Genomic DNA, 72,089 nt, shown 5'->3' on the forward strand with positions numbered 1-72,089 from the left:
CCCCCAAAGTGGTGGAAAAAGGTCACTGCGTCTTATGGGGTGAATACTAATAAGCGCTTCCATTAGTACCGGAGGACCAGAAAGCGGTGAATGCAGCGCTCCCGGGCTTTGTGCTTACCGCTTCCTGGTCCACGGCCGTTGACTGTGCTATGGCTGCGCACAGCATGAGGATGTTCTGCGACATCACGCTGTGGGCGTCGGGTCACAGCACAGCAGCAGCAGGAAGAAGAGAGGTGATGAGCGGCGGTATCTGGAGCAGGAGAGGTAAGTGGATTTTTTTTTTTTTTTTATTTGCTCTGAGGCTGGGGGCTGATCTGAGGTCTGAAAGGTCTGAATGGGGGTCATTCACATTGGGGTCTGACCTAAGATCTGATTGTGGGTCTTATTAACATTCGGGGTCTGATGAAAAATATTTTTTTCTTATTGTCCTCCTCTAAAACCTAAAATAAGTTAGTTCATTAATATCAGATCAGTTGGGGGAGGCCAACTCCTGATCCCTCTGCAAGGAGCACTGTAGTCCCTTGTTCTGGCCACATCATCGGTCATATGGCACAGGGCATAAACTGAACCCCAGCAGGAAAATACAGCCAGCCTGAGGAAGCAATAAACACTGAGTCAGTAAGTTTTTATGCACTTTATTAGTGATACAATAAATAGATATAAAATGTAGAAGACCGTTCCCAGTGTCACGCTGTATTATTCATAGCAGACAAGTGAAACCTAACCACAATATCAGGTATAAATGTTCATTGTATATAAAAAAAAAAAAAAAAAAAAAAAAAAAAAAGAAGAGGCATTTTTTGATAGGAAACAGATTGGAAAGGTGGTATTCCATTTACCACTTCTGCTACATAATGGAAGGTACTGTACATTTAGCCATGCAGGATAAAAGGGCATCTATCAGCAGATTTGTACCTAGGACACTGACTGACCTGTTACATGTGCACTTGGCAGCTGAAGACATCTGTGTTGGTCCCGTGTTCATATGTGCCCGCATTGTTGAGAAAAATTATGTTTAAATATATGCAAATTAGCCTTTAGGAGCAACAGGGGCATTGCTGTTACACCGAGAGGCTCAGCTCTCTGTGTAACTGTTGCTCCCTCTGCACTCTGATTGACAGGGCTATATGTGATGATGTTTTCACTGCCTGGCCCTCTCAAAGTGCAGAGGACGTGTCCATTGCAGAGAGAGGAGAGCCTCTAGGGTGTAACAGCAACGCCCCCGTTGCTCCTAGAGGCTCATATGCATATGTTAAAACATCATTTTTCTCAGCAATGCGGTCACATATGAACAGAGGACCAACACAGATGCCTTCAGCTGCCAAGTGCACATGTAACAGGTCAGCCAGTGTCATAGGGACAGATCTGCTGACAGATGCCCTTTAAAGTGTCTGTAGGTGGAGAACACATCTAATGTGGTGCACTAGTAGAGACGTCAGATGTTGCTGAACTACGTTTGTTGTTGGCTGTGGTTGCTGATGATCTTATGCAAGTGGGAAACACTGCCCATTCATTTATGGGAGGGCAAGCATATCCACCATGTTTTGTTTTTTCTAAGATCCTTTCATATCTACCCTGGGATTCACGTAGTTCCAAAGGTGTCCATACACAAGTCAAGTCATCTGAGAGACACACTGTCAGACGACCATTGTTTAAGAATTAGCACGAATGTGCGATGGGCGATTCATCATGTCTGCTGAAAATGTGCCCGACCTGGTTGGAACATTTCAGCAGTGCTTGTCCAGAACTAGATGTGTATGACACAATTAGCTGAGCACCTGTCATTTTACTTCAGGACCAGGGAGTCCGTGTTTTTTGTTTAAAAAAAAAATTAAAATTCCCTGGTCACACCAGGTTCTTTCATATGTATAATCCCACAGACAACAGATCCACTACAATGAGCTGATCATAATCTCACGAGTATGGCTGGCCTAAACTTCCACTCTTTATATACTGATGATCAGTGGGGATCTGACACCCGTCACCACCACCGATCATCTGTTTTCATCAGCCACCAGCAAAACAGTTAGCAAAGCTGGAAGCATATGGCGCACTGCAGCTCACCTCCAATGGAATGGGGGATGAGGTGCGGTATACTATTATGGCCATTACACAGTGAACCGATCCCAATGCTTCCATCTCCATCCACTGTTATGTTCCTGGCACCTTCCAAAAACAGCGGAGGGATGGAGTAAAGGAGGGTGTCAGATCTCCACAATATCTTACATTGATGACCATGGGTCATCAATAACTAAAGAGTGGAAAACCCCTTTAAGTGTCCAGTAGCCCATTATATGCACATATGACAAATCTGTACTGTCTGTGATGACTATTGCTTGCTTGAACTTTTTGAAGTAACAGTAAAAGCTGCCGAAAATGGCAAACAGTCATGGGAAATATATGGTTCTGTCAATTTTATTCTAATGTAATAGTCAAGCTCTGTTTTAGGCTAGGAGTACATTAAACAATGCTGGTGCAGTGGTGTCCCACCTACCCACAATATTACAGAGGTGTACCCAATGGCAAGCACCAGACTATAGCCACCATGCAAGGTTTCGGTATTGGTACTCCACTGCATTATTCATAGTGAAGCTCCAGCCGCAGCTATACGCGCTGTATTATTTTAGGTTTATTTTGGGAGAAAACAGGATTGACACACAGATAAAGTCTTGTGACAACTCCCTAAAGCAGGGAGGCCCAACCTGCGTCCCTCCAGCCTTTGCAAAACTACAACTCCCAACATGCCCTGATAGCTGTAGGCTGTCCAGCTATGTTAGGAGTTGTAGTTCTGCAAGAGCAGGAGAGCCAAAGGTCGGGCATCTCTGCCCTAAAGCAATGCCTGTAAAGTGCTGAAAACAAAACTGTCCTGTTTTTTTTTTTGTTTGTTTTTTTACTTCTTTTGGATTGCACTTACATACATTATTGTGGATATGATTTCTAAATTAACCTGACCATAGAACACAGTATTAAACATATAGAAAGCCTTAACAACACAAGATACAATGGAACGCGCAGTTATGGAGCGGTTTTCAAAAGCTTTATTAGGCAACTTTCACACTAGCGTTTTTTGCGTATCTGTCATGGATCTGCAAACACGCTTCCGTTACAATAATACAACTGCATTCATCCGTCATGAAGGGATCCAGTTGTATTATGTCTTCTATACACTGCGTGCAGAATTATTAGGCAAATGAGTATTTTGACCACATCATCCTCTTTATGCATGTTGTCTTACTCCAAGCTGTATAGGCTCGAAAGCCTACTACCAATTAAGCATATTAGGTGATGTGCATCTCTGTAATGAGAAGGGGTGTGGTCTAATGACATCAACACCCTATATTAGGTGTGCATAATTATTAGGCAACTTCCTTTCCTTTGGCAAAATGGGTCAAAAGAAGGACTTGACAGGCTCAGAAAAGTCAAAAATAGTGAGATATCTTGCAGAGGGATGCAGCACTCTTAAAATTGCAAAGCTTCTGAAGCGTGATCATCGAACAATCAAGCGTTTCATTCAAAATAGTCAACAGGGTCGCAAGAAGCGTGTGGAAAAACCAAGGCGCAAAATAACTGCCCATGAACTGAGAAAAGTCAAGCGTGCAGCTGCCAAGATGCCACTTGCCACCAGTTTGGCCATATTTCAGAGCTGCAACATCACTGGAGTGCCCAAAAGCACAAGGTGTGCAATACTCAGAGACATGGCCAAGGTAAGAAAGGCTGAAAGACGACCACCACTGAACAAGACACACAAGCTGAAACGTCAAGACTGGGCCAAGAAATATCTCAAGACTGATTTTTCTAAGGTTTTATGGACTGATGAAATGAGAGTGAGTCTTGATGGGCCAGATGGGCCCGTGGCTGGATTGGTAAAGGGAAGAGAGCTCCAGTCCGACTCAGACGCCAGCAAGGTGGAGCTGGTTTGGGCTGGTATCATCAAAGATGAGCTTGTGGGGCCTTTTCGGGTTGAGGATGGAGTCAAGCTCAACTCCCAGTCCTACTGCCAGTTTCTGGAAGACACCTTCTTCAAGCAGTGGTACAGGAAGAAGTCTGCATCCTTCAAGAAAAACATGATTTTCATGCAGGACAATGCTCCATCACACGCGTCCAAGTACTCCACAGCGTGGCTGGCAAGAAAGGGTATAAAAGAAGAAAATCTAATGACATGGCCTCCTTGTTCACCTGATCTGAACCCCATTGAGAACCTGTGGTCCATCATCAAATGTGAGATTTACAAGGAGGGAAAACAGTACACCTCTCTGAACAGTGTCTGGGAGGCTGTGGTTGCTGCTGCACGCAATGTTGATGGTGAACAGATCAAAACACTGACAGAATCCATGGATGGCAGGCTTTTGAGTGTCCTTGCAAAGAAAGGTGGCTATATTGGTCACTGATTTGTTTTGTTTTGTTTTTGAATGTCAGAAATGTATATTTGTGAATGTTGAGATGTTATATTGGTTTCACTGGTAAAAATAAATAATTGAAATGGGTATATATTTGTTTTTTGTTAAGTTGCCTAATAATTATGCACAGTAATAGTCACCTGCACACACAGATATCCCCCTAAAATAGCTAAAACTAAAAACAAACTAAAAACTACTTCCAAAAATATTCAGCTTTGATATTAATGAGTTTTTGGGGTTCATTGAGAACATGGTTGTTGTTCAATAATAAAATTAATCCTCAAAAATACAACTTGCCTAATAATTCTGCACTCCCTGTATGTATTCTATAGCCATGAACACCATTGAAAGTCAATGGGGGACGGATCCGTTTTCTATTGTGTCCGAGAAAACAGATCCGTCCCCATTGACTTATATTGTGTGTCATGACGGATCCGTCTTGCATTGCACCATATCGCGGACAGAAAAACACTGCTTGCAGCGTTATTCTGTCCGCGATGGGAGCGCAACCAAACGGAATGGAATGCATTTGGGTGCATTCCATTTCGTTCAGTTCAGTTTTGTCCCCATTGAAAATGAATGGGGACACAACTGAAACGTTTCCATCCGCTATTGAGATCCTATGACGGATCTCAATAGCGGAATTCAAAACGCTAATGTGGCAGTAACTACTTGCATTCTCCATGAAATGACAATTCTGGAGCATCAATTCTTATGATTCTATGTTGTGGTGTTCTTTATTATTCAGACTAGAAGTTTGTGAATGAATTGCCACCAGTCTGTAATAAAGGTCCAGATGGGCGTTACCAGTTGGAGGGGTGTCCCTGCACACTCTGATATTGGTAGCACTGACTGGATAGTAGCAAACTGTGTGGGGACACCCCAACTGGTAACGTCTAGATGGACCTTTTTAATAAACAATTCTGGCAATTCATTTATAAACGTCTAGTAGGTATAATAGAGGAATGCAACAACATTTCTGTAGTGTAAGAACAGAACGCAAGTAGTTATAAAACAGACATGTCAGGAGAGGGGACAGGTCCTTTTTAAAGTGAATTTCCACCATGTTGTTTTGAGGTCCAAAGTTCTTTGCCGATTAATTTCTTAAAGGGTTCTTTAGGATTTAACAATTGATGACCTCTCCCTAGGAAAGGTCATCAATATCAGATTGGCGAGTGTCCCACACCCTGCACATCCAGTGCACTGCAGTGCTTTTCCCATCAGAGTAACTGGAAGTAGCGCTGCAGTGGATGGAGCGAGCTTTGTAGCCCCAACCCCAGAGCTACTCCAGAACAGGTGCTGGATGTCGGACGCCCGCCAATCCAATATTGAAGGCCTACCCTAGGGATAGTTCATCAACTGGTAAATCCTGGAGAACCCCATTAATATATTTTATTTGATACACAGCTACAAATCCTCCATCGAGATACAGACCCCCCCACCAATCAGTTAGTTTTCCCCGACCTATGGATAACTTTAACGCTTGGCACAACCCTTGTAGGTTCAATGTATAAACACCATATAGTAAGCCCTCCCTTGTGGAGAATGCAGGCGGCCAGCGTGTTATCTTTTAAATCTGTGTCCATACAGGGGATTTCGGAAAAATTAATGAAATGAATCTGCACAGAATTTTCAACCTTTTTAAAAACAACAATTTCTGAGGACATCACATGAAGTCGTACAGGTGCATGCAGGTTTAGTTTGATATTAAATATATTAGGATGGTAATTAGGGATGAGCGATTCGCATAATACTTTGTTTGAATACTTTACGGAGCGAGCGCTCCGTACAGTATTAGAATGTATTGGCTCCGATGAGCTGAAGTCTCGCATAATAACTTCAGAAATTCATTTCTACTGTAAAAAAACAAACAAAAAAACGAATGGTACCTTGGAACCGAACCAGAGTTCGGGAAATGTTTTTTTTACAGTAGAAATTAATTTATGAATTTATTATGCAAAGTTTCACAAGACTTCACAAAGTAATAATTTCGGCTCATCTGAGCCAATACATTCTAATACTGAATGGAGCGCTCGCTTCGTACAGTAATTAAACAAAGTATTATGCGAATCGACTTCGGATGTTTCATCCGAAGTCGATTCGCTCATCCCTAATGTTAATGTCACATACGCTAGATTTTTACAATTGGAAAACTAGCCCTGACCACTTGTAGGTTTCCTTCAAACACAGAAAGCAAGTAGCAACAACCCTGTGAACACAGACTGCTCCCTGGGTGCTGAGCTTGATGAATTTAATGATATTACCGCACGTGGGACTCACGTCACATAGAAAGGCACAGTTGTCATTTTGGCAGGCGTTTCTTTTTCCCTAGTAAATCTAGCCTCTGCGTCCCTCTAAGTTGGCACAGCCGACAGTTCCTGCTTCTGTGCCAAGTTTACAGAGTCATCTCCTTCCATTACAAAACTGATATTCACAAAGGAGCTGGTGGCCTCGGGCTGCTGTGACTGAGCGCTCGTCTCATTCTGCGGCTGGCCGTGCTGCTCCTGATACTGTTTCTCCGCATTCTCAGACATTTCGTTCTCTTCTTCCTCCTCTTCAACCTACAAATGAGAGAGATGCACGTGAATAATCAGAGCAGACGACCTTCTCCCTTTGCTTAGTGATCCAGCAGTGGACGGGTCAGAATGGCCAGGCTGATGGCTCTGTGATATATAGCAGCTGCAATGAACAGTGTTCTGAGTTCTTTCTAACATAGCTAGCATTATCAGTGCTACAGTAGCTCTTCTGCGGGATCGGACCAGACTTCCCTCCCCACGGACATCAATTAGCCTTGAGCATCCATGACCCTGTTACCAGTTCACTGGTTAACCTTCCTTGGTCAACATCTGCCATCATAATGTCTCCCTCTTAAAGGGCATCTGTCAGCAGATCTGTACCTATGACACTGGCTGACCAGTTGTTTGTGCTCTTGGCAGCTGAAGACATCTGTGTTGGTCCCATGTTCGTATGTGCCCGCATTGCTGAGAAAAATTATGTTTTACTATATGCAAATTCACCTGTAGGAACAATGGGGGGCGTTGCCTTTACACGTAGAGGCTCTGCTCTCTCTGCAACTGCCGCGCCCTGTGCACTTTGACAGGGCAAGACAGGGAAAACATCATGCCTGGCCCTGTCAATCAAAGTGCCGAGGGTGCGGCAAATGCAGAGAGAGCAGAGCCTCTAGGTGTAATGGTAACGCCCCCGTTGCTCCTAGAGGCTCATTTGCATATATTAAAACATAATTTTTCTCAGCAATGCGGGCACATATGAACATGGGACCAACACAGATGCCTTCAGCTGTCAAGTGCACATGTAACAGGTCAGCCAGTGTCCTAGGGACAGATCTGCTGACAGATGCCCTTTAAATTCACTGAAAACCTGGACATTTTCTTATTTTTCCTGCTTCCAACACATCAACTTCAAGACTGTTCACCTGCTGCCTAATACTGTATTCAGTACGAGAGGATAAACGCACAAAGATGCAACGCTTCGCTGTTATTGGCATTACAACACAATGTACTACATGAGCGGTGCGGGCCGGGTGCAATTACCACATTGGCTCTTTCTCAAATTCAGTGAGGGGAAAATAAAAGGGCAGAATGGCTGGAATCCTTTCAAATGTCATTCCCTTTTACCACAAATCTAAGTGACCAAATGTTGCTGTGGAGCGCTACAGATGATCACACACAGCTTTACATGTGTCTCCAATGGCTTTGGTCTAATTAATATGTGGGGTATGTCTATACTGAACCTTGCACATATGACATACAGTGATGCAACTCATTCTACCAGATGGAGGATGCCTGTAAAGGAGGATGAAGACAATGCCTCCATTAATAATACAACCATATAGCCTGAAGTGAAATTGCTGCATACAAACATTAGCAAAACTGCAGTAGGTAAATAAAATCTAGTGGGGATTAAAAGGAGTTTGTCATCAAGACAATGTATCCCCCACCCACGGGATAGGGTATAAAGGTGGATTCCCATGTTGCAATAATTGGGCAGATTATCAGGAACAAACGAAACGCTCATTCCCAACAATCTGCCCTGCACACGTTCAGGATTTATGTGCAGACAATCCGCACTGAAATCCGTGCCATCAATTGGTCGGGATTTTCCGCAATCAGATTTTACTCTCCCCATTGAAGTGAATGGAGAAAATCCGGTTAGGAAAAATAAAATAAATTGAAATGCTGCGGATTTTAAAATTAGCACCGTAGGTCAACATCTGCACGGAAAAAAATCTGCACCATGTACTTGAGAATTTCGAAATTCTTGTGGAATACAATGTACATGACCTACAGTGCGGGTTTTCCACAGGCAAATCTAAGCAGAAAATCAGCATGCAATCCAAGATCGTGTGCATTTAGTCTAAGGGTAAAGGCACACGTTAGGATTGATGTGCAGAGAATCCGCACTGAAATCTGCAGGTGTTCACAGGAAAATCTGTGCGGACAATCCACATCAATTGGTGGGGATTTACATGCGGCTTTGGTGCGGATTTTACTCTTCCCATTAAAGGGTGAATGGAGAAAATCCTGTTAGGAAAAATAAAATAAATTGAAATGCTGCGGATTTTAAAATTAGCACCGTAGGTCAACATCTGCACGGAAAAAAAATCTGCACTGTGTACATGAGAATTTCAAATTCTTATAGAATACAAAAGTACATGACCTATGGTGCAGATTTTCTGCACGCAATCCTGATCGTGTGCATTTAGCCTAAAGGTGCAGCCAAACACCTGACGATCTGTCGTTAGTGCAGGCATGTAAATTATCGTTTCTGGGCAGCAGATTGCGCTGTCTAAACTGTATGAGGACGAGAGATTGCAGCTGTGGAGGTGTAGTATAAAACGAGATGTTAAATCTGTTTCTTTTCCGTTCATTGGGGGACACAGGCTTGACCGTGGGTATAGCTGTTGCCACTAGGAGGCGACACTAAGCACAAAAGTGTGAGTTCCTCCCTTCAGCTATACCCTTCCTACAGGCACCAAGCTAAATCAGTTAGTGCAAAAGCAGTAGGAGAAGCAAGACAAAAACAGGAAAACCAAACTATGTACAAACCCAGAACCACGCAGCAAAAGAGAGAATGGGTGGGATCTGTGTCCCCCAATGAACAGAAGAGAAACTGATTTTACAGTAAGTACAAAAATCTAGTTTTCTCATCCGTATCATTGGGGACACAGGCTTGACCATGGGACGTTACAGTGCGGTCCCAGGGGTGGGCCTAAACAAGAACCCTCCAGACAATCAGAGAACCGCCGTCTGCAAAACTCTACACCCCAGAGAAGCATCAGAAGACGCAAAGGTTTGTACTCTGTAAAATTTGGAAAATGTGTGCAAAGACGACCAGGTAGCCGCCTTGCATACCCGAAGGGCCGAAGCCCCATGATGCACTGCCCAAAAGGCCCCCACTGCCTGAGCAGAATGAGCAGTAACCTGGAAGGGTGGGGCCCGGTCACTGATGTGGTATGCTTCCACAATGGCCAAACGAATCCATCGGGAAATGGAAGTTTTAAACACAGCCAGCCCTCGTCTCGGCCCCTCTGGAATGACGAACAGGGAATCCGTCGGCCGGAAAGATGACATCTGGGACAGATAGATGCGAACGGCTCGTACCATATCCAGAGTGTGGAGCAACTGCTCACTAGGATAAGACGGGTCAGGACAAAATGAAAGGAGAATGATCTCTTCATTGAGATGGAATGCCGACACAACCTTCGGAAGGAAGGACTGAACAGTGCGAAGGACTACTTTGTCTTGATGGAGGATCAGGAATGGCGACCGACAGGAAAGAGACGCGAGTTCCAACACCCTATGGATGGAAGTGGTTGCCACCAAAAAGGCCACCTTGTAGAACAGGAAGCGAAGCGACACCTGCTGCATAGGCTCAAACGGTGAAGACTGGAGAGTGCTGAGCACTAGATTAAGATCCCAAGGATTCAACGGAGGACGGAAAGGGGGCGCAGAGTGCGCAACCCCCTGCAGAAAGGTCCGAACCGCAGAAAGCGAAGCCAAGTTCCACGGAAAAAGAATGTAAACAGCCGAAACTTGCCCTTTGCGGGAGCTGAGAGCCAGCCCCAAGTCCATGCCCGACTGCAGGAAACAAGAGTCGTGACAACGAGAAACGAATGGGAGACAGCTGGTGACGCTCGCACCAACTAAAGTAGGACTTCCAGGTCTCAAACAGAGAGGAAGTAAATAGCGGCCCGACGTCAGCTTCGGGGAAATCACCCCCACCGCCGCAACAAGTGGAGAATCTGAAGACTGAGAGTGGATAGCTTCTCCAGGGGCAAGAGTACCTTGGCCTAAAAGGTGTCGAGTAACATGCCCAGAAAGGTTAGCCACTGAGATGGATAAAGACATGACTTCTGCTGGTTCAGGATCCATCCGAAGCCTTCCAGGGTGTCCAGGACTATGCGCAGGCTGTCCGCCATTGCCCGGAATGACGGACCCTATATCAGGATATCGTCTAAGTAAGGGATCACCACTATACCCCTGGCATGGAGCAGGGCCATGACCGCCACCAGAACCTTCGTAAAGACCCTGGGAGCTTTGGCCAGGCCGAAAGGGAGGGCCACAAACTGGTAGTGAAGGGTGACTGACGCAGATGGGAACATGAAAATAAGCGTCCTTGATGTTGTGAGAGTAATGGTCAATGATTTTTCATATAACTCTGTAATCCATGCATGAAAACTATGTTCTAGTATAGTTAAGTTGTTATTGATCTGATTGAATGTGTAATGTGATCTCATCATATTCCTCTGCTGTATAACATCCATTATGACCTCAGGAACACACTTTAAGGGCCATCTGTAGATGTAACTAGACGTGTGTACATGCACGGAAAAGGGTGTATGTCCCTGTCTGAATAGTAACACAATTACATAATTAAACATGCATTTTTGTTCATATATAAAATCAGTGGACTCAGTACATTTTTTTTTTTTATCAACTTTGTTTTTATTGAATTATATAGACATATTGACATCCATTATTACAGCGTCCAAGTACAACAAAGTCCCTCCGTGGGACGCATGACTTCAATGGATGAAACAAAAATATCGACTTCCGGTTCCGGCGCCGCCATGTGAAGCAGCTTGGAGCAGGAGCTCCCCGAATACCAGCCACAAATCGAGACATACTGCCCGTGTGACTGCCTCCCTGAAGTAGGCAGCGGGACCGCAGGGTGCGATCACGCTGTATGGATCGCTACCTTGTGAACATGGGCAAAAAACTCAAGGGCAGAATGCTACCATCACCGACGCATGGGGACGAGAGGCCAGCCAGCATGGCGCCAAACTCAGGCGTGACGGATCTAGACGCGCTCCAGAGTCAGCCGGAGCAGATATCAGAGAGAAAGGAGACACAGATTAACAGGCCGGAATCTCTGATTAAATACATAGATTACAAGGCGCTTGCAGTGGAAGTTGCTGCTCACCTGGCGCCAGATCTGCGGGAAACCCTGGCCTCTTCAGTCACACATGTCATGCAACAGCTGCAGGATACTGTGCAACAACATGATGCCAGACTAGATGTGGCTGAATCCCGAATTCAGGTGATGGAGGACACCGCAGAATCGATCCTCCACAAACTACATAAGGTGCTCACGGAAAACAAGAGATTGTGTGAAAAAGTGGAGGACTTGGAAAATCGCTCCAGACGCAATAACTTGAGGTTGGTGGGTCTGAAAGAGGCGATCCCGGCGGGGGAGTTGCTGGCTATATGTGAGAACGAACTACCTGGAGTCCTGGGGATTTCGCGCCATTGCAAGGTGGAGCGTGCACACAGAGTGGGTCCGAACAACCGCAGTGACGACCGGCAAACAGTCAGACCCAGGCAGGTCATCATGCAGTATTTAGACTACTCAGATAAAGAAGCCATCCTCAGAGCATACAAAGCGCGTAAAGGCCCAGTCATGCTGAGAGGGGTGAAGATCTTAATCTTTGGGGACTATTCTGCGGAAGTCTCTAGGAGGAGGAAGGCTTTTTCACCGGTCTGTACGCAATTGTACAACAGAAAAGTCAAATTTGCACTGGTGTACCCAGCGTCTCTCCGAATCTACCGTCCGGATGGCTCCTCTACGTTATTTCACTCACCAGAAGAGGCCTCCAAAGCCTTGGAAAGAAGCACGTCATCGCAGAGAGAAATGCCGGGGACACCGAGCCATCGTGATCGGGACTGGGGCTTGAATGGCCAAACGGATGACCTGATGCTGATGGGACCACACGAGCAACCCACAGTGGATCGATTCGTCGCGAGCTCGAGCCAAAGTCGTGAGGCTAGATGATCGGCCTGCGGAGTATGGCGAAGCACTACATTGCCCAGGTCCAGGGGACAATCTGGACTCCAGAGCGTTTTGAGGGGTATGTGGTGGGGTCGGTCTGTCGGATGAGGGTAACCGGGGGCAGATTTGCTCCCGTAGGGATGTCTGAGATCTCAATTGATCCTTGGGGCCCCGGCTTTCCCGAATCCGAGAGGCAGACCCGCTGATTCAGTGTGCCTGGCCATTATGTAATGTTATTTTATTGTTATGTACCGGAATGGCTGCGGGTGGTGGGGTTTGGCCTTTTAGATGGTTGGGGCACACTGCACCACATTCTTAACGTTGATATACTCTGCTCTGACATAGTTAAAATTAGAAATGTGCTTTCAGTAGGTTGGTAGCTAGGGGGGCGTGGCGATCACAACATCAGGATCGTGCGCTCACACATGGGGAAAAAAGTGAAGTCACTAAATGATCAAAAATGGCCTTCAAAGCCATATTTAGGGCTTGGTATACTCAGGCTCTACACCTGTTATTGTTGTTGTTTTTGTTATATTGCAGGGATTTTGGGTAAAGTTAATTGGGTATTTAACTATTGGATGTCCGCCGCTCCCTATCTCCACATGCAAATTGACACACAGTGGGAGCCACCATGAGAATAGTATCCTGGAATGTTAAGGGGTTACGCTCCCCTCAGAAGCGTAACAAAGTAATTCGACATCTAAAAAGCCTTCATGCTGACATAGCCCTCCTGCAGGAGACGCACTTATCGGACGAGGAGTATGTCAGGATGAAAAGGGAGTGGGTGGGTACTGTGGTTGGCTCCGCTGCAGTTAATCGAAAAGCGGGAGTGATGATGTTGATACACAAGAATTTGTCTTCTACTGTTCTAGAACATTCGTGTGACGATGAGGGGAGATGGTGTGTAGCGAGGATCTCACTGGGATCAGATGAATTCACGATATACAATGTTTATGCCCCTAATGGAGACAATAGGCCATTTTTAGCTAAATTAGCCGGGATTGTTGCCAAAAATGGGTCATCCAACAAAGTGGTGGGGGGAGATTTCAATGCTGTGCACTCCTCTAGGGAGGACAGGAAATCCTCACGGAAGCACGAGGAACGCCTGTCTGTAGCTGAGGGGGGATTGGTAAAATTTATGGATGACACAGCACTAGTAGACTCCTGGCGGCTTTCAAACCCAGATAGCAGAGAGTATACTTTCTACTCCAACCCCCACGACTCATGGTCGAGAATCGACTATCTTCTTACCTCTAGTGGTCTAACAAATAGGATCTTAAGAACTGAGATACATGACTTGATTATATCAGATCATGCCCCCATCTCTTTAAATTTAGCAGAAAGACAGCCCAGGGGTACAGACATCATTTGGCGCTTCCCAACATTCTTATATCAAGATGAGAATTTTGCGGATCTATTACGGGGATGGTATTGGGAATACAAAGGGGATAATAGTTTGCACCAAGACTCACCATCCATCTACTGGGATGCAGCTAAAGCGGTGTTAAGAGGTCGCATAATGGCTTATACGCAGGGACTCAAGAGGAAAGTGGTTCAAGAATTAACAAAGCATAGCCAGGCTCTTCGTTCGGCTTATACAGAGCACGTGATTAGGCCATCAGAACAATCTATGAAACAATGGAAGGTAGCCAGGGAAAACTATGAATTGTGGTACGAGAGAAGGGCAAAGATAGATATGTCAACTTCCACGGCCAAATTTTTTAGGGAAGGTAATAAGTCAGGTAGACTCTTAGCGTCATTAGTGAAAAATGCTAGGCGACAACATCACATCACGTCCATAGCAGACCCTCGGGGCGAGGTTCACAAAAAGCCAGAGAAGATTGTTACCGTTTTACGTGACTTTTATGCTAAGTTGTATGAAGACCCGGGCCCAATAGACTCAATGTCCGAGTTCTTTCTGAAATGTACCACCCTCCCAGCACCGTCGCAGGCCCAGCTTGAGGCTTTAAATTCGCCAATCACGGATTCGGAGGTCTTGAAGGCAATCAAAAACTCGAAATTGCACAAGGCACCGGGACCTGATGGGTACTCCATAGAATTTTATAAGATGTTGGCGGGAGAAATAGTGGAGCCTCTTACTAGGGTTTTTAATGGTGTTCTCACGGGCTCTCCCCTGTCATCCTCAGATAATGTGGCTTATATTAAGTTAATTCCCAAGCCAGGGAGGGAGGAGTTGCTACCCTCGTCGTACCGTCCCATCTCACTTATCAATGTCGACCTAAAGATAGCAGCGAAAATAATGGCGGATAGACTTTCCTTGATAATGCCTGACCTAGTATCCCCATCCCAGTCGGGATTTATCAAAAATAGAGCAGCAGTCTCAAATATCCGCAAAGTCCTCACTGTACTCGACGCAGTGAAAGGGAATCTTGATAGATCTGTAATGCCTTCACTAGTTGCATTTGATGCGGAAAAGGCATTCGATAATGTGAGATGGGACTGGTTAAATAGGGTCTTGGATGAAATGCAGATTTCCGGTCCCTTCAGAATATTTGTATCAGCACTCTATAGTGATCCCAGAGCCAGAATCTCGATACCCGGATTCCTGTCACCACCTTTGAATCTAGCCAGAGGGACGCGCCAAGGTTGTCCCCTCTCGCCACTATTATTTAATATAGCCCTGGAGCCGTTAATTAGGCTACTAGAGGAGGGAAATATTTTTCAGGGTATAAAGGTAGGGAAAACTGAGGTGAGGACTTCGCTATTTGCTGATGACCTTCTCCTTTTCCTTTCTGACCCGTTGGCTGACTTAGAGAAGGTAGTGCGACTGTTGAACTCATTTGGTCCGGTTTCAGGTTTCAAAATAAACCTAGATAAATGTATGTTACTCACATTGAGAACTTCCTCACCAAAGCCCAATCTGCCAGAGTCATGTAATCAAATAGTAGTAGCGGAGACCTATATCAAATATCTAGGCATTAAAATAGGGAGAACTTCAGAATCACTCTATGCTCTAAACTACATTCCCCTATTTAAAGCAATAAAAAAAGATCTTGACAGGTGGAAAAATCTCCCTTTGTCCCTAACCGGCAGAGGACATCTTATCAAGATGATCTGCTTTCCGAAACTCCTATATCCTATGCAAACACTGCCATTGCTCTTGACACACTCTGATGTTAGAAGTATCCAATCCATGTTTACATCTTTCTTATGGTCAGGGAAAAAACCTAGGGTGGCCCTATCTAAGTTAATGTTGCCCAGGTATCAAGGGGGCTTGAACATCCCAAATATACGGCTCTACAATCTGGCCTGCTTGTTCAGGCATTGCCTGGACTGGACGGGTAACACTCACTTTTACTCCAACCCTAGTCTGGAACAGCAACTGGCGGGTGATTGGCCACTGATAAATTTACTACACACCAGGAGACAGGTACTTTCACCCCAGTTAAAACACTCTCTGATTCTACGAGACACTATGGTTACTTGGAAGGAGGTACGTAAACTAGCCAAGAGACCATTCCTGGCTTCCAGAGATCTGGAGTTGTGGAGGCACCCCGAATTCCCACTGGGAACACAAAACAAAATGTTTAAAACATGGAGATCTAGAGGAATACGCACATTTTTAGACGTGCTTCACATATCTGAGAAAAGATATATGACGTTCCCAGAATTATGTGACAAGTATGGTCTCGATGGCTCCCAGTTTCTTGCCTATCAACAACTAATACACTTTTGCAGGCAGAGATTGATTGACGTTTCCAGTGAATGCATAAACCAATCCCTGGCATTTTCTATGATGCGAAGCGGTGCTAGATATTCTATCTCTCATATATACCTTGTCATTAGAGAAGCAGTAGATAAGAAGATTGTGGCCGGCCTCTTCAAAAAATGGGGGAGAAAATTAAAGGTGTCGTTACCAGTAGAGGAAGTCTTGACGGGGTGGTTAAGAGTTTGTAAGGCGGTGCCTTGTGAAAAATGGAAGGAGTCACATTTCAGACTCATGCACTCAGCGATTTATGCATTCAATGTAGTAAGAAGGAGCCCAAAAGAAGGTTATTTAACAAAGTGTCCGAAATGTGATGCAGAGCAGGCAGATTTGATGCATTGTATGTGGGAATGTACTTCTGTTCAGTCCTTCTGGAGGTTGGTGGCTGGTTGGATTAAGGATACATGGGGGGAATCGTTAGCTCACAGTCCCAGCACACTACTTTTCCACATCTTTGAAGGTAACGCTAAACCCAGGTTGATTGTTGATGTAGCCCTGTTGGTATCTCTCCGTGGCCTTTTAAATTGCTGGCTCAAACCCAGCACTCCTCAAATTAGTGAACTGATTTCTCAAATGTCACACTTCATGTATATAGACAAACTCGACACGGAGCATCAAAAAGAGAAAAAAACAAAGGGATTCTTCCGTAAATGGCAAATTTTTATTGAAAAACATCTCCCACGGAGAGATATCACGACACTAATGGCATCTTTTAGATATACGGAGTGGTACTCAAAGGCAGTGTTGACTGGGAGCATTGGAAGGTTAACAGGTGGCACCCGGGAGTCGGGCCCGGTGTTATAAACCACATATATAAACCCCGAATGAGTCAGTTTGACATAATGTATAAAGGGGGATTGGGATCAAGTACGGACATCCTTTAGGGTGGGGTGGGAGGGAGAGGGGGGGAAGTTATTGTTGTGTTTCTTTTGCTTAAATAAAAGCTTGCATGTACTCTGTTTTATCTGCATGTGCTCAACAATATTCATACTACTGGGACATGTATGCAATATGCCTATTATCATTGTAATGTATGATATCTCATCTTTTTGCTTGCAAATGTGTGACATGCAGTAAAAATGTCATGTAGAAAGATTTACTATAATTAAAATAAAATAAAAATATGTTCAAGAAACAAAAATATCAGGAAATAGCCTGAGATCAGTGTTACATCAGCCTAGAGGTTACAATCTCCTGATGCTTGGCATCAACATTCTCAAAATTACAATAGCATATTACTATCTTAGTGACATTGATGCATACCAAAACAGTTACAAACCAGGGAAAACATTAAAATAAAAGGAGTGAAGCAAAGAGACAAGAAAAGGACAGAAAGGAAAGAAAGAGGGAAAAAAAAAAAAAGAGAAGAGAAAAGAAAGCATAGGGGAAAGTCACCCCGAGCGACAGCTGAATCGAATCAACTCTTCATGAAGAAAAACTAGCCTGCGAGTCTTTACCATAAGATGAGGATAACCAGGGACTCCAAATAGGAAGGTACTTATGGTGAGCGCGACATGATCTACTGGACATCTCTTCGAATCTACAGATTTGGTGTATTTTTTCAAGCCATTCCTTGGTAGAGGGAGGTACCGTACTCAGCCATTTCAGGGGAATCAGTGACTTCGCTGCAGCAAGAAAGTAAGTAACTAAAGATGAAGAAGATTGGCGTACTTCCGCCGATGGGCATCCCAGAAGGACCATTGCCGGATTCAGCGTAAGCCTTGTCCCCACAATTTCTTCTATTATCTTTTCTATTTCGGACCAAAAGGGGCGGATAACCAAACATTCCCACCAAATATGGGCGTGTGTGCCTATTTGCAAATTACATCTCCAGCACAGGTTAGTGGGAGCCAAACCATGTAAGTAAAGAAACTCCGGGGTCTTGTACCACCGAGCCAGTAATTTATAGTGAGATTCTTGCAGACGTATACATCTTGAGTAGCCATGGGAATACTGCAGAATCTGCCTAGTTTCCAGATCCGTGAAGGAAAGATCCAGTTCCTTTTCCCAGGATGTAATATATCCAGGACTACTCAAGTGCCTAACATTTCCCACAATGGCCATCATTTTAGACAACTTATTAAGCCTGGTGGTCGGCATCGACAGCTCCTTTTCAAAGTCGGTGATCTCTCTAAAGGGATAGTTATCTCGTAAAAAGTCTGTGCAGCAACTGTTAAAATGCGAAACATGCAAGAACGTAAGACTAAAGTTCGGAAGTCGCGTCTGAAGGTCAGATCGGCTGGGAACCCCTCCACTCGGGAACAAGTCTGATACAGAGATATGGGATAGTTGATCCCACATAGGCTTAAAGGTCATTGATTCTCTCCCAGTAACCACAGGTATTAAACTAGAGGGCATCAATGGCGAGATCCCAGGTGCCAACTCCGGTGACAGCAGCGCCCACACGCGTGAGGCTCCCTTAAAAAACAAATTGATATCCGACGGGTTATGCATAGTACGCTTTTTGGAGGGGATCCACATTTCCCTTAGCAGGTCTCCCTTGTATGCCTTATTCGACCACTCAGAGATACCATGTGGGTCGGAAAAAGCAGTTAGATTGGACCATCTCCTCAATTGAATCGCTTTATATAATGTATACGCGTCGGGTAGTCCTATACCCCCTTTGCACACAGGTCTAGTGAGGAGAGCATGCGCTAAACGAGGTCGCTTTTGTTTCCATAAGTACCGCGAGAAAAGTGATTTCAATCTGGTAAAGAAAACTTGTGGCAGGTCTATTGGCAGCATTTGCAGTTTGTAAAGGACCTTTGGGAGTACATATGTTTGGATAACATTCTTCCTACCAATCCATGAGATCAGAGGAATATCATAATCTGTAAGGATTTTTTGAATCTCTGCTAGAAGTGGACGGAAGTTCGCATCATATATTTTGTGTATGGAGGAGGGAATATTTACTCCCAGGTACTTGAGAGAAGCTTGAGCCCAAACAAAAGGTGAAGCTTCCTTAAGTCTCCAGAGTCTATGTTTTACTAGGGAAATATTCAATAGTTCTGATTTTGTGACGTTGACTCAGTACATTTTGACATGTTTTTCAAGGATAATGTGCCAGATGTCCGGTGTACATTTCCATTGCTTGGAGGGATGAACTTTTGTCTATATACTTGTCGAATTACTCATTATCTAATTATACAACTATATCCTAATAATAATTGTATCACGTGTATCTATGTTACCTTTAAGTGTCCAATCATATGTATTGTAGCCGCCTTGAATAAACCCTGTTACTTCTACTATCATAAGGATATAAAATAAAGCTATTTTGAGGGGGACCTCAGATCTCCGCAGATACAGCCCTTTTGTGATTGTGTCTGCGTGATTAGCCAATAGGCCTAATACCTGTTTGTTGATTGCTTTGTACCTGAAATGAATTACTCCAACAATGTCTATTGAGGACAAGTACTCCCCCGGTTCCATGGACACAATGACCGCTCTCAGGGTCTCCATCCGGAAGCGGCGGAGCCGAAGGAAGCGGTTGAGTGCCTTGAGGTCCAGAACGGGACGGAACGTCCCCTCCTTTTTGGGGACCACAAAGAGATTTGAGTAGAACCCGCGAAAACGGTCTTGCACAGGAACTGTGTGAGTAGCCTGAAAAAAGGTATTTGCGGCAGAGGGAGAGGTCGGAGGAGACGAGCGAAAAAAAATAGGGACTGAGGGGAGGACCTGAATTCCAGCTTGTAACCCTTTGCGATGACCTCTCTCACCCAGGCATCAAGAGACGTGAGCCAGCCAAACATGATGAAGCCGGCCGCCCACCCGATCGGAGGGCGCTTCTGGAAGCTGCATGTCATGCAGAGGAGGTCTTGGGGTTATAGGACTTGGAGCCCTGTTGACGGGGACGCCAGGAAGGGCTGGAAAAATGTGAAAGGGGTGAAAAAGAGGTTTATGCTTTTTTGACTTGTTGAAACGAACCCTGTTCTGTGGTAAATGAGTGCTCTTACCACCTGTAGCATCAGAAATGATCTTGTCCAGGCGTTTGCCAAAAAGTCTGCTGCCGGTAAAGGGGAGGGCCGTCAGGGTCCACTTTGAAGCATTATCTGCGCCCAGCAGGAGAGCCATAAGGGCTGACGAGCGGGCCATAAGCCTGGCCGCGTCAGAGAGGCTTCAGAAATATACGCACTGGCATTGGAGTGCTGCAGGGCAATATCGGAAAGTTCCCCCGAGGAGAGACTCTGAGGTAGATTATTTGCCCACTCACCCATAGCTTTGCTCACCCATGTAGAGGAAAAAAACGGTCGCAGAGCTTCAAAGGAAGATTTTTGCGAAAGTTTCCAATTTTTTATCCCTGATATCAGAGAAAGAAGCCCCATCCACCATCGGAAAAGTAGTATGATTTGCCAAGCGGAATACTGACGGGTCAACTATAGGTGAGGACGACCACTTCTTAGTCAAATCCTCCAGAAATGGATAAAAGACGTCTAAGCGTTTTGGCAAGGCAAAACGTCTATCAGGAAAATTCCTCTCCTTGGAAAGAGAGGAATCAAAATCCTGGTAGTTGGGGAAACATTTGGGCGAGCGACGGGACCTCCTAAAGGAAAAACTTGAGTCGGCTGATGAGGGTGCGGGGTCCTCAACCTGTAAGGTCTCTATAACCGCTGTAATGAGATTGTCCACCATGGAGGACAGCTTTGAAGACTGACCCTCAGGAGAGACAAAATCCTCATCTGAAAACCTCTCCTCAGAACATGCCTCTTCCAAGGAGACACGTCGGAGTGAGACTCTCTGGGAGGTGGCGGAGAGGCAGAGGAAACGGGAGACGCAGACACCCTTTTGGGGGAGGATGGTCTGGCCTGTTTAGCGGGACAGCCGCGATGGGAATGTGCCCCAGGATCCCCAGAGTCAGACTGGTCAGAGGACGGCCTTGCAGACAAACACACCAGTATTTCCACAATGGCTTTGTTGGTATGGGAGATATCCTGTACCATCTTTGACAGGGAGCGCGCCGACTCTACCATAGGCTGGGCAGTGGGGGCGACTGGGTCAGGGGCAGAGCCACTTGGCGGTGGAGCAGAGCACGAAGAGCAGAGGGGATCTAACTGACTGGATGGAAATTTTGAGTGACAAGAAGCACAAGCAGAATGGCGCACAGTGAACGCTTTGGGGCCTGGGGTCTGGGCTTAGACATAATGAGTACCCTGTAGTGACAGGTATGAGGTTGAGGGGAGTAGGTTAAACCCTGTAGAAAAGGGAGACAAAGCTTACCTGGCCTGTGTCCCTCAATGCAGCTTGTTCGGAGGTGCCTTAAAAGATAACTGTCATATTTTTTTTATTTACTAGTTTATTAGAGCTAGGCATATATACCTGAGTTAGTCTGTCAATGATTGTCAACAGATCTGTAATTACCTTATAATAACAGCTTTCATTAAAGAGAGAAGGACGGGGGCGTGGCCTAACTGCCGATGTAGAGAGTCGCATGGCGCAGAGCTCCTGGAAAGTATCCTGCTATTAATCGTTTGCCCATCTCCTACCTGGCCTTGGTGACGACAGGCAATAACTAGAAGCCTCCCTGGATATTGTGGAGCACTCCGGTCACATTATGACCCGGCAAAAGCAGAGGGAGAAGGAGTGCAGGGACGGCGGCACGGATACTCCGTCTAAGCAAGATGGCGCCGCGCACGCCACCAAACTGTCTGATGTGGCGGTAAAGCTGGGAAAGTTTGCCCGCACCCCGGCCGCTGCAGCGAATGATCCGGAGCCTGAAGCTGTGGTATCCGGTGATGTGAGTGGAGCGGAGCCCCTGAAGGCAGCCTCCTATGCATCGGTTGTACGGCAAAAGGTGGGTCCGGAGTTGCCGCCAGAAGTGGAGCCCATTTCTGAGCCTACTATTGCGGATGTATACAAAATGGTGGCGCAATGCAGCACAGCCCTCACGTCCCTGAATACTAACATGGGAGACCTCAAGGAGGAAGTCTTATTAATAAGACAAGACATGCGACAATTTAAGGAGAGAGAGTGGGGGAATTGGAGGGCCGCGTTAGCGATATGGAAGACCAGATGCCGCCTGTTAAGAGAGACTTACAGCTTGTCATACATAATGTGTCCTTGCTAATATCAAAATCTGATGATTTGGAGAATCGTCTGCTCTATCTTTAAAGTTGCTTCTGGTGGGAGGTTCTCGTGGGGATGTCGGCACCGACTTCTGTGTATGCATATGAGTAGTCACGATGTCTTCTGTTAATATAGTAGCCTGGAATGTGAGAGGAATGTCGCAGACGTCTAAACGTGCAGCTATCTTTCATGCTCTAAAGGATGTACAGCCGGCTATTGTGTGTTTATCTGAAACCCATTTGTCTGCTGATAGGACGCATTTGGCACATAAAGCATGGATGGGATGTGAATTTCATTCCACACATTCCACACATGCCAGAGGTGTTAGCATTTTAGTGCATAGATCTATACAGTTTGTTGTCTGTGAATCATATAAATCTCCCATCTTCATCAATATATGTTTAGATTGTCATATCTTCCAGTTCAGGGTTGTTTTAGTGGCGGTGTATGTTCCCCCCCCATATTCAGCTGAAGTTATGAGGCTGATTATTACTTTTACATCTAAATTCCCATTAGTTCCTACATTGATTGTAGGGGATTTTAATATGTATCTTAATGGCTCCTTGGATAAATTCCATAGTGGGCTGGGAACATGCTCTGCTGCTCCTACTTCTCTGGCGAGATTGATATAGGAGGTAGATCTCTGTGACATTTGGAGAACCATAAACCCTGAACAGCGTCAATATTCATGCTACTTGACGTCGCATGGTTCCTTGTCCAGAATAGATTTAGCAATTGGATCCCTATCCTTAGTAACCCTGGCAAAGGGTATCTCATACTTACCTCGTAGTTTATCTGACCATTCTCCATTATTGATTACCTTGGAAGTGGGTAAACACATACGTGCTACGAGACCTAATTGGCGTCTAAACCCGTTCTGGTTGTCAATAGTGGATACTGGAACTGAGATTTCTGGAGCCATTAATGATTTTTTGTCTATTAATGTAGGTTCGACGTTGATGGATATGGTATGGTATGGTATGGGATGCTTTGAAAGCATATGTCATGCTGTATATAAAGCATATCAGTATTAAAAAGTCTAAAAGTCGTGTTCTGGACAGGGAACTATCGGATAGAGTTATGCAGTTGGAGGCCAAATATATAGAACAGCCCACAAAGACTAATGAGGCGCAATGGAATGAAGCTCAAAAACTTCTGAAGGAACATATACAAACTAGGGCAGAAGATAAGCGCCTATTTATGAATCAGAGGTACTTTGCTGAAGGGGAAAGTGCGGGTCAGGCTACTTTCACACTAGCGTTCGGAGCGGGTCCGTCTGATGTTTCATCAGACGGATCCGCTCCTATAATGCAGACGTTTGCATCCGTTCAGAACGGATCCGTCTGCATTATAACTTAGAAAAATTTCTAAGTGTGAAAGTAGCCTGAGCGGATCCGTCCAGACTTTACATTGAAAGTCAATGGGGGACGGATCCGTTTGAAGATTGAGCCATATAGTGCCATCTTCAAACGGATCCGTCCCCATTGACTTACATTGTAAGTCTGGACGGATCCGCTCGCCTCCGCACGGCCAGGCGGACACCCGAACGCTGCAAGCAGCGTTCAGGTGTCCGCTTGCTGAGCAGAGCGGAGGCTGAACGCTGCCAGACTGATGCATTCTGAGCGGATCCGCATCCACTCAGAATGCATTAGGGCCGGACGGATGCGTTCAGGGCCGCTTGTGAGAGCCTTTAAACGGAGCTCACGAGCGGACACCTGAACGCAGGTGTGAAAGTAGCCTTACTTGTTAGCCACTGTGACTAAAGCACAACAAGGTCCTTCCTCTATAACATCGCTCAGAGGAAATGGTGGGCAATTGGTGACGGGAGATGAGAATATCCTGGAAGAATTCTATACGCACTTTGGAGAGGTTTATAGGTCCAGACTGGTCACTACTGACTCTACTAGATCTAGTTATTTAGAAGGGATGGATATTCCTGCCTTATCTGAGGAAAATAAGTCACTTCGTGAGGAAGACATAACTCTGGAGGAACTGGAAATGGAATTGAACTCTTTACCCAATGAAAAGGCACCTGGTGGGGATGGTCTTCCTGGGGAATTTTATAAAAAACATGGGGAGTTATTACTTCCACATCTTCTAACGGTATTTAAAGATGCTTATAGTAATGGTAGATTACCCTGTTCCATGAGGGAGGCGATAGTTGTAGTGATACCTAAGCCAGGCAAAGACCCTTCACTGGTAGATTCATATAGGCCCATTTCTCTCCTGACAGTGGATGTAAAACTTTTAGCTAAAGTCCTGGCCAATCGATTAAACAGAGTCATTCAAACCATTATTCATGATGATCAATCTGGCTTCATGCCTGGTAAATCCACGGCTTTGAATCTTAGACGGCTGTTCTTAAATCTCCAGATAGAAGGAAGGGATGTTCAGGATAATAGAGCTGCGGTAATTTCTCTTGATGCTGCCAAAGCTTTTGACAGCATTGAGTGGAAATATTTATGGGCGGTCATGACTAAGATGAGCTTTGGTGCTGTTTTTTTTAAATGGGTCAAGCTTTTATACTGTGAGCCTAGGGCTAAAATCAGGGTGAATGGTCATCTTTCACCAGCAATTGCTCTGGAGAGGGGGACGAGACAAGGCTGTCCGTTGTCTCCTTTATTATTTGCAATAGCAATTGAACCTTTGGCATGTCTTTTACATTCTACGCCTTTGATTGGAGGACTATTGAGGGGTGTTACTGAGGAACGCGTGTTGTTATACACAGATGATATGTTGATTTATGTAAATGACCTAGAGAGATCCATGGATTCTATAATATCTATGGTTTCTAAATTTGGTGACCAGTCTGGACTGCTCATAAATTGGGATAAGTCGGTGATTCTCCCAGTATCTTCTCAGATACCGTCTCGTTCTGCTGCTTTCTCTGAGCTTAAGGTGGTACACTCCTTTAAGTACCTCGGAGTGATAGTGTCAATGAACCCTATAGATTATATTACTAATAACGTCCTACCCTTGATAGAGAAATTTAAAAGTAAGATTTCTGTATGGCATAAATTGCCTCTGTCATTAATAGGTAGAGGTAATCTGCTAAAAATGATATTCATGCCTCAGTTGCTTTATATTCTGCACAAGTCCCCCATATGGATCCCTTTGCACTACTTCCATAAAATACAACAACTATTTCGTTTCTTTATATGGAAAAACAATAGGGGCAGAAAAATATGAAATACTGCAGAGGAATAAGGATGCAGGAGGTCTTGCCCTACCTAATCCTATGCTGTATTTCTTGTCGGCCCAATTGCAACACTTCAAGGGATGGGGGGTGATAGGTGACTCAGGTGGAAAGAGTGGTCGTCTGATGAGATGGGTGTCAAACAAATCTCCCCCGCTGGCAGCTATTGAAGGAGATGTGAAAGGGGAAGTAGGACGTATCCCAATATTGATGCTCACGAAGAAGGTATGGAATAAGGCTAGAAATATTTTAGGGATAGTGGGATTAACCAATATCTCGCCTATTTGGAACAATCTGGCGCTCCATGAATTGGAGGGCCTGAATGGATTCTCTAGGTGGAATGATAAAGGAATATGGAACTTAGGTCATATCTGTTCGGGTGGGATTCTAAAACAATATCAGCAACTATGTTCTGAATTTGGGTTACCCTCTTCACAATTCTATAGGTACTTGCAACTCAGGCATGCATTGGATGCTCAATCCAAAGTAGCTCCGATAGTGTTTGCATCTAATCATACACTGAGCACAGTGGTAGCTGCTGGATCAGTAAAAGGAGCAATCTCTGTAGTGTATCAGAATTTATTGGAGGATTTTCTTAAAGGACACCCATTGAGAAGCAGACATCACTGGGAAAGGGATCTAGGTGAGCTCACGGATGAACAATGGTCAGAGGCAATAGAACTTACCCCTACATTATCTCTTAGTGAAGCTGCACGTCTTTCCCATTTATACTTAATACATAGAGTATATAAGACCCCAGTGTTTTTACATAAAATAGGTTACAGAGATAGTCCAAATTATCCGATATGTGGAAGTGCTGAAGCTGATCTACTACATATGATGTGGTCGTGCCCCTCATTGACATCTTACTAGAAGGCAGTATTACATCTTATAAATAAGGTATATAACACCAAGTTTAAGCTAGACCCCAAAACTTGCATTTTAGGATTACTGCCAGAAGATAATATACAATCTGTAACAGTTACTGGGATAGAGAGAATGCTATATCAGGCGAGGAAAACGTTAGCGGCAAAATGGATCCAGACAGTGCCCCCACTTATCTCAGAATATATAGCCAGATTAAATGTAGTGATTCGCCTTGAGAGGGGTGTCTATCAAAAAAGGAAATGTCTGTCTAAATTTGAGGCAATATGGGGCAGTTGGATTGATAACTCTGGATGTTGTAGCCCTTTAGTTAGCGCTTACAAGAAGCCTACTGAGTGCTCGTTGAGTATGTTAATGGAGGGGGTTGTATGTAAACCGGAGGTGTGATTCTGAGTGTGGAAAAAGGGAGAGGTAACCCACAGCTGGTGATGTTTATGATAGATATATGCTGATAATTGATGAAGACTGTTCTACATGGAAACAGGGTATGGTGCATGAGTTGAATAATAATACCTTATGGATATATAGGTGACTGGGAATTGATGCTGATTGTTAATATAAGAGTTATTAGTGCGGTGCCGGCGCTCCAGGAATGTGGAGCTGAAGAGAAACCACCATGATTGTGTCCTGCTCTTGAGGGGTCTGGGTGGGGGGGTGGGATTGTAGGGTTACTTGTTGATGGGTGGTTACGGGTTTACGTTAAAATTGCATATTCCATTTGATTCTATGCATAGATATATGCCATGTCTTTTGTAGTCATGTGGTGTGTATTGTATATACTATATATGATTGATATTGTATATGCCCATTATTTGTAAACAATGTCTTATTGATGCTTGAGAAAGACAAAAAACTGATAATAAAAATGTATCTGATTAAAAAAAAAAGAGAGAAGGACGCTCGCTTGGCCGCTCCTTCCTCAGTGCACCTGCGCCAATGACGTCAGCCCTACACCCGGAAGAGAGGTCTTTTCTTCCGGGTGTAGGGCTGACATCATCGGCGCAGGCGCACTGAAGAAGGAGCGGCCGTGCCGAATGACGACCGGTACGGCGCAGGCGCGGGATTTGAGGCTGCAGGCAGGGCCAGCAAGAGGAGGAGAGCACTCGCTGGCCCTGTCAATCAAGTGGAGGAGGGGGTGTTTTTTCAAACAGAGGATGCGGCGGCTACCAGCAAGTCCGCCCAACTTGCTGGTAGTGAAGAAATTTACATATAATAAAAGTATGTTTTTTACTGTAATTACTGCACAGCCCGAGGTAAGAGGGGCATATATGGAATCTGCTTACATTAACAAATATAATAAGTCAAAAACTGAAAATTGGGGGTTGGGGGGTGACAGAAGCCCTTTAATGTCTCCTGTCCCCGTCCACTGCTCCCTTAAAAGACCGTTGCTATGGCTCATCTGTCTCCGGCTAGGAAGACGGAGGGGCGGTCCTTCACACTGCATGCCTGTATTAGGCTTCAGAGTGAGGAGGCGTGTCTCTCAGTAGTCCAATCTGATTGGCTGGCAGGAAACTGCTGGCTACAGCAAGTGTGTATGTGAAGTGAGGAAAAGCAGTTGTGGCCTCAGAGAACTGGCAGAGGAGCCATCTTGAGAAGATCCTCATAATGTACAATTCAAAACAGCCTTAACTAAGGGGAAAACTCAAGGAAAACAGTGGTAAATGAAGAAACTAAACATTGCTTTATGCATAATGCTACTACAGCAGTAACATATGCTGAAATTAATTTTCTTATGAAAATATGACAGTTATCCTTTAAGCCAGAGTCCCACGGAGGTGAATTTGAAACAGGATGTAGGCGGAGGCAAAAAAGGCGCCAAGATTCGCCCCAGGATACAGCTGAAGGAGGGGGAGCGGGGAGAACTTCATGCTCTGCCCCTAAAATGAAGTCGGTCCCCGGGGAAACTGCGGGGAAGCGCAGGCCCGACCCTTCTGTCGTCCCTGCTAAAGAGGCCTCCGCCTGCAGGATAACCAAGCTGTCGCTAGGGGTAGGAAAACTATAAATTGTGATGTAGATTTGGTGATATACAATTCTGCAAAGATAGATGTATTGATTTTATATGTAGCTATGATATGTATGTCCTTTTTGTATTGTAAAATATAAAAATAAAAATAAAAAGGGAAAAAAAACAAAGCTGTCGCTAAAGCCCCGGCTGAACGAAGAACCTGCAGGGAGCCAATGTGGGAGTTGGCCGCACAGAAGCCGGGGCCTCAATTAGCAGCGGCCCCGGCGGAGCACAGGACCAGAAACGCCGAGAAGGAGGAAGGGGGGGCACCGGAGGATTCTCCAGCCCCCTCACCCCCACCCCCACTCCCGACAGGAAAAAGGAGCATGGAGGGGACAAGGCCTCTGTGGGGGAATCGCTCAAGGTAACCTGCGAAGGGGAGGGAGGAAGGAGGAGGGGAGCACTCTGTGGGCCAGAAATACTCACGCGTCCGGCATCTTCTGCCCCCCTGGCTCCAGCCGGATCACTACCTTCGGTGTGCTGCCCCTTGGGGAGGGCTGCTACACCGGAACAGAGGGGACTTGTAGTGGGTGGCCGTGGTGATCTGAAGGCTGGCGGGATGCAGAGGCTTTAGGAACCTTTGGTCCTCCTTGACTTCTGGAGACTGGGAAGGAGCAGCGGGCTTGGGGACCCCCTGGTCTCCCATCTCCTGGGTGGGAGTGCGGGCAGCTAGGACTGCCTGAAATCCCACTAGAAGAAAATAAAAAATAAAAAAAATAAAAATAAAAATTACGAAAATTTGCAGACCTGCAAAGCAGGGAGGTCTGCCTCCTACAGACACCAACTGATTTAGCTTAGCCCCTGTAGGGAGGGTATAGCTGAAGGGAGGAGCTCACACTTTTGTGCTTAGTGTCGCCTCCTAGTGGCAACAGCTATACCCATGGTCAAGCCTGTGTCCCCCAATGATACGGATGAGAAATTCAGCTCTTCACCTCCACTGAACGACCAGCCGCCTGTCGGGAAAGTATGTTTCCTTCCCGGCAATCTGCTGCTCATCTGTGCGTGTAAATGCTTCTTAAGTGTCTGATCGGCTGGGGGTCGGCTCGTTGGGGCCCCCGCGAATCTTGAGAACGAGCGCCAGCGCTTCCCAGTTTGAATGTTACGCACATGCAAAGCTGTTTGTAACCAGGAAGACTGTCAGGACTTCATGCAGCCTTGTAGATACCCTGCTTGAGAGCAATATGTTTTGCTCACATGTTCCCTAGGTACATAACACAGCGCTCATTCTCATCTAAGCATTTGTTACTGGTTTTGCTGTAACAGGAGAGATGCACTCATATTCTGTCACTAGGTCTGAGCACGTACCTCTTTCTGCATTCTGTAATATTCATCAATCGCATACTGGTACTTGGGTGTACTAACCCCCAGGACTGATGCTATTTTTTCTCCTAGAAAGTCACAAACTGAAAGAATAGAATAAATCACATGTTATCATCAGAGCAAAAAGACTCCCCAACTTCTTCTCACCTCCCCAGCATGAATGCAGACAAATGGCTGTGGCAGCAGCAAGACCTCCATCCTGAGGTTCTACTGAAGCAAGCTTAGATCACTACAGAACCATACAGAGGCATCTCCAAAATGTTACTGTTATGCAAAGCTTTACAGTTTGTAATATATTGTTAGAATCTCTCTTTAAAAGGGCATCTGTCAGCAGATCTGTCCCTATGACACTGGCTGACCTGTTACATGTGCACTTGGCAGCTGAAGGCATCTGTGTTGGTCCCATGTTCCTATGTGTCCACATTGCTGAGAAAATATTATGTTTTAATATATGTAAATGAACTTCTAGGAGCAACAGGGGCGTTCCCTTTACTCCTAGAGGCTCAGCTCTCTCTGCAACTGCCATGCCCTCTCCACTTTGATTGACAGGACCAGGCTGTATCAGGGTACATTCACATGTCCGCAAGCGGATCTGCGAAACACGGACACCAGCCATGTGCGTTCCACATTTTGCGGACTGCACATGGCCGGCACTATAATCGAAATGCCTTTTCTTGTCCGTGGCTGCGGACAAGAAAAGGGCATGTTCTGTTTTTTTGCAGGGCCGCGAAATGAAAGTGCGGATGCGGACAGCACACAGTGCGCTGTCCGCATTTTGCGGCCCCGAAGAAAATGAATGGGTCCGCACCCGTTCCGCAAAATTGCGGAATGGATGTGGACCCTTTATGCGGACATGTGAATGTACCCTAAATGTGATCATGCCTAGCCCTGACTTCTCCTATAGTGCAAGTGCAGAGGGCGCTCCAGCTGCAGATAGAGCGGAGCCTCTAGGTGTAACGGCAACGCCCCCGATGCTCCTAGAGACGAATTTGCATATATTAAAACTTCATTTTTCTCAGCAATACGGCCACATATGGACATGGGACCAACACAGATGCCTTCAGCTGCCAAGCACACATGCAACAGGTCAGCCAGTTTCATAGGTACAAATCTGCTGACAGACGCTCTTTAAAAGGGGTTGTCCGTCTCCCGTCTCTCTTCCTGTTCACTGTTGCTTTGCCATAGACAGCAGCGGTGAACAGATATAAAGAATGGAAATGGCACATGCGCACAGCACGCGTCGTCTCCTCAAACAGCTGATCAGTGGGGGTGCCGAGTGTCGGACCCCCACCGATCTGATACTGATGACCTATCCTGAGGCTAGGTCATCAATAGTAAAAGCCCGGAGAACCCCTTTAACAAGTTTTTCATGAGAACTAATTGCTAAAGCCATCTGGTAATGCTGCCATCTGTAACGCAGGAAGCAGGATTGCTACAGTAGGTGATAGAAAGGGACGACCCATCTGCTGATTTGGGTTATTCTAGTGCAATATCATCACAGACATATAGTGCGCGGCTAAAAGTAAAGTGAGGTGCAGCTACCATTGAACAGTGGTCCCAGGCATGATATTACAGTGCGGGTACACTATATAACAGAAACTCCAGAGTTAATGTATCATTGAGTTGCCATGCACTCTGAACAGGTACAATTAAGGATCAAACAATGGACTCCTGCTGGCATTTGTCTGTAAGGTGTGTCCAGTACACCCATGAGAAGTAAAGGGAACATTTAGGGTACGGCCACAAATATTGCAAATTCTTGGAAATTTTTTTGCTGCAGATTTGTGAAGTGGATTAGATTTTCACAAATCTCCTCCGCACATAACGTGACATGCCATGCAGACTTTAAATCCACAGAATGTCAATATATGTGGCGCTTATCAGCCACAGATCTCACCCTTTACAATGCAGGGTGAACTCTGTAGCAATTTGACAGCATATCCACAATCATCCATTTGGGGTGGAGGGTGCCGCTGAATACCAGCAGATACACCGCAGAACAGCAGACTCGCCATGTGTGGCCGTACCCTTGAAGAGATTTCCGGGAACAGGACACCTTAGGGGGGGGGGGGTTGAATAAATTGGACCGAGCTGTTGTACAAACTACAAGCAAATATACAGAGACGCCGCTGTGCCCTTGTAAGCAGTGAAGGCTATGGGGGATATGGGGCCATATGGCAGCACACAGAGTCTGAACTCCATACAGGTTCCATGAACACAGAACCATCCTCAGCCATAAATGTACTGGTTCTAGTATGAAGTGGTGAATGACTGAAGACTCCATTCCAGGACAGTCTATGGGACAGTCTCACTGGCGAATGCAGGAAATGAATGATTTAAAGTGGCGACATACGCCATTATGACTGCTATTGTCATTTCACTAGGGGCTTTTGGCTACTAGGTGTAAAGACTAAACAAACTGTTCGGCTAAATGTAACAATTCGATGTAACCACTGCTCAAAGTTGCAGATTACAGGGAGTCTGTCACCTCCATATGGCCATATAAAGTGCATACATTGTTCTATAGCACACCTATACATGAATGTAATGGTATCTTTGTCTTTTTCTTTGTTTTTCCAGATTCTGCAAGTGTAAAGTTTAATTCATATGCAAATGAACACTCGCAAGTGCCCAGGGGCGGCGTTCACCGTGTTGGAGCCCAGGCTGCTCTGCCTTTTTTCATTATTTCCCCTCCCCAGCCTCTGCCTATGCCCACCCTCCTATTCCCTTGCGTCATCCTTCGGTCCGGCCGAGATCCCGTGTCTGCGCACTGCCTCGCTGGGCCGGAGCATGTGCACTGCGATGCCCATTGTGGGCACGGCATCGCTTTAACTACTGCGCATGCGCCGGCGAACGGCGCGAAACCAGCAGCAAGTCGTTAAAGCGATGCTTTAACAGACCGAAGGATGACGCAAGGGGATAGGAGGGAGGGCATAGGCTGTGTGGACTCCTACACAGTGAACGCTGCCCCTGGGCACTTGCGAGTGTTCATTTGCATATGAATTAAACTTAGTTTTTTTCCCTGCTTCTGCAAGTGTAAAGAAAAAGTCAAAAGGTACCATAAGATTCATGTATAGATGTGCTACAGGACAATGTAAGCACTGTATATGGCCATATGGAGGTGACAGACTCTCTAAGTTTGAAGAGGAGTGAATTTTCTTGTAATTCAGTGACAACTGGTGAATACAAATAAAAGAGAGCGTCTGGCTATTGAAACGCGTCGCTCTGTTACCCATGCATTTATTTCTCTTTGTGCGCACTGAGCTTGTATTGTTTTATGTCTGTTTCAATAAAACAGTTGTTGCAGCAGCAGTGCTCTTTTGTATCACCAGTAACTGGTTAATAGACGACATACCTGAAAGTGTGGAGGTTGCAACTCTCAGCATGTAGAACCAGAGATACGGTCCCCATGTTAACTTTGTCTGTAAGAACCATATACACAAATGAAAATGTTATTTGCCAGGCCCATCTCAGTCTGTAAGTGAGCTGGAGCAATAAAAAAAATAATAATTAGTTACCTTACATTGGTTGAACCTTACTTTAAAGGGAATCTGTCGCCCCAATATTGGATCATTATCTACAGTAATGAGATAAAGAATCCAGATCTCTATTTTTATTCTCTCACTGCACCCCCCCCCCCATTCCCCCCGCTGTCAGTGCTGCATTAAAATACATTGTCAGGACTGCTGCGCATGCGCACATTAGTCCTCTCCATTATGTTAGTACAGCACAGCAGTCCAGACTGTATATTTCAGTGCAGCTTTGAGAGCTGACAGCGGGAAGCTGGGGACAGTAGCAAAATAAAAAATAGTGATCTGGAGTCTTCATCTGAAGAACTACTCATGTATTACTGTCGCTAATAGTCCAAAATCGGGGTGACAGATTCCTTTTAAAGGTGTTGCCAGGATTAGAAACTCATGGCTGCTCTAATCTAAAAAGACCCCAACACCTGTCCATGGATTGTGCCCGTTAGTGCCGCTCAGCTACACTGAAGTGAATGGGGATGAGTCGTGATACCACTCACAAGCTGTGGTCAGGTGTGGTGCTGATTTTGCAAGAAAGCAGCCATCTTTTTCTAGTCCTGGGTAACCCCTTTAAAGGGAGTCTGTAACCACCTTTATACTGCCCCCTTTATATGTGTAAATTTTAGTTACCTTTTAAGATCTGCAGCCCTGGATTCTCAATATAGTCGTGATATTCGTGAGCTGTGTCGCTAGCTCTGCCCTCCTGCCAATGACTGAAACCGCTGTCTCTATGCACAATAATAGGGAGAACAATGCCAATCACTTGCAGGAGGGCCAGGGTGAGTGGAGCTATCGCCATAGCTCAGGGATATCAGGACGGCTTCCTCATAGCGGGATTCCAGTGCTGCCACTCTTTCAAAGTGAATTTAACAACGACTTTATATACAGATATAAGAGGGGCAGCACTGGAACCAGTGTATGTGTCACTGCCTTACACTGCCCTAAGAGGGGCAGCACTGGAACCAGTGTATGTGTCACTGCCTTACACTGCCCTAAGAGGGGCAGCACTGGAACCAGTGTATGTGTCACTGCCTTACACTGCCCTAAGAGGGGCAGCACTGGAACCAGTGTATGTGTCACTGCCTTACACTGCCCTAAGAGGGGCAGCACTGGAATCAGTGTATGTGTCACTGCCCTAAGAGGGGCAGCACTGCAACCAGTGTATGTGTCACTGCCTTACACTGCCCTAAGAGGGGCAGCACAAAAGTACTCAGATTCCCTTTAAAGAAGCTTTACCATGAAAGCCATTTATGACATATCCATTACAATAATATATTTAAAGGGGTCATCCAAGACATTTAAGGGTACGTCCACAAGAGGAGTATATATACGCTGTGGGTGGAAAATTTGCAGCATTTACAGTAGTAAGTTATAATGTGGATTTCTGTGACGGGTTCCACCCTTTGCAAATTCACAGAAAATCCACATGTAACACGCAGACTTCGCCACAAATTAGTTGCGACAAAATCTGCCATGGATTCTCCACAACAAAATCCGTCACATCCTAAAGCACTGGCTGAACACAGGGGAAGTGATAAAATACAGGGAGTGCAGAATTATTAGGCAAGTTGTATTTTTGAGGATTAATTTTATTATTGAACAACAACCATCTTCTCAATGAACCCAAAAAACTCATTAATATCAAAGCTGAATATTTTTGGAAGTAGTTTTTAGTTTGTTTTTAGTTTTAGCTATTTTATGGGGATATCTGTGTGTGCAGGTGACTATTACTGTGCATAATTATTAGGTAACTTAACAAAAAACTAATAAATACCCATTTCAATTATTTATTTTTACCAGTGAAACCAATATAACATCTCAACATTCACAAATATACATTTCTGACATTCAAAAACAAATCAGTGACCAATATAGCCACCTTTCTTTGCAAGGACACTCAAAAGCCTGCCATCCATGGATTCTGTCAGTGTTTTGATCTGTTCACCATCAACATTGCGTGCAGCAGCAACCACAGCCTCCCAGACACTGTTCAGAGAGGTGTACTGTTTTCCCTCCTTGTAAATCTCACATTTGATGATGGACCACAGGTTCTCAATAGGGTTCAGATCAGGTGAACAAGGAGGCCATGTCATTAGATTTTCTTCTTTTATACCCTTTCTTGCCAGCCACGCTGTGGAGTACTTGGACGCGTGTGATGGAGCATTGTCCTGCATGAAAATCATGTTTTTCTTGAAGGATGCAGACTTCTTCCTGTACCACTGCTTGGTAGGTGTCTTCCAGAAACTGGCAGTAGGACTGGGAGTTGAGCTTGACTCCATCCTCAACCCGAAAAGGCCCCACAAGCTCATCTTTGATGATACCAGCCCAAACCAGTACTCCACCTCCACCTTGCTGGCGTCTGAGTCGGACTGGAGCTCTCTGCCCTTTACCAATCCAGCCACGGGCCCATCCATCTGGCCCATCAAGACTCACTCTCATTTCATCAGTCCATAAAACCTTAGAAAAATCAGTCTTGAGATATTTCTTGGCCCAGTCTTGACGTTTCAGCTTGTGTCTCAGCCTTTCTTACCTTGGCCATGTCTCTGAGTATTGCACACCTTGTGCTTTTGGGCACTCCAGTGATGTTGCAGCTCTGAAATATGGCCAAACTGGTGGCAAGTGGCATCTTGGCAGCTGCACGCTTGACTTTTCTCAGTTCATGGGCAGTTATTTTGCGCCTTGGTTTTTCCACACGCTTCTTGCGACCCTGTTGACTATTTTGAATGAAACGCTTGATTGTTCGATGATCACGCTTCAGAAGCTTTGCAATTTTAAGAGTGCTGCATCCCTCTGCAAGATATCTCACTATTTTTGACTTTTCTGAGCCTGTCAAGTCCTTCTTTTGACCCATTTTGCCAAAGGAAAGGAAGTTGCCTAATAATTATGCACACCTAATATAGGGTGTTGATGTCATTAGACCACACCCCTTCTCATTACAGAGATGCACATCACCTAATATGCTTAATTGGTAGTAGGCTTTCGAGCCTATACAGCTTGGAGTAAGACAACATGCATAAAGAGGATGATGTGGTCAAAATACTCATTTGCCTAATAATTCTGCACGCAGTGTAAGTACTACTTACCTGGTAAATCCCATGGCAGTCTCCGTTACTGTTCTGCAGTGATGACATCCTGACAGAGCGCACGTGACCGCTGCTGCCAATCACTGTCCTCAGTGGTGATGGCAGCACGGTGGGCAGAGAACCACTGAGGACAGCGATCATGTACACACTGTTGGACCATCACCACTGTACAACAGCAGCAAAGACCAGTAGGACTGTTGAAGCAGTGAGGGATTTACCAGGTAAGTAATGCTTATCCTCTGCCTTCAGCTAAGTGTTTTGAATGCCCCTTTAATAATATATATATGATCAGTGGGTTCCAAGGTGCCCTGGTTCTGGAGAAGATGCTGTGCGTGCAAGGTCAGTCAGGAGTCTTTGAAAGATCTAGGGCAGGGATCAGACACCTTTGGAACACCAGCTGCTGTGAAACTACAACTCCCGACATGCTCACTTACTTGGCAGTTCTTGTAACTCTATAGATGTGAAAGGAGGATTCTGGGAGTTGTAGTTTCAGAACAGCTGGAGGGCCGGAGGTTGCCGATCCCTGATCTAGGGTTTCCATATGATCTTATGGCTGGTGGCAATCTGAGCACTCAGACCTTCAACAATTTACACATTTATCTATATACATACAAACGTCAATAATCCACTACACTTGGGTCTGACAAAGTGCTGGACTGTCATTTTTGCCAGACTACGACTATGCCCTACTGTACTGCACATCCATCCTAAATGCTGGATCCAGGGCATAGATGTGGCTGCACACCATTCACTGCATTTATGTGACCCCGTCTTACTTCCCCCATATCGTTTGATAATCTTGCATTACTTGACTCTCCTGGAATGACAGCATTTGCAGGGTCTGCTTATACTGTACAGCAAGATTTAGGTCCATATACTATAATAGACACATGGATCTGATGTCACTTGGCCACTTACTGGGTCAGCCGTTGGTAGGAGATCTCTCTTCTCTTGCAGCTCTTCTTCCTCGTCTGTACTATACTCCTCCATGGTTTCACCGCTGGCAAAGTGGATAATTCTTCGAGGAATTTTTTTCTTCTTCCGCACATCTCCGAGCTCTACACTTTCAAACTCACGGACGCCATTAACTACAACCTGCGTCAACAATAAGAAGAATGAATATGTCACTTATTATGTCATTACTATGAGACACGAGCACATTACACTAAAATACTGTCATAGCCCCCTTATCATATAGAAGGTGTCATTTTCAAGTTCAAGGGAGCCTGTCAGCAGGAAATTCATGGTTACACCAGGCACAATGCCCTGTTAGGGTTCGCTCAGTTGAATGTAATGATTCTGGACAAAGGGTACTTTTGTTCCATACACAAATGCGCAATTAAATGCACTGAGGCCGGGCCCAAGCCACTAGGTGCACCTTTGTCTCTCCTGCTTTCTCTGCCAGCCCCTTCCTCTTCTTCTTGATTGGAAGCGCCAGGTTCCACCATAGTCATCTCACTTGAAGGAGAGGGAGGGTCTAGCAGAGAAATCAGGCAGAGGAGCAAGGGTGCACAAAGTGGCTTGGGCCCGCCCTCGGTGCACTTCACTACTCATTTACATATAGATAATACTTTGTCTCCAGAATGAAACAGCAGATCGCTAAGTGAAAGGTATCATCACATTCAGCTGAGTGAGCCCTACAAGGCATTGTGCCTGGTTTAACAGTAAAATCTCCACTGACAGACTGCCTTTAAAGCGTACACTATTTCTGGCCATTATATCACTTGTATCTGGCATTTTTAGCAGTTTTCCTCTGTACACTCTGAATATCTAGTTTGCATATCTCTCAGTCATGGTGGATGGAGACTATATGTCATCCACTACAAACAGAAAGTAGAAGAGAGGCTGCTTCCTAACCTTCTCTTAGTCACTCAGAAGCAGCCCCAGGATCATGGAGGACATTACAGAGAAGTACTGACCTGTATTGGTTGGTAATTTCGCACTTGTGCTGAGATATAAATCTCCTATGCAGTCTTTATAGTGTCTCTCTGAGCCCCATCTCACTCATTCTCCTGCTCACCCCCCCCCCCCTTTCCATAGACTTGTATTGCCATGTGCCTCGTGTGGAGCTGCTCTGTCTCCAGATGGAATTCAAAGAATTTTCAAACTGAAAAGTAATTACATAACATAGGAGCTAGACATTTCTCACTAATAAAGCATATTCCATAGTTTCTTGTGGTAGCTTGTACTACTGATTTATAAAAAAAAGTTGGGTGAAAGCACAATGACTCTTTAAAGTAATATGCCATAAATGTCTAAGGGGTGGGGGGTCTAGAGAAGGGGGATCTCGTGATAAAGGTGCCTTTGCATTCAGCAGCAATTGTTGCAGAAATTTCTGCAACTGAAACCCAGTTCCCTTCATCTGGCAGGCGCTTGTACTTGCTTCCATAACAACTCCATTCAAATGTAAGGAAACGATTTTCGGATGCAGAAACTTTAACAAATTTCATTAAAGTCTATGAGCATGAAAAAAAAAAAAAAAAAAAAGCTAAGCCAGTCATATATGTCAATGGTTGGAACCCCCCTTTAACATTTTGATTTGTTAAAATTTTAGGGAACAGGAAAGGAAAGGAAACTCCCTAACACAAATATGCTCCATGTCATACTGGATTTGGCGGCTGAGGGACAATGAGTTGACATGGGCATCTTTCCTGGCGATATAAGGTGTTCACCAGGGGATAAAGAATCTGCACACATGGTGCTCAGCTTATCGCTGGGACAGCTTTATTCTGGGAACGGGTTCTCCAGTTGGGACATCCCCAAGTTATGTTCATAATGTATTATTTATTAGAAATAGGTTTAGTCTCGTTTAGGCCTCATGTACACAAACTTTGTTTTGGGCCTCATCCGGAGGCGGACCTATTCACTTCAATGGGGCCGCAAAAGATGCTGACAGCACTATGTGTGCTGTCCGCATCGTGGCCTTGCAAAACAAAAATATTTGAACATGTCCTATTCTTGTCCGTTTCTACACAAACATAGAAGAGGATTCTTTACGGTAAGAGCAGTGAGACTATGGAACTCTCTGCCTGAGGAGGTGGTGATGGGGAGTACAATAAAGGAATTCAAGAGGGGCCTGGATGTATTTCTGGAGTGTAATAATATTACAGGCTATAGCTACTAGAGAGGGGTCGTTAAAAGAAGAAAAACTGTCTCCCGACACATTCTATGTTTCTATGATCCAGGGAGTTATTCTGATTGGAGTCGGGAAGGAATTTTTCCCCCCCTAAGATGAGGAAAATTGGCTTCTACTTCACAGTTTGTTTGTTTTTTGCCTTCCTCTGGATCAACTTGCAGGATAACAGGCCGAACTGGATGGACAGATGTCTTTTTTCAGCCTCATAAACGATGTTACTGCTGCTCCTGTTCTTACACTTCCCGCATCCCCCGCCTGTCAATATGGACATGTGACGGCAGCAGTAACCCGCTGGATCCAGCATATACCGAACGCCGCCAGTGCCCAAAGGATCCCATTCACAATAATGTGGTCCGCCAGGTTTCAGGCAAGGGCAAACTACTGCTGCATGCTGGTATTTACTCTTACAGAGAGGGGGCTAGTGCAAGGTGGCTGGGATCTAATGGTTCAGTCCTTCTAGATGGCTGGGGCACTGATCGGCACCACCTACTGAACAGTAATGTAGCAGAGCTGAGGTTGCTGTCTGCGGTGACGCTGAGACATATGCCGTGTGCTGTGGACATATATACACTGTACAATCACGGCACAGTATAATAACGGCTGGCACCTGAATACAGTACACGGGTGTCTGCCAAGTCAGGGACACGTGAGGTGTCAAAAACATAAACTTATTATAAAACTATTTACCTCTCCAGTCGCCATAGTATTAGATGTCAGGTGAAGTGAACGCTCCCTTCCCCAGACTGCCAGGCAACAACACAGAGCTGAAAGCTAGCGTCTCCTCCCTGCTGTGCGCTCCACGCCTCGGTCTGACACTTCCCTGCGTTCCATGCCTCACTCTGTCAACGTAGTCACTTCCTTGCGTTCCATGCCTCACTCTGTCGACGTAGTCCCTTCCTTGCGTTCCATTCACAAAAGCGGCACTTCTTTGAAAAAGTGAATCACTATTGGCGCTGCAAAGCCAGTCACAGCAGAGGCGGCAGCCAACAAGTGACATTTTGTTGCCGCCTCGGCAGCCAACAAGTGACATTTTGAGCTAGAGGAGTCAATCCAATATTGACTGAGCGAAGGGACGTTCTGCAGCTGCGCTATAACAGAGCAGACTATACGCACGAATAGACACTAGATGGCGCCGGAGAGAGAGAGAGGTGACGTCACGCTCCCGCAGCCTCTACTAGATGATAACACGGCTCAGTACTCGCCGGGCGCGGTGGCGTGCGTCTGTAATCCCAGCTACTTGGGAGGCTGAGGCTGGCGGATCGCTTGAGTCCGGGAGTTCTGCTCTGCCCTGCGCTATGTCGATCGGGTGTCCGCACTAAGTTCGGTATCAATATGGTGACTCGGGGGGAGCTCTGAGCCACCAGGTTGTCCTAAGGAGGGGTGAATCGGCCCAGGTCGGGAACGGAGCAGGTCAAAACCCCCGTGCCGATCAGTAGTGGGATCGCGCCTGTGAATAGTCAGTGCCCGGCAGCCTGGACAACACAGCGAGACACAGACTTTTTATTACTACACATTTGTTACATCTATCAGTACTATTAGCAACTTTAACACAAATACATGTTATAGAGTTCAGTTAAAGTTCAGTTCATATTGAATATTATTTCTACCTATGCTCTGTGCCTCTTTTCCGCGCCTGTGACTTATTTCTTCTATGATGGTAACTTATGCTGTATGATACTGACCCCTACTGGCAGATCCAATAAACGTCTTTCTTCTGTCATGTAATACTGCTTATTGCCAGGAGAGGTCGCTCACGCTATAAGAAAACCAGTACACGTTACTGTGTCTTCATTTTGCTTTGAAACAAATATTTAGTTTTATTTTATTTTTTTATGCTTATCCTGTCGGGTAAAAAATTTTATTCAGTTTTCATAAGAACGTTAATTAAAGGGTTTCTGTCACCAGATTTAACCCTATTAAGCTAGCTGACATTAGCGATGTGCTAGTGTCAGCTAAACCCAACTAGCCTATTCCTACTTTTATCTATGCCCCCGTTACGCCAGAAATCTAACTTTTATAATATGCAAATTATTATACAAAGGTGGGAGAACGGAGCCTCTAATTGCAGGAACAACGCCGCCCCCCCCCACCCCTCCTGCTCCTAGAGGCTCCGTTCTCCCACCTTTGTCGCCTCCCTCCAAGTCCTGATTGACAGGGACAGGCAGCGCTCGCATCTGTCTGCCAGCTCTGTGCCCTGGTGAAATCTCGCGCCGTTCAGCATTCAGCGCAGGCGCGGTGAGGAAGCTGGCAGCCTGCAAGCGTCTTTCCCTCACCACGCCTGCGCTGAATGCTGAACGGCGCGAGATTTCACCAGGGCACAGAGCTGGCAGACAGATGCGAGCGCTGCCTGTCCCTGTCAATCAGGACTTGGAGGGAGGCGACAAAGGTGGGAGAACGGAGCCTCTAGGAGCAGGAACAACGCCCCCCCTCCCCCCCCCCAGTTAGATTTCTGGCGTAACGGGGGCATAGATAAAAGTAGGAATAGGCTGGTTAGGTTTAGCTGACATTAGCACATCGCTAATGTCAGCTAGCTTAATAGGGTTAAATCTGGTGACAGAAACCCTTTAACTAAAAATATTTAATGAGAAGATTAGGCTTTATTGCCACACAAGGTGAACTCACTAAGGTTGGAGCCCACCGCCACCGATTGTCATTGCCGTAGAAAACCCCCTCAAAGCCGATAAGACTTGGAGGCAGATCTCTTCTACTACAGAGGAGCAGACGTCTTCCTTCCTGAACTGTGTGTATGGGGAAATCTGCTGTAACATCACGTGTGGAAATCATACTGATAATGAAATGGATATTACTAATGATAGGCCCAGTATTTTTCATATCTATCTATCCCAACCGTCCCGGATCTGGCAGGACAGTCCCGGATGTCAGGGGCTGTCCCGCGGCTCCAGAATGGCTGAGGTTTGTCCCTCTCTCATCTGACTGTAACCACGTGAGCTGTGGTCATCGGAGGAACTAGGTGAGTACTTACCATGTTTTTTTCTTTCTTTCTGTGAAGGGGGCACTTACCTGGGCATAACTACTGTGAAGGGGGCACAGGGTGGGCATAACTTCTGTGAAAGGGCACATATCTGGGCATAACTACTGTGAGGGAGCACATATCTGGGCATAACTGCTATGAGGGAGCACATCTGGGCATAACTACTGTGAGGGAGCACATATCTGGGCATAACTGCTATGAGATAGCACATCTGGGCATAACTACTGTGAAGGGGGCACAATGTGGGCATAACTACTGTGAAGGACATTAGAGAGCTTCATTAAAAGGGTTGTCCCTGAGTACAGCTCTCTGCCGTCTCCATCAATCCCATAAACACGGAAGAAAGCGACAAGACCCATGTGTGACCGCCATCACTGTGGAATGAGGGCCCCGTTCTAGTGATCACAGGGGCCCCAGCCGTCAGACCCCCCACTGATCATACGTTTATCACCTATGCTGTGGACAGGCTATAAATGTCACTGTGGAAAAGCCCTTTAAGGAAAACCTCCATCAGGTAGATAATGGAGGGAAGGAATGAAAGCCGTTACACAGGAAAAGTGGGGGAGTTGTCCATAGCAACCAATCAGATCGCACCTCTCATTTCTCAGAGACCATTTGAAAAATAAAAGCAGCAATCTGATTGGTTGGTACAGCTCATTACTTATCATGGCTAGAGGTCAGTATCATGCAGCATACGTTACCATCATAGAAGAAATAAGTCACAGGCGCGGAAAAGCCGCGTATCAGGAAATAATAAGGTAGAAATAATATTCAATATGAACTGAACTTTAACTGAACTCTATAACATGTTTTTGTTATAGAGTTATTTGTGTTAAAGTTGCTAATAGTACTGATAGATGTAACAAATGTGTAGTAATAAAAAGTCTGTGTCTCGCTGTGTTGTCCAGGCTGCCGGGCACTGACTATTCACAGGCGCGATCCCACTACTGATCGGCACGGGGGTTTTGACCTGCTCCGTTCCCGACCTGGGCCGATTCACCCCTCCTTAGGACAACCTGGTGGCTCAGAGCTCCCCCCGAGTCACCATATTGATACCGAACTTAGTGCGGACACCCGATCGACATAGCGCAGGGCAGAGCAGAACTCCCGGACTCAAGCGATCCGCCAGCCTCAGCCTCCCAAGTAGCTGGGATTACAGACGCACGCCACCGCGCCCGGCGAACACTGAGCTGTCTTATCATCTAGTAGAGGCTGCGGGAGCGTGACGTCACCGCTCTCTCCGGCGCCATCTAGTGTCTGCCGATGGGAATAGGTCTCTATCTCCGGCTGCTTCATTAGTCCTGACGTCACCCGATTCTTCAGCGCCATCTAGTGTCTGCTGATGAGAATAGGTCTCTAGCTCCGGCAGCCTCATCAGCTCTGACATCACATGATCCTCCAGCGACATCTAGCGTCTATTCATGAACATACATTTACAGCTGAAAGCAGCAGCCTCTCTTTAGCGCCATCTAGCGTCCATTAGAATTGCACTTGTGCTGCACTGCAAGCTGACGACCTGACCATCCTCACCTCCACACTGACAGGATAGAGAGATGAAAAATTTAGGATGAAAAAATATATACAATGGCTTTCTGGGGTCTACATTTAATAGTCTAATGAAAAGTGAAGTTGGGCCGTGACGCCACGACTCTTGTGTGTGAGTCCTAAAAAAACAAAAAATAGAGGAAGGCAGTCCACCAGCTTCACCTTCCCAAACAACTGGGGGCACAGCTCAGAGACTGCCCCGCTCTGTACCGCTCTCACTAGAAGCTGCAGGTGTTCTCACTTCACTGGGCCCTCCAGCGCCATCTAGTGTCTGTTCGCCAACGTAGACTACAATCCCTGGAGGCCGTATGTGTTCAGAACCTTCCCAGCGCCATCTAGTGTCTAGTGTCTGTACGAGAACACAAGCAAATAAAATAAACTTAGGTACTCCTTCAGTTTTGTTTGAAGTATTGTGTTGATTTTTATTTGGTTTTCATATGCAAGGCAACTTGTCGTGTACACGTGACGTTTCGGTCCTATTTCAAACATTAGTTGCCATGAGAAGAATAGTAGAAAATAGTGGTTTGAGGAAGGTGTAATATCAGCATATGATCTCCTCAATGAGGAGAACTTAGTTCTATGGCTGGAGACATCAGTGGCTCCTGACCGCCACCTAGTGTCCCCTCCAGTGATTGTGTTTCTCTGGCGGTCGGACTGTTCTGAGGTGACCGGACCGTCCAGTATTATGTTGTTGTATACATATAAATATTACCCCCATGAGGTAACCTGAGCCTGTAGTAATGTCCGCTCTGGGTGTGGACTGCAGTGAAGTCCGTGCACAGGTCATACAGACACCATAGTGGGACTGGGGGATGGTAAGTATTATACAGGGCATACAGAGCATGATGGCACCAGCAGTATGGAGGCACAGAGAGAGCATGGGGCAGAGCACGAGAGGGCACAGAGAGAGCATGGAGGCACAGAACATGAGAGGGCAAAGAGAGAGCATGGAGGCATAGCTTTAGAGGGCGCAAGAGACAGCATGGAGGCATAGCATCAGAGGGTACAGAGACAGCATGGAAGCACAGAGCATGAAAGGGCACAGAGAGAGCATAGAGGCACAGAGCATGAGAGGGCACAGCCACAGAGAGCATGGAGGTATAGCATGAGAGGGCACAGCCACAGAGAGCATGGAGGTATAGCATGAGAGGGCACAGAAAGAGCATGGAGGTACAGCATGAGAGGGCACAGAGACAGCATTGAGGCACAGAGCATGAGAGGGCACAGAGACAGCAGGGGGGCACAGAGAGCATGAGAGGAAACAGATAGAGCATGTGGGCACAGAGAGAGCATGGGGGCACAGAACATGAGAGGGCACAGAGATAGCATGGGGGTACAGGAATTTTGAGGGCATAGAGAGCCTGTGGGTACAGAGATTAAGGGGGCACAGAGCATGTGACACTATGTATGTGGGGTGAAAAGTATGTGGCAGTATGTATGGGGGCACAAAGCATGTGGCACTATGTCTGCGGGCACAGAGCACATGGCAATATCTATATGCAGGGCACATGGCACTATGCATGCAGGGCACAGAGCACGTGGCACTATAAATGGGGACAGTATGGGGGCACAGGGTATGTGACACAGTATGGGGGCACAGACTGTGTGGTAGGGTTAATGGGACATCTTGAATTCTATTCCTATATCCCATCTCTCTGAATAGATATAATATTGAAGTTAGTATATTAGTCTAGTTGTCAGGAGGTAACCATGATAACCTTGACCATGAGATGATTGATTCAGACAAAACATTCAATATAGAACACAGATATTTTATAGTCACCAGTTGCTTGAAGAGATCACGGTGATCTACATAGGACCCTGTCAGAGCTTCTCGGGTGTCCCCACCCGGTACTAGTTCTGTACAAGGCCTTGTAGAAAAGAGAAGAAGAAAAAAAGAAAAACACAGCACAGGCTATAAACACGGAATTCATCACAGAAAATTTAGTACAGAAATAGCGTAATATGCACGCATCACATAAATCGGTATTCCTTGCTCAGGCCACCAGGACTAAGAGTTCCGAGTCGTCTTATCCACTGCATTACTCTTTCAAAGGGAATGCTTCCTCTATCACCATGCCTCCGTGGTGGTGGGGCGCAATTGATTATTTTAAACCGTAATTGGCTTATTGTGTGTTTGTGTCGCGTGAAATGTTCTACGAAAGGGGTATTGAGTTTGTGGTTATGGATGTTTAATTTGTGTTGGCTTATTCGGTCCTTTATTTTATGATTGGACACTCCCTGTGGCAGGCGCAGCACTATGAAGTGCCTTTTGCGCTGTGGCATTAGAAGAATTTTGGTATCTCTGACTTTTAGTCTAACCAGACTGTCTGTTACTCTGTAATTCCTCTAGAGCCGTTCTATGGAAACAGTAGGTTTAAAGAGCACACCAAATGCTTGAAATAACTTCTTTATTAACTTCAACTTTTCTTCATATATAACACTGCCGCCTCCGCAGCAGATAGTCCATGTACATAACACGTGTTGCATAAAGATTCATAAAATGGCGGTATGCATAAGATAGTGGTTCAACTGTTCAATCTTGTCATTCAACATAAAATGGTGGATATATTTCTCTCTTCAGTATCTGTACTCTCACTTTAAGTTATTTAAGCACTTTATGATCTCCCTGAGAGGTATATCTGAGGTCTAACTAATAGTTCACTTGCAGTATGCAGTTAGCAGTGACTATTTGCAGATTGGTTGAGTATGATCTGGTATGGTTGTATGCAATTTGGATTGCAATATGTTTGTATGGTATTTTTAGTAGTTCACAGTTTGCAACTGTAGCTTGCAATTTGTATTTGTACTTTGCAATTGAATTTGTATGGTTGCAATTGGAGGAACTGTAAGTAAACACATATATATAGTTCAGTATACAGTTCTTAACACAATACTAACAATATGAACATTATATAACTTGTTTTAAATACCTATATTGACCTCTTGTTCCCATAAAACTCAGCTATCAGTGGAGTGAATGTCTCTTCAGATCCGGTCTCTGGTGAATAATTAATCTAGCAGCAGGAGCTGGGGGAATTCCCAGACAGGCTGTGTGTGAGGCTGGCTGTGATTGGTGAAAACTCTTGCTGGTGAAAACTCCATCCCAATGCTCTGAGCAGATTATAGGAATCACTTTGGTCTTGGAAGCTAGGAAGGAAGGTTGTCTGTTCCAGCTCCGAAAGATAAGTGTTGTTTATAGTTTGGTTGTTTTGTGTCATCTCTCCCATCCAGGTTCTGCGCGAGCAGGCTGCTCCTATTTCCCCTCTTCACCATCTCAGGGAATTTAGGGTGTTCAAGCCTAGGCACGGGGACACATCATACCTACCACCAAGGTCTGCATGTGGGCTGAGCAGTGCAGGGAGAGAGGTCAGGGATTAGCTAGGAGGTGACCCTTCCCCTGCCTCTCGCCTAGAGCCTGGTTGGTGGTTTATTCTACCATAGTAAAACCTCTCACTGATATGACCAAGAAGGGCGCCGACGTCTCTGTCTGGTCGGATGAGGCATTGCAGGCCTTTTCGGCTATTAAGGAGCGTTTTGCGTCTGCTCCCATTCTGGTGCAGCCGGATGTGTGTCAGCCATTTATAGTGGAGGTTGATGCATCAGAGGTGGGGGTTGGTGCGGTGTTGTCACAGGGTTCATCCCCTGGCAAGTGGGTCCCGTGTGCCTTTTTCTCCAAGAAGCTCTCGGTCGCCGAGAGGAATTATGATGTTGGAGATAGAGAGTTGTTGGCTATCAAGTTGGCCTTTGAGGAATGGCGTCACTGGTTGGAGGGGACGTCTCATCCCATTACGGTATATACAGACCATAAGAATTTGGCTTACCTGCAATCTGCCAAGCGTCTGAACCCTAGGCAGGCCAGATGGTCACTGTTTTTTACCAGGTTAAATTTTGTGGTTACCTTTCGTCCAGGGGTCAAGAACGTCAAGGCAGATGCCTTGTCTCTATCACGGTCGGCGTGACTATCACATACGTGACACAGAGGGAGGGAACAAGGAAGGCCCTGCCCAAGTGAGAGGGAAGGTGGTGACCCCTGACTCACCTAGCGGCTGGCAGCTGGCTGCCCTGACGTCCCTAGACGGGTTCCTCACCCGTACGCCGATCACGTGCCTAAAGCCCTGGCTTTCCCTAAGCTGAGCCCTAGATAGTAAACAGGGCGGTGGGAACACTAGTCCGCACCACTAGCTCTAAAGGAAAACACCAAGGGAAGGACAGACAATACAAACTCAACATATAATCCCAGGTGGGCGACAACAGGAGACAACAAGAAGCCCAACAGGGATCCGGAGGGAAGCACTCTGGAACGACAACCAGCATTCACAACTCCAGTGGGTCAGTATAGATGTCCAGGCAGGAAGCTCTATAACTGGCAACTAGAGAAGAGTGAGGGGAGAATATAAGGAGGTTGGGAGTGGCAGACAAGAAACAGCTGAGGAGGAGAAGCTACGGATCCCTGATTGAGACAAAAAGGATAGCAAGGCAAACACAGAAAACAATCACTAAGAAACAACGTGATCTTTAGATATAGAGCGTGCAGCCACCCGCTGCGACCTCCTGACCCCGGGTATAACAGAGTCAGACGTGGCTCTTGATACCCTCGTGACAGTACCCCCCCTTTCACAAGGGGCCTCCGGACACTCAGGACCAGGTCTCTCCGGATGAGAGGCATGGAAAGCCTGAATTAACTTGTTGGCGTTTACCTCTGCCGCTGGCACCCACATTCTTTCCTCGGGACCGTAACCCCTCCAATGCACCAGATACTGAAGAGAGCGGCGGACCCGACGAGAATCAACAATTCTGGCTATTTGAAACTCCAGATTACCATCCACAATAACAGGAGGAGGTGGCGGCGGTGATGGTTCTAGAGGTGGAACATACTTCTTAAGTAACGATTTATGGAAGACGTTATGGATCTTAAAAGTCTGAGGTAGCTCCAGGCGAAAAGCCACAGGGTTAATGACGGCTACTATTTTATAAGGACCAATGAACCTAGGACCCAGTTTCCAAGAGGGAACCTTCAACTTAATATTCCTAGTAGACAACCACACAGTCATTCACCCCTAGGTCCGGACCTGGCGACCGTTTCTTATCGGCCATGCATTTATATTTACCACTCATCTTTTTCAAGTTAACTTGCACCTTCTGCCATACCGAAGAAAGAGATGAAGAAAACCTTTCCTCTTCGGGAACCCCAGAAGACCCCCCCCTCTTTGAAAGTACAAAATTGGGGATGAAAACCGTATGCACCAAGGAATGGTGACTTGCCAGTGGACTCCTGATAATGATTATTTATGGCAAACTCAGCTAACGGTAAATATGATGACCACAACTCTTGGTTTTCAGACACAAAACACCTTAAATATGTTTCTAGGTTTTGGTTGGTTCCATCCTCAGTCTGTCCATTCGACTGAGGATGGAAAGCTGAGGAAAAGGACAAGTGTACCCCCAAACGGGAACAAAAAGCTTTCCAAAACTTAGAAATAAACTGGGTTCCCCGATCCGAAACCACATCGGAAGGGACCCCGTGAAGCTTCACGATTTCACTGATAAACACCTGAGCAAGAGTTTTAGCATTAGGAAGTGCGGGTAGCGCAATAAAGTGTACCATTTTGCTAAACCTGTCTACTACTACCAAAATAACAGTTTTACCCGCAGACAACGGTAAGTCAGTGATGAAATCCATAGACAGATGTGTCCATGGCCTATTGGGGATAAAAAGAGGCAATAAAGACCCTGCTGGACGTGTATGAGAGACTTTCGCGCGTGCACAAGTAGAGCAAGTAGACACGAAATCTATTACATCCTGACGCAACCTTGGCCACCAAAAAACGACGAGATAATAGCTCCAAGGTTGCTTTACTACCCGGGTGCCCAGCAAGTGCCGAATTATGATGTTCTTTTAATAATTCAAGACGCAGGTTTAACGGTGCAAACAATTTCTCTGAGGGGCAAGAGGCCGGGGCGTCCCCCTGGGCCTCTAACACCTTTCCCTCTAGAACAGAGTGTACAGCAGAGACAACCACTCCTCTTTGTAAAATAGGTACCGGATCACTAGCATTACCCCCTCCAGGGAAACTACGAGATAACGCGTCTGCCTTGGTATTTTTTGCCCCAGGACGATAGGTGATTACAAAGTTAAATCTGGTAAAGAATAGCGACCACCTAGCTTGTCTAGGGGTGAGACGCTTAGCCGATTCTAGGTACAGAAGGTTTTTGTGATCCGTAATCACCGTGACAGGGTGGATTGCTCCCTCTAAGAAGTGACGCCACTCTTCAAGCGCCAGCTTAATCGCCAACAGTTCCCTATTTCCAACATCATAGTTCTTCTCTGCAGAAGATAATTTTTTGGAAAAGAAAGCGCAAGGGCGCCATTTGCCAGGAGACGGACCCTGAGATAATACAGCCCCCACTCCCACCTCTGACGCATCTACCTCAACAATAAAAGGCTGGGAGACATCAGGTTGAATTAGAACAGGTGCCGAGGTAAACCTCTCCTTTAGAGAGGAAAATGCATTTTTAGCGGCGTCAGACCATTTAGAAAAATCAGTCCCCTTCCTAGTCATGTCGGTAAGGGGTTTAACGATCACTGAATAATTTTTAATGAACTTTCTATAGAAATTTGCGAAACCCAAAAACCGTTGTAGGGCTTTAAGGTTCTCAGGAAGATCCCAATCTAAAATTGCCTGGATCTTCCCAGGATCCATACGGAAACCTGAAGCAGATAACAGACATCCCAGGAACTGTATTTCCTGAACGGCGAAGACACATTTTTCAATTTTCGCATATAATTTATTCGTCCGTAGAACCTGCAGTACTTACCTGACATGCACCTCATGTGATTTCAGATCAGCCGAATAAATTAAGATATCATCTAGGTATATGACTACAAACCTGCCGATGAGATGACTAAAAATATCATTAACAAAATGTTGGAAGACAGCGGGGGCATTGGTCAGACCGAAAGGCATAACTAGATTTTCATAATGCCCCTCAGGGGTGTTAAAAGCTGTCTTCCACTCATCCCCTTCCCTGATACGAATCAGATTGTAGGCCCCCCTAAGATCAAGTTTGGAGAACCACCTAGCACCCGCAATCTGATTAAAAAGGTCAGGAATGAGAGGAAGAGGGTATGGGTCTCGGATGGTTATCTGGTTTAGCTCACGGAAATCTAGGCAAAGACGCAGGCCCCCATCTTTCTTTTTAACAAAGAAAAACCCTGCAGCCACGGGTGAAGAAGAGGGTCTGATGTATCCCTTAGCCAGACTCTCGGAGATATAATCTTTCATGGCTTGTCTCTCGGGACCCGAAAGATTATACAACCTGGACTTGGGTAATTTTGCCCCGGGAATCAGGTTAACCGGGCAATCATAAGGACGATGAGGTGGTAGCTTCTGACAACCCTTTTCAGAAAAAACGTCCTCAAAGTCCGAAATAAAAGTAGGTAGGGAAGCTATGGAGGCGACTAAGCAATTGTTATTTAAGCAATTCTCTCTGCAATGCTCACTCCACTCCAATATCTCCCTGGCCTGCCAATCCACCACTGGATTGTGCGCTACCAACCAGGGAAGACCCAATACCACAGGAGAGGGAAGGCCCTCCAGAACGTAACATGAAAAACACTCATTATGGTGGTCCCCTACCCGAAGGTGTAAATTATGAACAATGTGGGTGAGGTTTCTCTGAGACAGAGGAGCTGAGTCTATAGCGAATACGGGAATAGGTCTCTGCAGCGTACAGAGAGACAAACCCATAGTGCGGGCAAAATGGGCATCTATCAAATTTACCCCTGCTCCACTGTCTAGAAAAAAAGAAATAGACTCCGTCTTAACACCAAAAACAATAACCGCTGGTAACACAAATTGAGATGTTCGTATGGAGGAAACGTATACCCCCCGGCTGACATCCTCCGCACAGCCTGGGGTTAGTAGTTTTCCGACGGTCTTTTGTTTTTGAGAAAGGAGGGACAGACATTAATGAAATGACCCTTCCCCCCACAGAAAAAACAAGCCCCCCCCCTACGGCGAACCTCAGGAGGACGGACCTGACGAGAAGTTCCGCCTAGCTGCATAGGCTCATCTAAGTCAGTACAGACTAATTGTTGCTTGGGAGAGGTAACCAATTGCTCAGGAATTTTCGATCTCTCCCTAAGACGCCTATCTATTCTGATAGAGAGGGACATAACAGCATCAAGGGAAAGGGGGGTCTCATACAGCGCCAGTGCATCCTTAACCCTTTCAGATAACCCAGAGCAGAACTGACTCCTGAGAGCCGGGTCGTTCCACTGAGTATCCGTAGCCCACTTACGGAACTCTGAGCAATATTCCTCTGCTGACCGATCTCCCTGTAGGAGTCTCCGTAACTTCGACTCAGCCAGGGCGACTCGGTCAGGGTCATCATATATGAGACCCAAAGCCCCAAAAAATCCCTCCACTGACCGGAGAGCCTGGGAACCAGGGGGGTAACGAGAACGCCCAGGATTGTGGGTCCCCCTGAAGCAGGGAAATGACAATCCCAACCCGCTGTTCTTCATTACCTGAGGAGTAAGGGCGCAACTTAAAGTATAATTTGCAGGCCTCACGGAACGTCGCAAATTTGTCCCTTCCCCCAGAAAATCTGTCAGGAAGAACAACCTTGGGTTCTGTAACAACCTGGTTACCCATAGCAACCGCTGGGGGTGCGGTCTGCTGTCTTTGCTGCTGTTGTTGGAGGACAGACGCCTTCAATCCTGCCACCTCCAAAGACAGGCCTTGAAGCTGTTTTGCCAAGGCAGCAATAGGATCCATATTGGATTCCAAGTAGAGAAAAAAAAACAACAAAAAGAAAAAAAAATTTTTTATTTTTTTTCTCAAAAAGTAAAGGCCAGTTATAATATCACGGTCGGCGTGACTATCACATACGTGACACAGAGGGAGGGAACAAGGAAGGCCCTGCCCAAGTGAGAGGGAAGGTGGTGACCCCTGACTCACCTAGCGGCTGGCACCTGGCTGCCCTGACGTCCCTAGACGGGTTCCTCACCCGTACGCCGATCACGTGCCTAAAGCCCTGGCTTTCCCTAAGCTGAGCCCTAGATAGTGAACAGGGCGGTGGGAACACTAGTCCGCACCACTAGCTCTAAAGGAAAACACCAAGGGAAGGACAGACAATACAAACTCAACATATAATCCCAGGTGGGCGACAACAGGAGACAACAAGAAGCCCAACAGGGATCCGGAGGGAAGCACTCTGGAACGACAACCAGCATTCACAACTCCAGTGGGTCAGTATAGATGTCCAGGCAGGAAGCTCTATAACTGGCAACTAGAGAAGAGTGAGGGGAGAATATAAGGAGGTTGGGAGTGGCAGACAAGAAACAGCTGAGGAGGAGAAGCTACGGATCCCTGATTGAGACAAAAAGGATAGCAAGGCAAACACAGAAAACAATCACTAAGAAACAACGTGATCTTTAGATATAGAGCGTGCAGCCACCCGCTGCGACCTCCTGACCCCAGGTATAACGGAGTCAGACGTGGCTCTTGATACCCTCGTGACAGTCTCGCAGCTTTCCTAGGGGAGGTGATTCAGAGGATCCTGCGCCGATTTTAGCGGATGGGGTGGTGGTCTCCGCTCTATACCCTGAATTGGAGATGGAGGTGTTGGGAGCCCAGGAGGGGGCTCCTGGTTCTTGTCCCCCAGGGAGGTTGTTTGTTCCTGAGGGCCTGCGATACAAGGTGTTCAAGGAACATCACGATACTGTCCTTGCTGGACATCCTGGTGGTAAGTCCACCTGTGATCTGGTGTCCCGGAGGTTCTGGTGGCCAGGGTTACGTAAGAGCATTGAGAATTACGTGACAGCCTGTGAAACCTGCGCTCGGTCAAAGGTTGCTCATACTCGACCGGCTGGTTCACTTCTTCCATTGTCTATTCCGTCTCGTCCTTGGATGCATTTGTCTATGGACTTTATTACGGATCTGCCGAGTTCCTCCGGGAGAACAGTGATTTTGGTGGTAGTTGACCGTTTCAGTAAAATGGCTCACTTTATATCACTAACTAGTCTGCCTAACGCTAAGACTCTTGCGCAGTTTTTGTGGATAATATTGTGAGATTGCATGGTATTCCTTCGGATGTGGTCTCTGATAGGCGCACGCAGTTTGTCTCCAGGTTTTGGAGGGCGTTCTGCTCTCGGCTTGGCATTCAACTTTCATTCTCTTCGGCTTTTCATCCGCAGTCGAATGGTCAAACTGAGCGTAATAATCAAAACCTGGAGACCTACTTGAGGTGCTTTGTGGCTAAGAATCACGAGGACTGGTCCTCATTCTCGTCCTTAGCAGAATTTACGTTGAATAACCGTAGGCAGGAGTCCACGGGTAAGTCGCCATTTTTTGGCGCATACGGTTTCCATTCTCAGTTTGGTACCTTTTCTGGGACTGGTTCCTCTGGGATGCCAGAGGAGGAGAGATTCTCTTCTGCCTTATCCTCCATCTGGCGGAGGATTCAAGGGAATTTGGAGAAGATGGGTGAGAGGTATAAACGAATGGCTGACAAGAGACGTGTGACTGGTCCGGACCTGTGTGTGGGTGATCTGGTGTGGTTGTCCACTAAAAATATCAAATTGAGAGTGCCATCTCGGAAACTGGGTCCAAGATATATTGGTCCGTATAAAATTTCTGCGGTGATCAATCCTGTAGCGTTTCGGCTGGATCTTCCGCAGACTTGGAGGATTCATGATGTGTTCCACAGGTCGTTACTAAAAAAATACGTGAAACCGGTGGAACCATTGCCATTGCCTCCTCCTCCTTTTCTAGTCGAGGGAAACTTGGAGATCGAGATCTCCAGGATTCTCGACTCTAGAATTCTTCGGGGTTCCCTTCAGTACCTGGTGCACTGGAGATGATACGGCCCTGAGGAAAGGACGTGGGTTCCGGCACTAGATGTCAACGCCAGCCGACTGGTGAGGGCTTTTCATAGGTCCCATCCGGATAAGGTTGGTCCGGGGTGTCCGGAGGTCACCCGTAGAAGGTGGGGTACTGTCATGCCCCGCCCTGACTATGTGCAGAGGTCGGCCAGAATAGCAGCACGAGTTTAGTGTTTTGTTTTGGAACCGTGCTGGATCCGCCTCTCATCAGGTGCACTGGGTGGGGTCATTGGTTTAAATAGTACTCCATCCCAGTGCTCTGAGCAGATTATAGGAATCACTTTGGTCTTGGAAGCTAGGAAGGAAGGTTGTCTGTTCCAGCTCAGAAACATAAGTGTTGTTTCTAGTTTGGTTGTTTTGTGTCATCTCTCCCATCCAGGTTCTGTGCGAGCAGGCTGCTCCTATTTCCCCTCTTCACCATCTCAGGGAATTTAGGGTGTTTCAGCCTAGGCACGGGGACACATCATACCTATCACCAAGGTCTGCATGTGGGCTGAGCAGTGCAGGAAGAGAGGTCAGGGATTAGCTAGGAGGTGACCCTTCCCCTGCCTCTCGCCTAGAGCCTGGTTGGTGGTTTATCTGTTAGTCTGAGTGCACGTCCGCCGTGACAGCTGCCCATTCATAAATTTCACATTCCATACTGACAGCTCAGCGGTGTACGGAGAACTGAGTTTTAAGCGCACAGTGACGGTGCGCTTTAGGGACGTAAAAGATTAAGAAAAATACAATAGTTTTATTAGGGAAAACATAAAAATTGTTACAAATGTTTAGTTACTCTTTAAAGATGTTTTACAGGACACCTTAAAGAGGACCTTTCACTAGAATAAAAAATGTAAACTAAGCATACAGACATGGAGAGCGGCGCCCAGGGATCTCCCTGCACTTACTATTATCCCTGGGCGCCGCTCCGTTCTCCCGGTATAGGCTCCAGTAGCTTCATATGTTCAGTTCAACTGGGTGGAGCCTGCCGGCTTCTCCTTCTCCCAGGCTGTAGCGCTGGCCAATCGCAGCGCTCAGCTCATAGCCTGAGAGTTTTTTTTCTTCTCTCAGGCTATGAGCTGAGCGCTGCGATTGGCCAGCGCTACAGCCTGGGAGAAGGAGACGCCGGCAGGCTCCACCCAGTTGAACTGAACATATGAAGATACTGGAGGCTATACCGGGAGAACGGAGCGGCGCCCAGGGATAATAGTAAGTGCAGGGAGATCCCTGGGCGCCGCTCTCCATGTCTGTATGCTTAGTTTACATTTTTTATTCTAGTGAAAGGTCCTCTTTAACCACCTCCGGACCGCTGTACGCACAGACGCGTCCTGGAGGTGGTTGATTCATTCCTCCTGGACGCGCCAGCGCGTCCTCTCGCGAGACGCGAGATTTCGGTCACAGCTGGCCCGCGCATGCGCATCGCGGGCCGGCAAAAGTTAGAGGAGTATTTCATCAGCAACCTGCCAGCCAATGATCGTCGCTGGCAGGTTGCTGATTTTTAAAAAATCGAATCACAAGCCAGATAACAGATCATATTAGTAAATATGATCTGTTATATGGCTTCTCTGCTTCTCTGCTGGTCCTTTTCGTCGGTTGGATCCAGCAGAGAAGCAGACATCACTGTGAGTACACACCAAACACTGCCCTTAGCCCCTGATCACCATCCATCACCCCCATCATCCAAATTAACCCCTTGATCGCCCCCTGTCAATCACTTAGTGAAAGACAAAAAGTGATCAGTGTAAACTGACACTTTTTTTTTTCACTAGTATTGGCTGTTAGGTTTTAGGGATAGTTTAGGCCCCTTGGTTAGGTAGTTAGCGTCAGTTAGCGCCCACCCCACCGCACCGCAGTCACTTTTATTCGCTGTTTAGCGTATCGCTAATCAGCATTTGTACTTTTATAGTATCTGTAAGTGATCAAAACTGATCACGGTCAGATCTATAATAGTATTAGTGTCACTTTAGTTCGCCCTCCACCCAAAACGCAGTGTTTGCCCGATCAGGCCTGATCGGTCGCCCACACGTGCGTTCACCCACGCCTGCCCCACCGCAGTGACAAAAAAATTTTTTTTTTTGATCACTGCACATTCACTTTACACGCTCTGCGGCGATAAAAAAATCAGTTTTGATATTTTTTATCAACCGCAGCGGCCTCCGGTACTTCGCTAGCCTCCCCTTTGTAAGACAGGCTTGCTTTTTTTCTTGGGTAGTCTCAGGGAATACCCCTAAATTTAGTAGTCCAAATGTCAAACAGGGGGTATTCTTCTGAAGAGGCCTACAGGATTCTGACCCAGTCGGATGAGGAGTGGGAACCCTCATCTGATGAATCTAGCGGGTCAGAATATGAACCTGTAGAAAGCAGTGGCTCTCTGACCCAAAGTTCGGACGAGGAGGTTGAGGTCCCTGGCAGCACCAGGCGTACCCGGCCCCGTGTCGCTAGACCACAGGTTATGCAGGATCCGCTTCAAGAGCAGCAGAGTGGGGCTGTCGCTGCCGGATCACGTGGTGAGGCATACACCAGCAGCGCAGCCCTTCCTGGACCTAGTACCAGCACTGCCGTACAACATGGTGAAGTAGCGAGCACCAGAAGGGCAGTTGAAGCTGGTACGGTGGCACGTGCACTAGTTACCCCGTCGCAGCCACCGCACAGACAGGCCCGTAGAGCCCCTAGAATCCCTGAGGTGCTGGCAAACCCTGATTGGCAGTCACCAACTTCAGCCGCACCAGTAGTTCCCCCTTTCACCGCCCAGTCTGGAGTTCGGGTTGAGACGGCTCAGATCAGTACGGCCCTGGGATTTTTTGAGCTGTTCTTGACTGCGGAGCTCTTGGACTTAGTCGTGGCAGAGACCAACCAATATGCCACACAATTTATAACCGCAAACCCGGGAAGCTTTTATGCCCAGCCTTTCCGGTGGAAACCAGTCCAAGTTTCCGAACTTAAAATTTTTCTGGGCCTTCTCCTCAACATGGGCCTGACAAAAAAGCATGAATTGCGGTCATATTGGTCAACGCACCCAATTCATCACATGCCCATGTTCTCTGCTGCTATGTCCAGGACACGATTTGAGGCCATCCTGCGTTTCCTGTACTTTAGCGACAACACCACCTCCCGTCCCAGAGGCCACCCAGCTTTTGACCGGCTCCACAAAATTCGGCCCCTCATAGACCATTTCAACCAGAAATTTGCAGATTTGTATACCCCTGAGCAAAACATCTGCGTAGACGAGTCCCTAATACATTTTACCGGGCGCCTTGGCTTCAAACAGTACATCCCAAGCAAGCGTGCCCGGTATGGGGTCAAATTGTATAAGCTCTGTGAAAGGGCCACAGGCTATACCCACAAATTTCGGATCTATGAGGGAAAAGATCAGACCCTGGAGCCGGTCGGTTGCCCTGACTACCTGGGGAGCAGTGGGAAGACAGTCTGGGACTTGGTGTCACCCTTATTCGGCAAGGGGTACCATCTTTATGTAGACAATTTTTACACAAGTGTGGCCCTCTTTAGGCATTTGTTTCTAGAACGGATTTGCGCCTGTGGCACCGCGCGAACTAGTCGCGTGGGCTTCCCTCAACGGCTTGTAACCACCCGTCTTGCAAGGGGGGAGAGGGCTGCCTTGTGTAACGAAGAACTGCTCGCGGTGAAATGGAGAGACAAGCGTGACGTTTACATGCTCTCCTCCATTCACGCAGACACGACAATACAAATTCAAAGGGCAACCCGTGTCATTGAAAAGCCCCTCTCAGTCCACGACTATAATGCGCTCATGGGAGGGGTGGACTTCAATGACCAGATGTTGGCTCCCTATTTAGTTTCCCGCAGAACCAGACGCTGGTATAAGAAGGTGTCTGTATATTTAATTCAATTGGCGCTCTACAATAGTTTTGTTCTCTACAGTAAGGCTGGGAGAACACGATCCTTCCTCAAATTCCAGGAAGAGATCATCGAGAACCTCCTTTACCCAGGAGGTTCCGTGGCCCCATCCACCAGTGTAGTTAGCCGTCTACACGAGCGACATTTCCCCAGTGTCGTTGCTGGTACCTCAACCCAACCGCCACCCCGAAAAAAATGTCGTGTCTGTAGCAGGAGTGGAATAAGGCGTGACACCCGCTATTTCTGTCCTGACTGTCCGGACCACCCTGCCCTATGCTTAGGAGAGTGTTTCCGGAAGTACCACACACAGGTACACCTAGCATAGGGATCACATCTCACCAGGACAGGCACACAGGGCTATTAGGGCCCTTTCTCTCACAGCTGCTGCAAACCTCTCCTTTCACCTGGGATAAAGTGCATAATGTACTTCGCCACATCTTTGGGCGATTTGCGCTTTGCACATTGTCCCATGGGGAAGGAGAGGTTTGTTCTATAAAGGTAAAAAAAACAAAACAAAAAAAAAATTAACGGTAAGTAAAAAAGTTAAAAAAGTTTAAAAAAGTTAATATGTTCTGTTCTAAAGTTAATAAAGTTATTGCTTTGCGGCCTGGTTTTTTCTTTTTTGTTTTGTTTTTTTTACCTTCCAGGTGGACCATCCGATCGACCAGCTGCAGCACTGATGTGCATTCGGACAGAAGCATTGCGCTGCTGTCAGATTACACGCAAGTCGGTGTATGCGGCGCTGCAAGACGAGATTTCTCCTCTGCAGTAAAAGATATGTTTGCCAAGGCATATGAGCTGAGGAGGTGGCGGTGTTCATATACTTTGGCAAACACTTTGTATATATAAAAAAAAAAATCCCGGCAATGATTTATTCATCCACATCGATTGATGTGAATGGAGAAATCTGGTTTGCCAGGGCATACGAGCTGAAGTGGGTATGGATGTTGGGCGGAGCTCCTATGTCCTGGCAGACGCCTTTCCCCTCCTTTTTTCTTTTTTTGGCAGAGATTTTTTCATCCACATTGATCGATGCGAATGAAGAAATCTGTGCCGTTCATTTTTTTCTTTCAGCCCAGAGGCTGAACGGAAAAAAAAAATCTCATTACCCGTATGCTCAATATAAGGAGAATAGCAGAAACTCCTAATGCTGGGCATACATGTAATGATTGCGGAGACCCTCAAATGCCAGGGCAGTACAAACACCCCACAAATAACACCATTTTGGAAAGAAGACACCCCAAGGTATTCGCTGAGGGGCATATTGAGTCCATGAAAGATTGAAATTTTTGTCCCAAGTTAGCGGAAAGGGAGACTTTGTGAGAACAAAATCAAAAAAATCAATTTCCGCTAACTTGTGCCAAAATTTTTTTTTTTCAATGAACTCGCCATGCCCCTCATTGAATACCTTGGGGTGTCTTCTTTCCAAAATGGGGTCACATGTGGGGTATTTATACTGCCCTGGCATTTTAGGGGCCCCAAAGCGTGAGAAGAAGTCTGGTATCCAAATGTCTAAAAATGCCCTGCTAAAAGGAATTTGGGCCCCTTTGCCCACCTAGGCTGCAAAAAAGTGTCACACATCTGGTATCTCCGTACTCAGGAGAAGTTGAGGAATGTGTTTTGGGGTGTCTTTTTACATATACCCATGCTGGGTGAGATAAATATCTTGGTCAAATGCAAACTTTGTATAAAAAAAATGGGAAAAGTTGTCTTTGCCAAGATATTTCTCTCACCCAGCATGGGTATATGTAAAATGACACCCCAAAACACATTCCCCACCTTCTCCTGAGTACGGAGATACCAGATGTGTGACACTTTTTTGCAGCCTAGGTGGGCAAAGGGGCCCACATTCCAAAGAGCACCTTTCGGATTTCACAGGTCATTTACCTACTTACCACACATTAGGGCCCCTGTAAAATGCCAGGGCAGTATAACTACCCCACAAGTGACCCCATTTTGGAAAGAAGACACCCCAAGGTATTCCGTGAGGGGCATGGCAAGTTCCTAGAATTTTTAATTTTTAGTCACAAGTTAGTGGAAAATGATGATTTTTATTTTTTTTTTTTTTTTTCATACAAAGTCTCATATTCCACTAACTTGTGACAAAAAATAAAAACTTCCATGAACTCACTATGCCCATCAGCGAATACCTTGGGGTCTCTTCTTTCCAAAATGGGGTCACTTGTGGGGTAGTTATACTGCCCTGGCATTCTAGGGGCCCAAATGTGTGGTAAGGAGTTTGAAATCAAATTCAGTAAAAAATGACCTGTGAAATCCGAAAGGTGCTCTCTGGAATGTGGGCCCCTTTGCCCACCTAGGCTGCAAAAAAGTGTCACACATCTGGTATCTCCGTACTCAGGAGAAGTTGAGGAATGTGTTTTGGGGTGTCTTTTTACATATACCCATGCTGGGTGAGATAAATATCTTGGTCAAATGCCAACTTTGTAAAAAAAAATGGGAAAAGTTGTCTTTTGCCAAGATATTTCTCTCACCCAGCATGGGTATATATAAAATGACACCCCAAAACACATTCCCCACCTTCTCCTGAGTACGGAGATACCAGATGTGTGACACTTTTTTGCAGCCTAGGTGGGCAAAGGGGCCCATATTCCAAAGAGCACCTTTCGGATTTCACAGGTCAATTTTTACAGAATTTGATTTCAAACTCCTTACCACACATTTGGGCCCCTAGAATGCCAGGGCAGTATAACTACCCCCACAAGTGACCCCATTTTGGAAAGAAGACACCCCAAGGTATTCCGTGAGGGGCATGGCGAGTTCCTAGAATTTTTTATTTTTTGTCACAAGTTAGTGGAAAATGATGATTTTTTTTTTTGATTTTTTTTTCATACAAAGTCTCATATTCCACTAACTTGTGACAAAAAATAAAAACTTCCATGAACTCACTATGCCCATCAGCGAATACCTTGGGGTCTCTTCTTTCCAAAATGGGGTCACTTGTGGGGTAGTTATACTGCCCTGGCATTCTAGGGGCCCAAATGTGTGGTAAGGAGTTTGAAATCAAATTCTGTAAAAATTGACCTGTGAAATCCGAAAGGTGCTCTTTGGAATATGGGCCCCTTTGCCCACCTAGGCTGCAAAAAAGTGTCACACATCTGGTATCTCCGTACTCAGGAGAAGGTGGGGAATGTGTTTTGGGGTGTCATTTTATATATACCCATGCTGGGTGAGAGAAATATCTTGGCAAAAGACAACTTTTCCCATTTTTTTATACAAAGTTGGCATTTGACCAAGATATTTATCTCACCCAGCATGGGTATATGTAAAAAGACACCCCAAAACACATTCCTCAACTTCTCCTGAGTACGGAGATACCAGATGTGTGACACTTTTTTGCAGCCTAGGTGGGCAAAGGGGCCCATATTCCAAAGAGCACCTTTCGGATTTCACAGGTCAATTTTTACAGAATTTGATTTCAAACTCCTTACCACACATTTGGGCCCCTAGAATGCCAGGGCAGTATAACTACCCCACAAGTGACCCCATTTTAGAAAGAAGAGACCCCAAGGTATTCGCTGATGGGCATAGTGAGTTCATGGAAGTTTTTATTTTTTGTCACAAGTTAGTAGAATATGAGACTTTGTATGAAAAAAAAAAAAAAAAAAAAATCATCATTTTCCACTAACTTGTGACAAAAAATAAAAAATTCTAGGAACTCGCCATGCCCCTCACGGAATACCTTGGGGTGTCTTCTTTCCAAAATGGGGTCACTTGTGGGGTAGTTATACTGCCCTGGCATTCTAGGGGCCCAAATGTGTGGTAAGGAGTTTGAAATCAAATTCAGTAAAAAATGACCTGTGAAATCCGAAAGGTGCTCTTTGGAATGTGGGCCCCTTTGCCCACCTAGGCTGCAAAAAAGTGTCACACATCTGGTATCTCCGTACTCAGGAGAAGTTGAGGAATGTGTTTTGGGGTGTCTTTTTACATATACCCATGCTGGGTGAGATAAATATCTTGGTCAAATGCCAACTTTGTATAAAAAAATGGGGAAAAGTTGTCTTTTGCCAAGATATTTCTCTCACCCAGCATGGGTATATATAAAATGACACCCCAAAACACATTCCCCACCTTCTCCTGAGTACGGAGATACCAGATGTGTGACACTTTTTTGCAGCCTAGGTGGGCAAAGGGGCCCATATTCCAAAGAGCACCTTTCGGATTTCACAGGTCAATTTTTACAGAATTTGATTTCAAACTCCTTACCACACATTTGGGCCCCTAGAATGCCAGGGCAGTATAACTACCCCACAAGTGACCCCATTTTGGAAAGAAGAGACCCCAAGGTATTCGCTGATGGGCATAGTGAGTTCATAGAACTTTTTATTTTTTGTCACAAGTTAGTGGAATATGAGACTTTGTAAGAAAAAAAAAAAAAAAAAAAAAAATCATCATTTTCCGCTAACTTGTGACAAAAAATAAAAAGTTCTATGAACTCACTATGCCCATCAGTGAATACCTTAGGGTGTCTACTTTCAGAAATGGGGTCATTTGTGGGGTGTTTGTACTGTCTGGGCATTGTAGAACCTCAGGAAACATGACAGGTGCTCAGAAAGTCAGAGCTGCTTCAAAAAGCGGAAATTCACATTTTTGTACCATAGTTTGTAAACGCTATAACTTTTACCCAAACCATTTTTTTTTTACCCAAACATTTTTTTTTTATCAAAGACATGTAGAACTATAAATTTAGAGCAAAATTTCTATATGGATGTCGTTTTTTTTGCAAAATTTTACACCTGAAAGTGAAAAATGTCATTTTTTTGCAAAAAAATCGTTAAATTTCGATTAATAACAAAAAAAGTAAAAATGTCAGCAGCAAAGAAATACCACCAAATGAAAGCTCTATTAGTGAGAAGAAAAGGAGGTAAAATTCATTTGGGTGGTAAGTTGCATGACCGAGCAATAAACGGTGAAAGTAGTGTAGGTCAGAAGTGTAAAAAGTGGCCTGGTCTTTCAGGGTGTTTAAGCACTGGGGGCTGAGGTGGTTAAGGACCCAATCTCAGGATAGGTCATCAATATAGTACTTGTCTTCTCTCTAGCAGCCCCATAGAGATGAATGGAGCTGTAGCGTGCGGTTAGATGGGGAGATGAGTCAGGCAGGTTCAGTGCTGTGTGCAGTGTGACCTCAGCAAGAGGAATGACTACATGACGTGCAGCAGTCCCTCCGCCCATACACGACGTGTGCACCGTGCACTCAGCCTGGAGCACATTCCTGCGCACTGCACACAGTACTAACCTCCAGCAGTGCACTCAGTGTCATCACCCGGGGTCAGCCTTGTATTCAGCCACACTGCACTCACCCTGTTGTATACATACACTTCAAGGGGAGTTCCACTTTATCTGCTGCCGTGTCATTTACATGTAATTCTAGGACTCATCTGTGCAGCTTTTGTTTTCATAACCGGAGGCTAAACATGATTCCCCCAAATTCTGTCATTATGTGGTTTACAGGAATGGGGGAGGGCGATGACAGTGAGCTTTGTAGATACTAGCTCTACAGCACTGGGGTCAGTCTAAAGCTGCCTGTACAGATTACCGTATGTGAATATCAGCCAAACCTGCTGATCTTATCTTATTCTCTTCTCCCCATTGAAAACGCATGCATGATCGGACGAGCCAAGTGTGCATGTGTATGGGGGAGTCAGGAGGGATAGTCTTTGGCTGACATCTATCTACTGTGTAGGGACAGCTCAGGGTACTTTCACACTAGCGTTTTTCTTTTCCGGCACTGGGTTTCATCAAAAGGGCTTAATGCCGCAAAAGAACTGATCAGTTTTATCCCCATGCATTCTGAATGGAGAGTAAGGGTACTTTCACACTAGCGTTAGTGTGATCCGGCAAGCAGTTCCGCCGTCGGAGCTGCCTGTCGGATCTGCCGATCAGTGTGACAACTGACAGTATTTGTAGAGGGATCCGGGTGCGGATCCGTCTACAAATGCATTGCAAGAACGGATCCGTCTCTCCGCTTGTCATGCGGATGGACAGATCCGTCATGCAGTCTTTTTTACAGTTTTCCCGGTCTGCATATGCGCAGACCGGAAGGACGGATCCGTCCTTCAGTTCTTTTGCAATGCCGGATCCGGCACTAATGCAAGTCAATGGGAATTAATGCCAGATCCAGCATTCGGGCGACTGATCAGGCATTATGGACAGACATAATACCGCATCATGCTGCGGTATTATGTACGGCCAAATCGCCTGACAGTGACTGAACGGAAGACATACTGATGCAAACTGAACGGATTTCTATCCATTCAGAATGCATGGGGATATGCCTGATCAGTTATTTTCCGTCATAGAGCCCTTTTAATGGAACTCTATGCCGGAAAAGAATAACACTAGTGTGAAAGTACCCTAATCCGTTCAGGATGCATAAGGATGTCTTCCGTTCAGTCATTTTGACTGATCAGGCAAAAGATAAAACCGCAGCATGCTAAAAACTGAAGACTTGCCTGAATCCCGGATCCGGCATTTATTTCCATAGGAATGTATTAGTGCCGGATCCGGCATTCAAAATACCGGAATGCCGGATCCGTCCTTCTAGTCTACGCATGTGCAGACCGAAAAAAATAAATGCCGGATCCGTTTTTCCAGATGATACTGGAAAGACGGATCCGGCATTTCAATGCATTTTTCTGACTAATCAGGTATTTTTAAGACTGATCAGGATCCTGATCAGTCTTACTAATGCCATCAGTTGGCATACGTTTTGCCGGAACTGCTTCCCGGATCACTCTGCCGCAAGTGTGAAAGTAGCCTAAACAGATCATCTTATATGGTGGCTTTTGGACTCCCCACAGGTCGGTACTCAGTGGTCAGTACACAGGGGTGTAGCCAGACTGCCCCTATACACATTATAAATGTCAGAAGAGCTTGGATCTCATGTCTGATTTCAGAGTAACCCTTTCTGCCTCACTGTATAAATGCAGCATTAGAGGTGATTTACATAAAAAGCAAATAACATCGTCCAATCCTGAAAATTGATTTATTGCACTCAGTGCACTTATTACTTTGTTAGACCCTGATTGTTACTGAGGGTTCAGGTTACTGCACTGTGGTTTACACACTCATGTACAGCTATGTCTGGTCATACACATTAGATAAATGGCGGCCAAACCTGCTGATTTTGGTGGAACTGGACAACAGTGTAATATGTATGGGGGCCTCCTGACCCGTCAGGGGAAAGGATCGGGCAGTTGGAGTTTAACATGTCCGATCCTTTTATTCTCATAAAATAATCCACAGCCAGAGGTGTCTGGATTGAAGTGAGGTGTCTGCAGGGGACAGAAGTGTCTGCAGAGGATTCCTCCCAGCTGAACCGAGGTTGCATGTGTATGGGAAGGTTGGGAGGAATAGCTCCTAAAATGTATTCCAGAAACACAAAGTTATCCCCTATCCAGAAGATATGTGGAAGTCTGAGAACTGGGACACCTGTCATTCATGAGAATGGAGGTCCTGTGCCCCCCAGTTGAATGGAGCGATGATTAAATATCCGCACTTCACTATTCATATTCTGTGGGATAGCCGAGCGCTGTATTCAGCTTTCCTCAGCAGTCCTATAGGCTTTGAATGGATATATACAGTATATATGCACACCATATACACCACTGACCTAGAAAGCAATGTTCTTCTAATAACAGGACCCCTGGATAAGGTAGAAATACTGGTAAACAGCTGGATAATGATAAGTAATCCCCTTATATTTGGGGGGAGATGATAGAATGGAATTATTAGAAGGCGACTACTAGTAACAGCGCCGTCCCCATAGACATTTCTGCTGGGTCAGGCTCCGTCTCGTGTGACTCTGCAGGTTTTGCACACAGCACGTCCTTCTTCATACCTCGTCCTTACACATGTGGCTTTGTGTCACGTGGTTGGTGCTGGGTTTATGGGGCGGGTTTTGCACTCAGCTCTGTATCTTGTGTATATAAGACAGGGAACAGCTGGTCTCTGCACCCAGCATCACACACAGAAGCCATCGAGCCTACAGACATCTATATCCATAGCAGCATGGACCCTCAGAGCTGTGACTGCGGAACAGGTGAGCAAGACATTCAAAGTGGAAATGGAGACTTTACATGGGTCTAGTTACAGATGGAAGAATGCTGAGGCAGTTAGATGTAGTAGTGCTGAGTTTGTCGTTTGGTGATTTTATTTGAGTTGGTCATACACTTAATAAAAAAGGAGGATTTTAACAAAGGCAAACATTCATTGGGTGAAATTTAACAAAGAGCGATCCTTTTAGCCGGCCAATGACAGAGCATTATCTTAAGAAAAGAAGTCGTGTTTAATATTTTGGTCTAATAGTTAGAAGAAAGATCTTTTGTCCATCACTTCACTGAGCGGATATGGGGAGTATAAAGAAGTATAACGACCATTATGGACTAAAATGTGTCTGGTTGTGTCTGTGAAACGAACGTTCACCAGATGTTTGCTTCTTCAACTGCTGTTCAACCATTAACCAGCTTCTATCTAATGTGTATGGTCGACTATAAGAGTATGGCCGCACTCTCAGGCTTCCTAATGCAGTTTTCTAAGCCAAGAATCCTCTGCCTGAGGAGGTGGTGATGGTGAGTACAATAAAGGAATTCAAGAGGGGCCTGGATGTATTTCTGGAGTGTAATAATATTACAGGATATAGCTACTAGAGAGGGGTCGTTGATCCAGGGAGTTGTTCTGATTGCCTGATTGGAGTCGGGAAGGAATTTTTTATTCCCCTAAAGTGGGGAAAATTGGCTTCTACCTCACAGGGTTTTTTTTGCCTTCCTCTGGCTCAACTTGCTGGATGACAGGTCGAACTGGATGGACGAATGTCTTTTTTCGGCCTTATTTACTATGTTACTAAAACCAGGAATGAATTTAAAGGGCATCTGTCAGCAGATTTGTACCTAGGACACTGGCTGACCAGTTTTATGTACACTTGGCAGCTGAAGGCATCTGTGTTGGTTCTATGTTCATATGTGCCTGCATTGCTGAGAAAAATGATGTTTTATCATATGCAAATGAGTCTCTAGGAGCAACAGGGGCGTTACCATTACACCTAGAGGCTCCGCTCCCTCTGCAACTGCTGCACTCTCTTCACAGGCCCAGGCAGTGTAAACATCATCACGTCTAGTCTTGTCAATCAAAGTGCAGAGGGCCTGTTATGTCCAGAGAAAGCAGAGCCTCTAGGTGTAAAGGTAATGCCCCCATTGCTCCTAGAGGCTCGTTTGCATAAATTGAAACATAATTTTTCTAAGCAATGTGGGCACATATGAAAATACATGATCAGTATAGTGCAGGGATCAGCAATGTTCGGCACTCCAGCTGTTCCGAAACTACAACTCCCAGAATCCTAAGAACAACTTAGTAAGTGTGGATGCTGGAGTTGTAGTTTAACAGCAGCTGGAGTGCCAAAGGTTGGTGATGGGATACACCCAAAGCTATTAAAAGAGCTCAGCGGTGAACTAGCAAAACCATTAACAGATTTATTTAACCAATCACTGGCAACAGGAGTCATCCCAGAATAATTGGAAATGAGCAAATGTTGTGCCCATTCACAAGAAAGATAGTAGGGAGGAATCGGGCAACTATAGGCCAGTAAGCCTGACATCAATAGTGGGGAAATTAATGGAAACCATACTTAAGGAGAGGATTGTGGAACATCTAAAATCCCATGGATTGAAAGATGAAAAACAGCATGGGTTTACTTCAGGGAGATCATGTCAAACTAATCTTATTGATTTTTTTGATTGGGTGACTAAAATAATAGATGGAGGAGGTGCAGTAGACATCGCTTATCTAGACTTCAGTAAGGCTTTCGATACTGTCCCACATAGAAGGCTTATCAATAAATTGCAGTCTTTGGGCTTGGACTTCCATATTGTTGAATGGATTAGGCAGTGGCTGAAGGACAGACAACAGAGGGTTGTAGTCAATGAAGTATATTCAGACCATGGTCTTGTTACCAGTGGGGTACCTCAGGGATCTGTTCTGGGACCCATATTGTTTAATATCTTTATCAGTGAAATTGCAGAAGGCCTCGATGGTAAGGTGTGTCTTTTTGCTGATGACACAAAGATTTGTAACAGGGTTGATGTTCCTGGAGGAATACACCAAATGGAAAAGGATTTAGGAAAACTAGAGGAATGGTCAAAAATCTGGCAGCTAAAATTTAATGTGGATAAGTGCAAAATAATGCACCTGGGGCGTAAAAACCCAAGAGCAGAATATAAAATCAGTGATACAGTCCTAACCTCAGTATCTGAGGAAAGGGATTTAGGGGTCATTATTTCAGAAGACTTAAAGGTAGGCAGACAATGTCATAGAGCAGCAGGAAATGCTAGCAGAATGCTTGGGTGTATAGGGAGAGGCATTACTAGTAGAAAGAGGAAGGTGCTCATGCCGCTCTACAGAGCACTAGTACTGGAGACCATATCTCCAGAAGGATATCGATACTTTGGAGAGAGTTCAGAGAAGAGCTACTAAACTGGTACATGGATTGCAGGATAAAACTTACCAGGAAATATTAAAGGACCTTAACATGTATAGCTTGGAAGAAAGACGAGACAGAGGGGATATGATAGAAACTTTTAAATACATAAAGGGAATCAACAAGGTAAAAGAGGAGAGAATATTTAAAAGAAGAAAAACTGCTACAAGAGGACATAGTTTTAAATTAGAGGGGCAAAGGTTTAAAAGTAATAATCAGGAAGTATTACTTTACTGAGAGAGTAGTGGATGCATGGAATAGCCTTCCTGCAGAAGTGGTAGCTGCAAATACAGTGAAGGAGTTTAAGCATGCATGGGATAGGCATAAGGCCATCCTTCATATAAGATAGGGCCAGGGGCTATCCATAGTATTTAGTATAATGGGCAGACTAGATGGGCCAAATGGTTCTTATCTGCCGACACATTCTATGTTTCTATGATCCCTGGTATAGTGTGTATGGTGATGAGTACAGAGGGAAGAAGTCTATGCCATATGATGCAGGCTGAATACACCTAATACACCGCTATATAACAACTGTCCTGTTTCTGTCTTAGGAGCTTCTTGTTCCTGTGAAGTCTCATGTAAATGTCAGAAATGCAAATGTACCTCGTGCAAAAAAAGTGAGTATACATGGGCTGCATGTGGAACTTTACCATATTAAACCAGACAACCCTTTCAGCCTACTGCATTTTTATTTTTTATTTTTTATTATGGCTAAAGAGGGTTCATTTTTTAAATTTTTTTAATAACTTTTTTATTTATTTTTTTCAAGTCATTTTCCACAGGGGATCTAACCATGCGATCATTAGATCCCTTCTCCCAGGCCTCCATAAGAATATATCTATAATACATCTCCAATGGACGGCTTCCCACTCTCTTTTGCATTGAAACCACATAAAGCCAAACCTAGATGCACCAAATTGTGCCACATCTATGACAAAATCTAGGTTCACTCCAATTAGTAAATATCACCCTCTCTCTTTATTATATGTAATTTAAAGGGGTATTCCCATCTAATTACCCTTTTGATTGATGGGAGCGAGAAAAAAACAATGTACACAGAGGCGATCCATTTTTAAAGGATCTGTTTCCAGTGCAGTTTCAGATCCGGCCGTCTACATGAGGCCTACGTAATATATTAATTTATAGGATCCATAAATAATTTTTGTCTGCATTTATTGTCTGCATTATTTTATTAATAATACAATATTAAAGGGGTTTTCTGGGAATTTTTTGGATAGATTATCAGTATCTAATCTGTGGGGGTCTGACACATGGGACCCACGCTGATCAGCTGTTTGAGAAGGCACCGGCACGCACAGTAGTGTCACGACCCCTCACATCTTATCCCAGGCCATGTGACGTGAGGTTCATCAGCCGAGGCACAGCTCAGCCCCATTGAAGTGAAAGGGGCTGAGCTGCAATACCAAGCACAACCACTATACAATGTACGGCACTGTGCTTGGTGAGCACAGAGAAGGCCTGGTACTGTGAGCGCCGCTTCCTTCTCAAACAGCTGATCGGCAGGGGTCCGGGTGTCGGACCGCCACTGATCAGATACTGATGACTTATCCACAGGAAGTCATCAGTATAAAGGTCTCGGTAAACCCCTTTAAATATTACAAAATGGAAACCATATCTCCAAAGTGGGCCGAGTCAGACTACAGCTTGTCCTGAAAACACTTGCACTCATTGGAAACAGCGGAGCGCACATATCCTGTGGATATACATAATGTCTGAGATACTGGGACTTGTTATAGCTGTGAATGGTGCAGTCTTCTCATGGGTCCTCTCCTCCACAGGTTGCTGCTCCTGCTGTCCGGCTGACTGCAGTAAATGCCGCCAGGGCTGTCAGTGCACAGATGGATGTGGGACCTGCAGCTGCTGCAAGTGACGCTGCTACACAAGGAGCCACCAGCGAAGCCGTTACTGTCTGTTCTACGCACAATGACGTGTAGTCTGATCTCTGTGTTCCAGTCAATGTCATGTCTGCAGTATTTATGTCACGTGTCATCTCCCTGCTGTCTAGTAATATGAAATCACAGATTTACTGTACACGCCGTGATTACTGGAGTCCTTCCCCCGACTTCTACTGCTCCTTCTCTGTACACCATCGTATATCATCTCTGTATATGAGGGAGGCAATAAATGTGCTGATTGTTCCCACAAAAAGACCTTGTCTTGGAAGAAGTGTTAATCAGTATGTACAGAGCATCATGTATGTAATGTACAGCCGTGTGCTCCTCTCCATACACAGAAACCTCTGCCAGCCGGTCAGCCAAGCTTGTTACCCCTCGTGTGATCAGTGAAAACCTCTCCTCTACATTTATACCTGTGTCCACATGTTACATCCACCATCCTTGAGTGGGGAGCCATGACTGCCCCCCACGTCACCTCATTCCTGTGATCAGTGGGGGTCCCAGCAGTCAGACCCCAGAGATCAGATACTTATCCGTTATCCTGTGGATGGGGGTAGGTTCTTATGGGGAGAAAACCCCTTTATATATCAATGTATAACCAGTCGGACACAGTAAACCAGCTGCTGGTAATGGTGGAGGTTCTGGAGTCCGACGAGCACTTCTCAGGGGGCAATTTATTAATGACTGTCCGGTCGACATCAATCATGGAGAAATTGGCAGAACGAGGTGCAAGGAGTGACACAGGCTGAAAACCCTGCCTTAGGCAGAAATAGAGC

General features: G+C 45.7%; 2 protein-coding genes and 1 long non-coding RNA gene across 4 annotated transcripts; 1 reads left to right on the forward strand and 2 right to left on the reverse strand.

The window, feature by feature from the left end:
- Nucleotides 1-1,822: 1,822 nt before the first annotated feature.
- Nucleotides 1,823-3,152, reverse strand: LOC120982436. Its single transcript, XR_005774898.1, has 2 exons — nucleotides 2,098-3,152; nucleotides 1,823-2,064 (listed from the first exon to the last, which is right to left on the reverse strand). It is a non-coding gene; the product is annotated as an uncharacterized LOC120982436 (long non-coding RNA).
- A 3,572-nt stretch (nucleotides 3,153-6,724) lies between these two features.
- On the reverse strand, nucleotides 6,725-40,492 carry FAM177A1 (family with sequence similarity 177 member A1). Of its 2 annotated transcripts, none has more exons than XM_040412567.1 (5): nucleotides 40,313-40,492; nucleotides 37,408-37,584; nucleotides 33,238-33,304; nucleotides 29,868-29,965; nucleotides 6,725-6,958 (listed from the first exon to the last, which is right to left on the reverse strand). In XM_040412567.1, exons 1-5 carry the CDS (start codon nucleotides 40,325-40,327, stop codon nucleotides 6,752-6,754), a joined length of 564 nt encoding a protein of 187 aa, XP_040268501.1. In that variant the 5' UTR covers nucleotides 40,328-40,492; the 3' UTR covers nucleotides 6,725-6,751. The 2 variants fall into 2 exon arrangements, with proteins under 2 accessions (XP_040268501.1, XP_040268500.1); XM_040412566.1 differs by having other exon boundaries at nucleotides 33,238-33,313.
- A 26,338-nt stretch (nucleotides 40,493-66,830) lies between these two features.
- LOC120982434 (metallothionein-like) lies at nucleotides 66,831-71,560 on the forward strand. Its single transcript, XM_040412568.1, has 3 exons — nucleotides 66,831-66,964; nucleotides 69,949-70,014; nucleotides 71,197-71,560. Exons 1-3 carry the CDS (start codon nucleotides 66,934-66,936, stop codon nucleotides 71,286-71,288), a joined length of 189 nt encoding a protein of 62 aa, XP_040268502.1. The 5' UTR covers nucleotides 66,831-66,933; the 3' UTR covers nucleotides 71,289-71,560.
- The last annotated feature ends 529 nt before the right edge of the window (nucleotides 71,561-72,089 follow it).

The sequence above is a fragment of the Bufo bufo genome, chromosome 11, assembly GCF_905171765.1.
Source record: "Bufo bufo chromosome 11, aBufBuf1.1, whole genome shotgun sequence".
In the NCBI taxonomy this organism is placed as follows: domain Eukaryota; kingdom Metazoa; phylum Chordata; class Amphibia; order Anura; family Bufonidae; genus Bufo; species Bufo bufo.

What these genes read in the sequence shown, in the direction of transcription:
- FAM177A1 (XM_040412566.1), bottom strand. An exon ending in TCCTACCAACGGCTGACCCA is followed by an intron (nt 33,314 to 37,407) that starts GTAAGTGGCCAA and finishes TTGTGTATATGG; the next exon opens with TTCTTACAGACAAAGTTAAC. An exon ending in TGCAACCTCCACACTTTCAG is followed by an intron (nt 29,966 to 33,237) that starts GTATGTCGTCTA and finishes CTATTCTTTCAG; the next exon opens with TTTGTGACTTTCTAGGAGAA.
- LOC120982434 (XM_040412568.1), top strand. Translation starts at nt 66,934, where the DNA reads ATGGACCCTCAGAGCTGTGACTGCGGAACAG. An exon ending in GAGCTGTGACTGCGGAACAG is followed by an intron (nt 66,965 to 69,948) that starts GTGAGCAAGACA and finishes TTTCTGTCTTAG; the next exon opens with GAGCTTCTTGTTCCTGTGAA. An exon ending in ATGTACCTCGTGCAAAAAAA is followed by an intron (nt 70,015 to 71,196) that starts GTGAGTATACAT and finishes TCTCCTCCACAG; the next exon opens with GTTGCTGCTCCTGCTGTCCG.